This window comes from Coregonus clupeaformis, chromosome 34, assembly GCF_020615455.1.
Source record: "Coregonus clupeaformis isolate EN_2021a chromosome 34, ASM2061545v1, whole genome shotgun sequence".
Taxonomy (NCBI): Eukaryota; Metazoa; Chordata; class Actinopteri; order Salmoniformes; family Salmonidae; genus Coregonus; species Coregonus clupeaformis.
Window position 1 is genome coordinate 29976948 of NC_059225.1, and position 72089 is coordinate 30049036.

Below are 72089 nucleotides of genomic sequence, written 5' to 3' on the forward strand. Positions count from 1 at the left end.
ACACTTTATTTCACAAAAGATGCGCTAAGTGCTTTGACAGTTTTCACATTCATGCTATTTTCAAGTTCCCAGAATATTTATTAATTTCCACTCCCAGCATGTGGGCACCAGGGTTATCACTATGGCCTTTTGTCATTGGATGCCAGGTTCAGATTCACAATGCCATTGGCTCTCTGGCTGTCAGTCTGAAATGTTGCTGATTTTTGCGCGGGTCGTGAACGCGCAACACAGACAGGCACGTAACTGCTCTGAGACTGTCTGGAGTCTGTCTGAAACTGATAAAATTGGAGATGGAGTTAAGGCTCTAGCTATGTAAATTGATAAGAAATCATGAATTCGAAATGGGAATTTACAGTCACTCAACAATGCTAGCGATTGAATTACGACGCAATACAAATCAATATTTAGGCTCACGCTTTGAAAGTTTTTTCAATGTTTCACATCAGACAATTCATTATGTACAGGTAAGACTGCAGTCTGTAGAGCGTGATACTATTTTATACAAGCTTACTAAATGCTATCATTCATTGCTGTTAAAAAATGTATATGTTATTATGATAAAGAATTGGAAATGTGTTATTGTAACATAAAAGTAACCAACATTACATGCTGTTTAAGTTGACGTCATTGCTGTTAATTCGTTGATATAACGCTGCATGCGTTATGTGATGTGAATGATGCTCTGTACAGACATACGCAATTGTTGCTTTTGGGAATATGTAGCCTACCTAACCCCCATTCTTCGTCCTGAAGCCTACTTTGTGTAGGCTACTTTGTGAAGATGCGCAGGCGACGCACCTTTGCTCACGTGAATACCGTTATTCTTAACCCTTTGAGCACCTCAAGAGAGTGGCGCGTACCTGTTGAGCATCTTCAGAGGATGATGATGATGGCCTTTATTTGTATTTTTTATTATCAGTGTGATATACCCTAATGTTACGCCAAACTAGCATATTAGTCATTTGTTGTTTTTGGATGAAGAAACATTTACAACTTTGAATACATTTTAATTAATTTAGTGTAGCTGCACTGAGAGCGTGCATTTGACCACAAGAGCCATTGTTGGCAAGTAGAAAATTAGTTTGTTTTCTAGTGTGCTCTTACCCCGCAGGTATGATCTTCCTCGGTCCTGAAAAGAAGCCTATCTGCTGAAGATTAAGCGTAATGCGTAACTTCAATGGAGCAGTTATTTGAAAGGTTGGTTCTGGTTGAAAAGTAAATAAGAGGTATTGTAAAAATGGCGTCTACCTGTTTAGGTAAGACAGGATAGCACGTGAGATAGGCCTAACCCAAAAAGTAAATTCTAGCTATTGCTCAAAGAGATCTTAGTCATGGATTGGAAGTTGGAACTGTGTGACAACATGAGGTACAGTTAGGGCTTTTCTTTATTCACACAGTCAAAGTATATAGGTCGCAAATTGTTACTTCAGGTAGGGAGGACCATGTAGCCCTGAAGATGAACCAAAACGTCACAAGTCTCAGGCAGAAGGTTTAGACTTTTTGTCTACTGCACCTCTCAAAGGTGGTTGGTTACTGGCCATTCACTGGATATGGCATAGGACACTAGAATTAGTCGTTTTTTTGTTGAAGAGAAGCCATTCAAAAGGGTTGTATAAGAGAAAAAACTAATTGTGTAGCCTGAAACGTTTACATGGTAGATTTTTCCATTACACATACAATTCACTTCTACGAAATTGTCTTTAGATACAAAGGTTCTCTATCCATTTTTGTTTTTGTTGCCACAGTCAGAGATTCATCTTTGCATGTGGAATAGACATTTTTGCTTCGTCTTGTAGTTGTATGAAGGCACTAGTCTGATCTGACAGGGCAAGATGGCGGCTGTTGAACTCTCAAAGCATTGTTATTTTCCATCCCCTATTGATTCTTTGGCTAGTTGATGAATGTGATGAGACAAATCTTGGACGGAATAGTATAACACAGTGCGGTTATCCGTGTTAGATCAGAGAAATCATTGATTTATTTGGTACTGCTAAATGTAAAGTGAGCTTTCATTGCGCCAAAACTTATTTTAGTTTATGTGTTAATTTAACAATTTTTCTGGGCATTGTTATCCTATATTTTGCCTACATTACCCCTGTTGTTAATATGCATATTATATGAATTATCTCAGTGTCTGGGTTTGTTTCAGCAAAAATATCCATAGTATTCAGTCTCACGCCTCTCGTCGTCACAGTAGAAGGGAGTGAAAGAGTTCAGAAAATGAGCAGGACAGCCTGGAACATTGAGATCTTGCAGACACACCCATCACCATTTTTCTCATGGCACAAAATGGCTCATGTCATAATGGTTTGACATAACCAATGCATGTGATAGACAAGTCATTGATGCAGACTCTTTGACATGACAAATGTGGTTAATGGACACACGATCTCAAAGCCTACATTTAATACAGTAAAAACGGTGTAAAAACCACAAATGATCAGAATGAGTTCTAATGACTAGCTAATGATGTACAGTAGTATACCTCTAGAGCTCTTCTTTAGATAGGCCTAATCAGAGAGATCCTGATAAATGCAAGGCCTCTTTGGGTGCTGTTCAACGGCCCTCGGGGTGCAGTCTGACAGTGCATGTTATTTTCGCTCGGTGGCTCTGTGATGTTTATCTGTGATTCTTATCAGTGACCGGCCTGGACAGATCACTTAATTATCACCTGTTAAAGCTTGCTTTGTGTATCTGCTGTCAGACCTTGTCCTCACTGAGCCCTCATCATACTCCTTAATGGTTTTTGAGAGGTTTTAGATCGTTTTCAATGTAGCCTAACTTGGGAAGTGTGCAGCCACGCTTAAACATGCCGGCTCCTTTGATCTTTGCAGGTGTGTCCCTAACCTGACCTGTAATGGTTGACATGTACGAAATTCCAATTGCAATTAGAGAGGGAGAAAAAAAATGCTAACTGTGCTCATGTTGCTATTAGTCTGTCTGCAAGCATTTTCATGACGGTCCAGCGGAGCTGGTATAAATTCAAAACTACACAATTTGTGTACGATGACAATGTAATATAATAGACCTCCTTTGGGAAATCCGTGCCATGCTCTTCAACATATATATATATATATATATATATATATATATATATATTCAATTATGACTTATTTTTTTGGTAGCACTTTACTGAAAGCGGACCGGTACATTATGCAGTTATAATGCTTAAGAAAATGTCAGTGGCACTTAAAATAGGCTCTGTCCTTAATTTAATGTGTCCTTAATCCTATGTCTTTGTTTACAGGGGGCCCTTATGACACCTTGAACCCTGTCTGTAGTGGTGACACTTTTCCAGGGCTGATGGTAAGATTCTTGTTGACCTGTTCGCTAAAGCACATTTGGGCATGTTGCAAGGAGAGAAGAGCAATGCTAGGAATGCTATAAGGTTTTGGGTAAAGAGAGCAAGTGTTATCGCCTTGGGGGAACATGAGTTTGCTGCACAGACTAATATGAACAGAAAATGAGTAGCAGCTTGCATCGTCAAATCTGATATGATGCTGAGAAATGGCACACTGCATTCAGCTCTGCAGTCCAATCATTTTCAGCAATCTTTTCTAATAAACTCAGATCCTTGATCTCTTCATAAGATAATAAAAAAATGTGGATCTGAAATCTGATAACTTTTCACCAGAGGCTTTTAGCTGGGAAAAAATACTGACGTATATCTCAGAATCATTTTACTGCTCTGCTATTGGTTCCCTTTTGCTTGCCTCACTGTAGTGGCCGAAGTCACGATTTATGGTCTAGCCTCATGGAAATGCCCAGAGAGAATGTGGTTCATCTTGCATGTAAAGCCGTTTGATATTTTATTTAAACATGTCTTGGGGTGTCTCTGTGTCCATACGATATATTACTGTAGGTTAAGTTCGGTCATTTAATCTTTTAGCAGTGCACCGTACAACAGCGACACCAGCCAATGCTGCTTTCTAAATGGCTGGTTTGTTTTTCCTATCCTGACTACGTAATGACGCTGCACTCTGGAAACAGGGCGTTTCCTTTGACATTGGTCTGGCATATTTTTTAAACAAGGCTCAAGGCATTCGCTGTATTTTAAGGGGTCTCCTGGCAGTCTGCCAGAATGTGGGCCCACTTGCCTCTTCCCCAATGGCTGCACAAGATCATGACTCTTTGCACAGCTGTACTCTTTGCTGGTCTTAGCTGTTGAAAGCTCAAGGCGAGCAGCCTCCATTTTATGCTAGTGGAAGGGGTAGAGTTTGCTGTTCAATGTAGCTACTGGAACAGGCTAATTGAAAATGCAGCGTGTAATCAGGAATCAGAACAATTTGTACTAAAATACTATATGCAACTGAACAATGTTACATTGTCAGTGAGTGAACCAATACAAGAGGGGTCCCTGAACATGGATTGATGTTTATGGAATTATTGGATTTTAGATTGAGACGGGGAACCATTAACTTTTTATTGGGTATCCCCAACGGTTTCTCGTCAATCTACATACAATTTTATCACATACATTTATCAGTTTGTCAAATAAAATAAAATAAAATGGTTGACTGTCCTCGACAGTTACTGTATATTATTTTACATTTGACCGCGATCCAACTTGTCCTATGATGAAACATTTATTGAAATGTATAAAATAAATGTTTATATAAAATACAAATATTTCGCAATATAAAGAAATACATATAGTTTTCTGTTTTCCGTTTAATTTCAACTGGTTATCTGTTGTTTTGTTATGTCCTAAAATAAACATTTAACCGTGATAAATACAGATAGTGGGAAATATGTAGGCCTATATATTCCCTCATTTCAAAAACGTACCATATCGTGTTATCTTTAGTATCAAATATTATCAGATGGTGCTTCTATAATACATATAAAGGATATATTAAAAATAGTAGATTTGCAAACAAATATATTATTCACTTTTTCGTGAACTTGGAAGAATTGCAATCAAATTAGATTTACACAAATAAGGATACATACCACATTGTATAATATTGACTGATTATTGTAAAATATGATAGAATGATTATTTGATAGAGGAAGTGTACGTTACGTGACAAATTAATATCTTAGTATTTTATTAAATTTTTTGGCAATTTCACGTCGTTATTTGGCTGGTTTTTAAACAAAAGTTACAAAACTATTTTGTACCGTACATAGTTTGAGGTCTAATATTGTATCTTTTGTATCATTTTGTGTAACCCATTGAAATACTTATTGCGATTGTACATCCATCATTACTGCAAAACTCAAAACGGTATATATGGGGATATTATGAATATTATTTTGCAATAAAGGTAACTTTAAGCTAATGTTTCAATCAATTATTATACTATAATAGACTGGATGTTATATGAGGAATTAATTAACAAATAAACTCACCCCCTGAAGTGGACATTCGCAACTAAACCTTTAAACCTATAAGACTATATGGTGTTGGTCTTCGGGTTCATTAGGTTTTGGAATAATATTTGATGTTTTATACTCGCCCGCGTAATTTTTTAATTGCTTGGATTCACATTCACTTGTAATACGTTTTGCCAACATGCTTTTGAACAATCAAATAATTATCAGGTCTTAAAGAGTTTTTCCTCTGTATAACTGAGAGAAAAAAATACTATACCAAAGAGAACCTAGAAACGGTAAATGTCCTTACATTTAAATGTCTCTCTCTGTCCTGTGTATAGTGTGGTTGAAAGTATTTAACATGTTCCCATATAGTAAAAACTGTAGCTACAAACTCCACGCATGACGAGTGACTTAATCTTTTGAATTGTGGGGTGTAGATGACTGGTGCCTCTTACTTTCACGCTCTGAATGCTGGTCTTGGTCTACTGTAAAAAAATATATACCACATAACACAAGAATGTTTGTCAGTGACGCGTTGAGCTGCCATGCTACTCCCTCGTCACAAAGGTAGAAAGAGTGAAAGAGGACTGTGGGTTTGTGTGTGTGTTGTGGTGTGGAGGGTGGTTTTAGGGGGGGCTTTGAGGGTTGGTGGGGGTGTAGGGGAATCAAGCTTTAGCTTAATGTCAGGTTGTCTGCACTATAGTCCTGGATTTTCACTGTTCTCTCAAACTTCTTGACCTTTGGGGTGAGACAAAGCGAAGCCCAATATAGTTGAGCTGAGTTTTGTGCCGTGAGATTTCTGGGGTACATTGGGGTTTGGAACACATGGGATTAGATTCATCTACATTTTCTATTTGCTAATGACCCCAGCAAGCATTAGAGATAATTTGACATTGATGGTTGTGGCTGAAGTATTACATAACAACCAAAAACATCAAGATCTCCCAAAGTTTTAAATAAGGCACTGCATGACTGAGCTTTAGTAAAATTAGTGAAAATATATATTTCTGTACTGTACAAGCATAGAATAAAGGCTGCTTAGTTAAAAGTTAATTCTGCTGAAGAATAGTATTACTTTATTTTGTGATACTCTTATTATTATGAATACTCTGAGGTTCTAAGTAAGTTATGACAGGGTTGGCCGTGTTAAAAAAAGAACATGAGTATTACCTTCTAAGCATCTGCGATAGTCGAAAAGTGTGTTTGTTTCGATGTAAGAAAATGTGTTTTGTAGTTTAAGATAACAGTCTAGCTACCATTTAGCAGATTCTCTAATCCAGAGTGACTTTCAATAAGTACAAGTACAGTAGCCTTGTCTTTACTGTTGTCTAAAGGGCTATCCATATAGGGCTATGGGTATGAAGAAAATACATGTCCCCTGACCTTATATTAGCATTTGTTTGTGTTTCTTGTCCAAATCATCCCAACCTGTGTACAATTTATTGCCTAGCTCAATAGTTACTTTAAGATGACATGAAACGCAAAAAATATTTAATATCAGGGATATTTATTTTATTTGGGGGGTGGGTGCTAAAAAGTAAGCATTTGGAGACACTGGTCAGGTAAACAAAACCAAAGCCAGGATTGTGTCTTGTCCATAAACTGCTCACATGGTACATTTTTGTAATTTGAGTGAACTATCCATTTTTAAGGTCTTGATATCTAGCACACTTTGTTACTCAATGTTTCTTCTGATATTTAAGGAGACATTGTAATAGACGTGGCAATGAAGACATTGTAATAATGCTGTGTCATGATTGTACAGTACAGTACACATTTCACACAACTCATCCTTTCAAGTCTGGTTTATGTGTACCAGGATCCTGTGCGAACTTCTCAGCCATAAAGCCTAGCTTGACCAGGATGTGCTTTCTCCTCACAAACTAATTCTAGAATTGATCAAGCTGTCTTGAAAGTTGTCTGCATGAGCCCCCTGTATGTCTGGGACAGGCAGAACTTTGGTTACTGGCAGTTCAAAATAAAGTCAAAGGACAAGGTTAAGACAATGATGAATGTCTTGGAGTCATCGAAGGTGCACTTTTGACTAAGTCCGTATTTGAAGTGGTGGCAAAGGTAGCCTAGGAAAGATTAGCGGGACAAAAAAATCAATGCCAATGAAAACATGGGAGTAAACAACAGATTACACTCCTAGAAAAAAAGGTGCTACCTAGAACCTAGAAGGGTTCTTCGGCTGTCCCCATAGGAGAACCATTTGAAGAACCTTTGTTGGTTCCAGAGTAGAACCCATTTGGTTGCAAGTAGAATCATTTTGGGTTCCATGTACTGTGGGACCCTTTCCACAGAGGGTTCTACATGGAACCCAAAATGGTTCTACCTGGAACCAAACACATTTTTACCTGGAAACAAAAAGGGTTCTCCTATGGGGACAGCCAAATAACCATTTTGGAACCCATTTTTTGAAGAGTGTACTAATGGAAGTACAGTTTTGAACATATAGTAGGTGAATGGTTCTGTGAGCATGTCAAGTGGACTGTTTGGTTTTTGTTTGCGAGCTGTTTATTTTGAATGGTAACTAAGTGAATGGTTTGTTTCAGATGTTGACTGCGGTGCTCAGTGTGAATGCTAAGTGCTTTCCCATGTTCCACTGTTCTAGATGCAGCTGCTAGTTTTAGGATGTGCATACAATAGCATGTTATTTTCCACCCAGCTGCTAACAATGACAGCTCCAGCAATTTCCCCTGTTTTCATTTGACTGCAAATCCTTCAGCCACTGCCTTTTACATGGGGTTTACTCATCTATAAAACTCTCCATAACACTTATGAAAAAGCGGTAGGGGTGGGTGAGCAATGTCTGACTTCTGACTGCAACCCCTAGCCTAGAAGACTGCCCTTACAGAAAAAACACATTCATTTCACATGATCACATGTGATCTTATGTGAAGTTAATGTAACAACATGTAAAAGCAACGTGATAAAATGAAACTACACACGTGAAAACATCTGAGCACGTGAAAACATGAACTCATGTCAAATAAATGTGACAACATGGGGATGCAAAATTTCAACATGTGATGCCATGAAACTACACATGATAACATTTGAACGTTTTTCACGTGAAAGTGCAGATTCGATTTTCACATATCTATTTCAAATGTGAAAATGCACATTTCACGTGTTTTGTTTTGTAAGGGAAGTAATGAAATGGTATGGGGGTTTTAATGTAAGTGGTACGCTGTTCAGCTAAAATACCACTTGTATATAGCCTCGCTATTGTTATTTTTACTGCTGCTCTTTAATTATTTGTTACTTTTATTTCGTATTATTTTATATTGTATTTTTTTAGTGATTTAGTGGTATTCTTTCTTAAAACTGCATTGTTGTTAAGGGCTTGTAAGTAAGCATTTCACTGTAAGGTCTACACCTGTGGTATTCGGCGCATGTGACAAATAACATTTTATTTTATTTTATTTTATCTTTAATCAATATGATTACATTTGAGGTGATCACTTAGTTCTGACTTTTCAATATGACCCCACCTGGGATTTGAAATCACAACCTCTGGATTTGGGGTGCCCTGATCTTTCTGCTGGGCCAAAAAGTCTGTAGCGTTCTCAGAAGGCCCCTACAATGTCATTAACTATAATAAATCTCGGCATTTAGCAAAATAGTTCCCTCTGGGGGCCTCCCGAGTGGCGCAGTGGTCTAAGACACTGCATCGCAGTGCTAGAGGCGTCAGTGCTAGAGGTTCGTTCCCGGGCTGTGTCACAACCGGCCGTGATCGGGAGGCCCATAGGGCGGCGCACAATTGAGCCAGCGTTGTCCGGGTTAGAGGAGGGTTTTGCCGGGGGGGCTTTACTTGGTTCATCGCGCTCTAGTGACTCCTTGTGGCGGGCAGGGCGCCTGCAGGCTGACCTCAGTCGTCAGTTGAACTGTGTTTCCTCTGACACATTGGTGCGGCTGGCTTCCGGGTTAAGAAGCGCGGTTTGGCGGGTCATGTTTCGGAGGACGCTTGACCCGACCTTTGCCTCCTGAGCCCTTTGGGGAGTTGCAGCGATGAGACAAGATTGAAATTGGGGAGAAAAACAGGGTAAAATACCCAAAAATATATATATATATACTGTATATTAAAAAATATATATATTCCCTCTGCACTGCTATTTTAGTTATTAGTTAATCTGACTATTCTATCATCATTGATTTAATTGACTTATTTCAGCAATTTGAGGGTTTTCTGTATAGTTGTCTAATATTCTGTTTTAATGTTACTCCTGAATCACTATGATAAATATAATTGTTTTTCTTGAGTGTATTTTTAACAAAGCTGAGATTTACTTTGAATTGCAAAGTGTAGGAATACAGGTGAAATCAGTTATTGACACAGACATGGTGGCGTAGCAGGAACATCGGAATGCCGTCAACCGAGAGGTTGTGAGTTCAAATCCCAGGTGAGGACATGTTGAATAATAATTACTGTATAAATAAACATACACAATGTAATCGTGTGTAAAATATGAAAGTTGAAAACTGTGTGATGTTCCGGGGACATCCTAAAGACTCATTTTTGTTTGCAGGGCATCACCTGTGAAATCTCATGTGAAAAATATCCACGTGAAATATCATGTCATGTGAAGTGTATCAAAACCACATGATTTCACATGAAAGATTGTGATCACGTGAAAATCCACATGAAACTTAATGTGAAATATCATCACATGTGAAGTGTTCCAAAACCACATGATTTCACATGTGAAATAACATTTGACATGTGCAAAACATGTTAACATTCCACGTGAAATCATGTGTTTTCTCCGTAAGGTTGTCCAGAATGAATAGAGACTGTGGCTGGAAACCTTTGTCCAGGGATCTCATGTTAAACACATTTAGCTTCCCTATTATGCATAACTTTCATCGTAAGATACAGTATTACACATTCATGCCATGCTGCTGCCCTGGTTACTTATTTTCTCAAGTATTCTTGGGATGAATTGACAAATGGTATAGATGGACATAGGTTGCTTCCATGCTAATCCGTTGTTGTTGCTTTGTTTAGAGGAAAAATGGAAAGTGTTTAATAAAAGAGGGACATTAGAGAAGTATAAGGCACTGCATCGCAGTGCTAGCTGTGCCACTAGAGATCCTGGTTCGAGTCCAGGCTCTGTCGCAGCCGGCCGCGACTGGGAGACCCATTGGCGGCGCACAATTGGTCCAGTGTCGTCCAAGGTAGGGGAGGGTTTGGCCGGCAGGGATGTGGGTTCGTTTCCCACGGGGGGCCAGTATGAAAAAATAAATACAAATACAAATAAATACATGAATGCATTAACTAACTGTAAGTTGCTCTGGATAAGAGCATCTGCTAAATTACTAAAATGTAAAATGTAAAATATCTGGAGTTGTCGGTTGGCAGAATAATGAAATGGACTCTTTATTCCTCTCTTCCTCTCTCTCTTCTCTCTTTCTCATTTATTTTACTACAAATTTGGTTTAGCGGTTCTTGTACTACCTGTACTTCTTGACTGACCATTAGTCAGCTGAGTTAATTGAGAGTTCATAAAAAATCTCCCTAAAGGAAATGAAATACATAGCCTAGTGTATCACCTGCATAGTTAAGATATCAACCATCCTGGAGTATTCTTTCCTGCACGCTTCCTTGTACGCATGGCAATTTTCGTCCTGAGGGTGTGTTCGCGTTTTGTCTTGATTAGGGGCTCATTCTGTTCACCTGGAATACCTGCACTCTCTCTCCTTCAGCACTGTGACCTTTCATGAATTAAGATGCCCAGGCAGAGTGGAGTTAAAACCAGTCTACCCCGCGGTTCCTCATAGCTACCATGATTAATTAGTCAATCTCACTTCTCTCAAAGGTGGAAGAAACTATTTATTGTACAGGGAGGGTGGGGGTTGGAGGGTAAATACTCACCTACTGCAAACCGTGAAAATCCATGTCAGTCAGGAGAACTTTAGGGTGAATTTCATATCTCACTGAGTGCGAGCTAGCATGCCTTCGGCCTGTTTCATATATTTGTCTCCACAGAAGTCAAAATGTGCGAAGGGGAAATGCAGACTGCACCATGTCCTTCCTCCTGTCACACAATGGTGTGGAAAGGTCAGGCCTAATGAAGTCGGTGGTGTGACCCCTGGTATTCAGTGACGGTGCGCAGGCCCCTGCCCCACCTCACCCCACCAGCCATGTGGGTTAATCCCCATTTGATCCTAATTGATAGGCAATAATACAATCCTTATCCAGGAGCTGTTTTGTCTTCCGCAGCCCAACGTGAGTGTCGGTGACACAAAGTGTGAAAGCGCTAAACCAAATGTGAAATTGATATTTTTCATGTTTATGTGCTTAAACCCTGCTGTTTTTTTTATAGACACTTACAAAGTGCTCAGTGTTCAGTTTGTGTCATCTGAGGCTCTTAGCAGGGCTTACTACCATGACCTCTAGGATCCCTCATTGATCTCAATGGTAAAGTTTGTTTTGACTTGACCTCTTTCATCTACAACACCATCTTAAGGACGGTTGTACAGCTGTAAACTGTGGGCTAATTACTTACCATTTAAAAATACATTGCTCGGTTGCCCCTATCACTTCCATTGATTGTTAGCTAGCGGTCACTAAAGTTAGCTGAAGTTTCAAGTGGCTATTTCGAGAACTGAACCATGGATTACAGTTTCTCCTGGCCGATAGACTACTTTCATGGTGATGAATCATTTAACATCAAGTTGTAAAATACTGAACCTCCCCTTTAAACAAAGTTTTTAATGAGTTGATGTCTTTGGCTGGATTTTGAGGAATCACTTAAAAATGGGGGAAGCATGAATACCATATTATATTCACTGTTACATAGGCCCTCATTTGTCAAACAATCAGAAGCTCAAACATGAATACATAGTGAATATAATTTTCATGGAATTATCAATATTAACGTGATCTTACTGTACAATAACATTTTGTGTCACCTACAGTATGCAAATGTCTGGTGGTGAACATGCAGTGTTCCGTGACATTTGTGACTGAGCAATATATTTGGGTGACTGTCATCTCAAATCAAGGGGCACAATTAAAGATGGGTTTATGCTCATGTCAAGTCTTTGCATATTACAAAGAAGTCTGGTTTATCAATCAGGAAACAAATATACCGTAAGCTCATATCAGTAGAATACTGCAGATTGATGAGTCAAATGTGGAGTTTATGTTTGCTCCCCAATTTCAACCATTTTCATAAAACATCACATTTGATCCTCTAGTTTGCCATCTAGTAGCGTTACTTTTCCCCCTTTAAGCATTTTGCAGGTTGTTTTTTCTTTGGTGCGCTCATTGTTAAAGACTTTGGGCACTCTCATTAACTTCAGGACTGTGGACAAACAGTGGTGCCAAGGAAACCGCAGGCTATGTTTTTGGGTAGCTGTTATGCATGGGCAACTCGCGTCACACCAGGCTGCAATGAAGTTGAGCATATTTCAACTGGAAAGCTTTTATCACTGTTTTTATGAGTTACTTTTATTAGAAATTGTGTGTAACAAGAAGAAAAGCAGTTTTCAGATGTGTTTCGTCAATAAAGCCCCAGGTTTTTTAGAATGTTGTTGGGTGGGAAAAAGGGGGAGATTAGACTGCCATTTCCACAAGTCTCCTTCAACTACAGTGGCTTGCGAAAGTATTCACCCCCCTTGGCATTTTTCCTATTTTGTTGCCTTACAACCTGTAATTAAAATGGATTTTTGGGGGGGTTGTATCATTTGAGTTACACAACATGTCTAACACTTTGAAGATGCAAAATATATTTATTGTGAAAAAAACAAGAAATAAGACCCAAAAAAACAGAAAACTTGAGCATGCATAACTATTCTCCCCCCCAAAGTCAATACTTTGTAGAGCCACCTTTTTACAGCAATTACAGCTGCAAGTCTCTTGGGGTATGTCTCTATAAGCTTGCCACATCTAGCCACTGGGATTTTTGCCCATTCTTCAAGGCAAAACTGCTCCAGCTCCTTCAAGTTGGATGGGTTCCGCTGGTGTACAGCAATCTTTAAGTCATACCACAGATTCTCAATTGGATTGAGGTCTGGGCTTTGACTAGGCCATTCCAAGACATTTAAATGTTTCCCCTTAAACCACTCGAGTGTTGCTTTAGCAGTATGCTTAGGGTCATTGTCCTGCTTGAAGGTGAACCTCCGTCCCAGTCTCAAATCTCTGGAAGACTGAAACAGGTTTCCCTCAAGAATTTCCCTGTATTTAGCACCATCCATCATTCCTTCAATTCTGACCAGTTTCCCAGTCCCTGCCGATGAAAAACATCCCCACAGCATGATGCTGCCACCACCATGCTTCACTGTGGGGATGGTGTTCTCGAGGTGATGAGAGGTGTTGGGTTTGCGCCAGACATAGCGTTTTCTTTGATGGCCAGAAAGCTCAGTTTTAGTCTAATCTGACCAGAGTACCTTCTTCCATACATTTGGGGAGTCTCCCACATGCCTTTTGGTGAACAACAAACCTGTTTACTTATTATTTTCTTTAAGCTATGGCTTTTTTCTGGCCACTCTTCCGTAAAGCCCAGCTCTGTGGCTTAAAGTGGTCCGATGGACAGATACTCCAATCTCCGCTGTGGAGCTTTGCAGCTCCTTCAGGGTTATCTTTGGTCTCTTTGTTGCCTCTCTGATTAATGCCCTCCTTGCCTGGTCTGTGAGTTTTGGTGGGCGGACCTCTCTTGGCAGGTTTGTTGTGGTGCCATATTCTTTAAATTTTTTAATAATGGATTAAAATGGTGCTCAAAGTTTGAGATATTATTTTATAACCCAACCCTGATCTGTACTTCTCCACAACTTTGTCCCTGACCTGTTTGGAGAGCTCCTTGGTCTTCATGCTGCCGCTTGCTTGGTGGTGCCCCTTGCTTAGTGGTTTTGCAGATTCTGGGGCCTTTCAGAACAGGTGTATATATAATGAGATCATGTGACAGATCATGTGACACTTAGATTGCACACAGGTGGACTTTATTTAACTAATTATGTGACTTCTGAAGGTAATTGGTTGCACCAGATCTTATTTAGGGGCTTCATAGCAAAGGGGGTGAATACATATGCACGCACCACGGCAGGTAGCTTAGTGGTTAAGAGCGTTGTGCCAGTAACCGAAAGGTTGCTGGTTCTAATCCCCGAGCCAACTAGGTGAAAAATCTGTCGATGTGCCCTTGAGCAAGGCGCTTAACCCTAATTGCTCCTGTATGTTGCTCTGGATAAGAGCGTCTGCTAAATGACAAAAGAAAAAAAAAAAAAACTTTTCCGTTATTTATTTTTTAGAATTTTTTGAAACAAGTTATTTTTTTCATTTCACTGTATGTCCATTACATGAAATCCAAATAAAAATCCCTTTAAATTACAGGTTGTAATGCAACAAAATAGGAAAAACGCCAAGGGGGATGAATACCTTTGCAAGGCACTGTAGCTCAATTAAGAAGGCTGTTTCAGCTGTGTGTTCAGCAGTGTGTTCAGCAGTGTGTTCAGCAGGCTGTTCCAGCAGTGTGTTCAGCAGTGTGTTCAGCAGGCTGTTCCAGCAGTGTGTTCAGCAGTGTGTTTAGCAGTGTGTTCAGCAGGCTGTTTCAGCAGTGTGTTCAGCAGGCTGTTTCAGCAGTGTGTTCAGCAGTGTGTTCAGCAGGCTGTTTCAGCAGTGTGTTCAGCAGGCTGTTTCAGCAGTGTGTTCAGCAGTGTGTTCAGCAGTGTGTTCAGCAGGCTGTTCCAGCAGTGTGTTCAGCAGTGTGTTCAGCAGTGTGTTCAGCAGTGTGTTCAGCAGGCTGTTTCAGCAGGCTGTTTCAGCAGTGTGTTCAGCAGTGTGTTCAGCAGGCTGTTCCAGCAGTGTGTTCAGCAGTGTGTTCAGCAGTGTGTTCAGCAGTGTGTTCAGCAGGCTGTTTCAGCAGTGTGTTCAGCAGTGTGTTCAGCAGGCTGTTTCAGCAGTGTGTTCAGCAGTGTGTTCTGCAGGCTGTTCCAGCAGTGTGTTCAGCAGTGTGTTCAGCAGTGTGTTCAGCAGGCTGTTTCAGCAGTGTGTTCAGCAGTGTGTTCAGCAGGCTGTTCCAGCAGTGTGTTCAGCAGTGTGTTCAGCAGTGTGCAACCGCACACTTTGGCTGAGAAATGCCAGGTATGTTCTTGTTCGTTTCACACGGTGACTTGAGTCCCTCCCTGGAACGCCATTCGCAGGCCTCCGTAGGATTGGAAGTTGTTTTCAGCTTGTTTGTTACTAGAAGTAATGGGGAACCATAAGACCCGATAACATAATTTGTTGCTCGGAAAACATTAATATGGAACAAACGCTAATTACGAAGCCAAAATACTGTGGAGTGGGACTGTGCTTATATATTCCACTTGACTGCAGACACCTGCCCTCTTCATGCCACATTCCCCCAAGTCATCCCAAAACAGTCAGAGTGAACTGAGTCAGTCTCAGACATCCATCTGTAGACCCCACCCTTACCCTGCAGACAGACAGACAGACAGACAGACAGACAGACAGACAGACACACATACACACACAATCGAGATGAAATCACAACAGCAATATTGCAATGCCGTTTGGCCTTAAAGTATAATTTTCTGAGAAACAAGTAATTAAACGTGATTACAGTTCAGGATGAACTGATTATCACGGATTCAAAGTCTTATTGTTCGGCACAGGCTCAGTTCTACCTGGAGGATTATTTGAACCATGGAAAAGATCTTTGTCTAAATATTGCTTGTGTATAATCTTATCAGGATGCCTGTAGATCCCTGATGATGATAGTTATGTAATTGGCATGTTTTCTAAAATGGCTGGATTTTGTTTTCTTTCTAGTCATGGACAACAACATTTGATGAGTTCTCTTGAGATAATTTTAATTTGCAAGAATTTTCAGCCTCAATAACAATACATAGAGACCAGTTTCTCTCCAGTGTCTTTTCAAAGATGGCCGTCCGTTCCTCCAATGGGAATACAATGGATAAGGTATTAAGGGGATTCCTCTCTTTGAGGAAGGTTGGCCGGTTGGATCCTCTTGTTCTCGCATTGTACCATGTCCGGAGAGATGCCATTCAAATCCCTTACACTGGCCAAGAAAAGACATGGGCCTGTCTTTGTTGAGAACGGAGCTTTGTTGAACATGTGACTATCACCTTCAGATCAACTAGAGATCATTTTGACATAAAAACAATTAACCCTCTCCTTTCTACACCATTTGTCAATTCAAATTAATAAAGAAATGTTGGATTAATTATGAATTCAAATGTGTAGTTATTAACCGATGGCTTAAGACTGCAACTACCAATTGGATATCACAAAAGTGGGGAGAAAAAGGGGTAAAATGAAAAATTAACTAATATTTATATATATATAAAATAATTGATGCTCAACAGCCAAATTTCGATTTTTGTTGTTTTCTGCGGTTATGCAGCAAAAATCCATATTTGCATAAATCCTTCAACATGGATATAGCCCATCTGACAGAGCTCTACACACTGACTTTATTTGCAGATGCAGATTGGGTCCCAATCTCTGGGCTGAATGTGTGAGGCTTTACTGTATGTTTGCTTATCTCTCCAGCCATCCCATCTATTCAAATAGTATCCCTTTAATTAAAGGGAGGCGTGGCACGCCAGGCTTATTCTCTTCCTGGGACCTTTTCTCTTATTTGGGGACCAGATGGTGGAGGGGCACGGAAGCTCCCCTTTTGTGTAGACGGCCCCTGTGAAAAGAGCCTCTCCTCCCTAATGTAATCAGTGGCACCGGAAGGGTCCATTCTGGGCTGTGAAAGGAGACAATTGGGTCTGGACATGTCCAGATTACAGAAACGCAGAGTTCATCTCCCGACCCTGCCCCCTTTGACCAGGGCTATGGCATGGAGGAGCGTCAGCTTTGATCAGTGGAGGGTGGAGGGCGCTGATCCGACCTGGCCTCTTTACCCTGTACTTGGCTGCTGCTGACACCTTCTTCCGGAAAGAGCCAGGGGGATTGGCCTGGGGTGGGGGGGCACCATGACCTGTCTAGACACTGTCACATGTTGCTGTGGTGTTGCCAAGGGGAAATTATGAACTCTGACCTTAAATGTAGTTGGTTAAGAGTCACTCTGGTCATCTAAAGGGATGTTTCTATTCGGGTTGGGGGGTGGGGTAAAAGGGCGGCGTGAGGATGTGACCCACATAATACACAGTCTTCTGGAAAGGATCACTAGCTTGAATGCATTGACAAAAGTTTTCCTGAAGTTTCATTTTATTTGTGTTTATTTATTACATTTTTTATATTCGTTTTTTGTGAACTCTGAACAAGAACTGCTACAAAACATTGAAGGACATGATGGCATGGCACATATGTGGCGCTAACTGCTCTGACAAGCAAACACATTTCTTTATTTCAGTTGTTTGTTAGCAGATTCTACCTGCTCACTTGGGGATGTTTGTGGAAGCATGATTGACTTTATGTTGTACGGGGACCCAGCATTGCAGATGATCTACATGGGAGCATTTCTTCTGGATTTTCAGTATTTTACAGTTGGACATCTAATTCCGTAAAGTTTTCAGTAAGTAATCATTGAAATAATTTTTGGATAAATGCATTCATTTGGTTATGTGTAAAATAACCCAACATATAATTTGTGAAGTTTTTCATTAATTTGATGTGCTATGTAATATAGGGTAATATATATATATTTTTTTTTTTATGAACAAAGCTTGAACAAAGCTTCTTAATAGACTCAAAGGCATTGCATTGTTTTTTTCTTGTATTGAGGGACATAAATTGCTGTATCATTTCAAGAGATATCCATTTGGTCTGTTGACCAGTTCTGACAGCTTAGCCACCCACTCGAATATATGAGAACAGAATTGATCAAATCTTGTCAAATAATGAAGTTATTACAATATATTTATTGATTGAATGTATAATAGAAACTGTTAATAAATGGTCACAAAACGAGTTTGTCTACTTTTGTTGTTCCTTGTCTAAAATAAACAAATCCGTATATTTAGGCCTACTAAGCATGTTTTCCAATATCCAAGAAGGAAAACTCATTGTATCGTTAGTACATTACCATTTATATTTTCGTCATTTAATATACGCTCTTATCCAGAGCGACTTACAATACTGGTCCCCCGTGGGAATCGAACCCAAAACCCTGGCATTGCAAGTGCCATGCTCTATCAACTGAACCACACGGGACACACATCGTACCACATAGTACCGTTCTTTTTGTATAGTCTGTGATGACCAGTGCCTATTCACCAGCACACAGCCAGCTGCAGGAAACTGTGGTTGTTGTTCCTGGGTGTTGTGATTCTTCCATCATGGCCGCCGCTGCCACCCCGCCCTCACGCCTGCCACTCAGGAGGAGCAGTAAAATGGCAACATGCAGTGGGTGAGACTAGAGAGTGATGCGCCCACCACTCCTATGTGGCTGCTGTGGCTCACTCCACTGAACCATAACCCTTCCCGTTCACCACACCGAGCTTAGGGGCTCTCTATACGTCTTTAGGTGGTTTTATTAAACTGTTCAAACACAGTGGTGGACGAGGGAGAGTAATTATGTGAGTGAGCGCTTAGGGAAATAATCATTGCATAGGACAGCACAGGTAGAAGGTGCTACTGATACAGATGATGGGTAGCCTAGCCTACCACCATTTTCTCCATGACTCTAGCCACAGGAAATGGTTGACAGTGCAAGCCGTTCAGAGACTCTCAATGATAGAATTGATGTCGATTCGCCATGGTAATGTGTGGCAGACCACACTATAGAAGGATAAGGATCTGGATTGGCGAGTAGTGTTATTTGCAAAAAGGACTTTACAGTGGAAGTTTTTGCATTTGTCTAGCAAGTAACTAAGTAACTAGGAATAGTCATCCCAGTGGGCAAAACTGGTTGAAATGAGGTATTTAAACCAGTTTTGCTCACTGGGATACAGTAAACATCATGCAGTGAGGCTTATCTTCATGCATTGGATATGTTTTTGTTATCGGCAGTTATCAAATGAGAGATTGAGCCAAGTTCTAATGCCCAATTTCACCAGCTCCTCTATTTAGCATAGAGGAGTCTTTATGGTGATTCATGCTTAATCTAGCAGTCAATGGACACAGTAAAAGGGCAAACAGGGATTTAGTTACATGATCATATCTTATTCCGCTTGCGTAACACAGCTGCGCTGTTTTTCTGCAGTATCATGTCTCCAATGGTGCTTCACGTCACCATAGAACACTGCGTCATTTGTCTTCCAGATTTGTACTGTACTCAGAAGTAGAATGTGTTTTTGTGGCGTAGGAAGGGCATTGGATGGTCTGAAACACGGTAACCCTTACATTTGGGTCAAATGGGTGAATATATTTGAATTTCAGTTTGTTGTGGTGATTATATGCCATTGATGCCAAATGTTGTTTTACAGAATACGATAACAAACCCCATTTGCAGTACGCTTATCCGTTTGCTTCTGCACCAGCAACTTTGAAATAGATCATTTTTTATAACCCCAATTTAATACTTTTCCTGATAAATTAATCGTTGTGATGCAGTATACAACGCTTTGCCATCCTATCTACACACAAAACATAGGAAAAAATGGATTGGATCATACAAAACAATGGTAAAATTTGGTTGGATCATAGAATCAAAGCTCATTTTTTAGGCACCCATGGTAAATATGGCAATCTCATTGGTTCACAATGTATATTTGTGTCTTTTTTTCACAGTGTGAGAGGAGGATGGTTGTGCTGTGCACCACGAAGAAGATGTCATGCTGAGGATGGGCTTCAGCACTGATGTTGTTGCTGTGATGTAGTGGCAGCTCGCTCGCTGTGTCTCTGTTGGCCATGAGGCGTAACCATAGAGAGTGATTGACAGCATGGTCCCCACACAGCAAAGGGGGCCTGAGGTGAGTAGGATGTGCCCTTGGCCCTGCTTGTATGGCTGCCTTTGTTTCCCCCAGCAACACGGATACATGTTACAAAGGACAGATATTATGGATGTGGATGTCTGCATCCAGCCAAAACGTTAGACAAATTCTGTTTTGGGGGTATAGAAAAAAATAATTAATTAAAACGGTCAGTGTTAAAACGAAGGATTTAAATATGGTATGGACTATCGGAAACCTAAACCTCTCTGGTTGTGTATCCCACGGTTTGGCCACATGAGAGATTGCTCATGACAGTACAGTATAGAACAAAAATAATGTGCTGACTCCATTTCCTATGTATATGATTTCCATGATGTTTCAGTCAGTGTTCCCAAAATGGTGGGTCAGACCCACTCACATTCCGTGGCCAATTCATACTAGGGAACATTGTTTGTGGGGCATGAAAAAATATTGAATGTCTGGAATTCACAGCAAAAAAGTTTGGGAACTGTTGTAGTGTTGCCGAGTTTAACGTTTAGATTTCCTCTGTGTTGAAAACTGCACCATGACCCAGTCAGTCTGTACTAATCACAATTGAGGTTTATTGGTCAACTCCAAATTATAGACTATTAGGTGTAGAAATGTCTGAGGTGTAATGAAAAATCTTACAGTGGAATGAACATCCTTTCATACTTCATTTCCTAATCTGTAATGTAAGTAAAATGTGAATATGCTATTCTATTCTACAAACCTTGACATGAAATAAATAAAAAATCACCTAGACTGCTATTGTATTTCACTGCAGCATTTATAAACATTTAACAGAAAGTTTTTATGTGGGTTGTTATGTCATATGTGGACTTTAAGAAAAGTGTTTGGGCATGAAAATTAAAGAATTGAGGGGAAGTGGAGCTGTTGCTTTGTAGACGTTATGCCTTATAGTTAATTGAGTTGGAAATGTAGTGAATCTGAATATGTCATATTTAATTAAGTTTAGTTACTGCAATCTACCGCAACCCTGTAAATCCAAAAACATAACCATCAGAACTACTTAATGATTGATTATTTTCTTGCAATGGTACACCATCAGTCAAACTTCAAATATGTAAAATACGCTAAACTAAAGTGATGCTCTTACCATGAATTCCTGTTATGAACGGTCTTCTTCACTTCAATATTGTCGCATGTACTTTTGCCAGAGTTTAAGTCAATTTCACTTCAGTTTTAGAATAAGAATCTGCATAGATCATTTTAGACCATTTTATCTGATCCCTACTTGTTTCATTAATCGCCAGTCTCTCAACAATATCGTAGCATGGTGTTACTTTAGTGAATCAAATCGTCCATAAATTGAAATGAATTGTATGTGGTATGCATCAATCAATCAGCAACCTTATTTCATTGGTTAGTTTAGTCCAGGAAGTGTTTTCAACAAGTTTGTAGATTCTGAAAATTCATGAGATATATTTTTTTCAAGGAAAAATACCTCCTAGGTCAGAGAATGGGTAGGGAGACCTACAACAGAAAGGGACATTGGATATCCTACATGATTATAACAGCCTAATGGAAATGGAAAGCTCCCTAAAAACGTCCAGCATTACGATGAAAATGATCCTGTGCCTCTTTTTTCAAGGGGTCACTCAAACACAGTGTGTGAAATGAGAGTTGCCTTCTGTGTGACTTCTTAGAATGCATCCGCTTCTCATTGTCTGCCCAGTCAACTTCTGCAGGCCCCAGTGCCCTGAGTCTCATACATGAGAGATCAAGGGTTACCAAGGTGCTATTGAGAGAGAGAAGGGCTCAATGCGAGAGGGGAAAAACTGCACCACAAAATACTCATTTCCTTTGCATGTTAGGTGCCCTGGTGGGGATTCAGACAGGGTCACTGACACAACTGTTGCTGTTTGTCTAATCATTGTTCTTAATGAAAACTGACCCTGCTCTCTCTCTCTGTGTGTGTGTGTGTGTGTGTGGCTTGATAATACATTGAGGTGGTTACCCAAGTTGGACCTGACTATGGTCAAGCAGTGCCAGAACCTCATCTAGAAAGGCAAAAGGTCCATCTGTCCACTCGGGTTCTCCACAAAGTCCAGTCACTGAGCTCTGGCATTAACTTGTATTCTAACAAGATTAAAATATATTTGTCCTGGGGATTAGCACAGCTAGGTGCCCTTTTGCCTTCTTTTTGCAGTGGTGCGGTGACAGTGGGCTTTGATCTGCGTTGCATGGCAAGGGTCCTGGCTTGGGCCTGGTCATTTGAGTGCCTAGTGTGAAATTGGCCTGATGTCATCCCGTTCTCCACCTTTTACATCTTTCACCACTTTAATTATGTTTCCGCCACAAAGCCTGGGCACCTCGGAGCAGATTCCACTCAGGCTATAGGAAGCATTTAGAAACTATGGTTAAATGTCACAGTAGGGGAGGGGGAGGGCATAGCAGGATGGGTTCCTTTGTAGAAGAGGTAGACAAGGGGCATTAATACTTTTCTGTTATTTTTTCCTATTCTCTCTCTCTCTCTCTGTCTCTCTCTCTGTCTCTCTCTCTCTCTCTCTCTCTCTCTCTCTCTCTGCCTCTCTCTCTCTCTCGCTCTCTCTCTCTCTCTCTCTCTCTCTCTCTCTCTGTCTCTCTCTCTCTCTCTCTCTCTCTCTCTCTCTCTCTCTCTCTCTCTCTCTCTCTCTCTGCCTCTTCTCTCTCTCTCTCTCTCTCTCTCTCTCTCTGTCTCTCTCTCTCTCTCTCTCTCTCTCTGTCTCTCTCTCTCTCTCTCTCTCTCTCTCTCTCGCTCTCTCTCTCTCTGTCTCTCTCTCTCTCTCTCTCTCTCTCTCTGCCTCTCTCTCTCTCGCTCTCTCTCTCTGCCTCTCTCTCTCTCTCTCTGCCTCTCTCTCTCTCTCTCTCTCTCTCTCTCTCTCTCTCTCTCTCTCTCTCTCTCTCTCTCTCTCTCTCTCTCTCTTTCTCTCTCTCTCTCTCTGCCACCTAACTGCCTGTTGGCTGTAAACTTTTGAAAAGTCCTGTGAACTTTAAAAGTGATGACTTCTATTCTCCTTTAAATTAAGAAAGCATTTTAGTGCACACATGCATGTTCATACAGAAGTTTCTTAAGGTAATTTACTCACTCTTTCAGTTAACTAACTATTCATCGCAGTGGTAACCAATAATGTTTTATTTGGATAGCTAGCTCTTAAACACAGCAAAGTTGTACAATAAGGTACCAAGTATTGTAACTATGAAACCTCAATGTATTTTACCATGCATTATAACTCTGATACAGTTCTCAAGTAAAAGCACTATGGTTTCTAAACCATCTTTTATGGTTACCTTGAACCTTTACACAACAAGCAACGGTTTTAGGGCATAGCAGTTGGTTAGTTTTTTGAAGAGTGATGGGGTTTGATGTTGGGTTTGAAACTAGGGACATTTTAATGGGAGGTTCCTGCATAAAAAGGTGCAGGAGAGTGTGTGTGCATGTGTGAGAGAGGGGGAGAACATAGAGAAGAAGAAAGACAGGGGGGAATGAGTTTGGGTGAGAAAGTACTGTGTGTAGAGAATGGGTTACTGTGGGGTGGGGGGAATTAGCCACCTGCAGCCATGACAGGAGGCTTTGACCTTCATTGGTCTCTCTCTCTCTTTCTCTCTCTCTCGCTCTCTCTCAATCTCTCTCTCTCTCTCTCTCTCTCTCTCTCTTTTATTCTTTCTCCTTCCCTTTCCCGCCTGGCCACAGAACCACAGACTCCTTTCAGAAGCAGTGAGGACTGACCGTCTGCGAGTGAGACACTGTCCTTTCTCCCATCATGCCAGTCAATGACTGTTATAGGCATTGTGTTCAAAGACTAGCGGCACAAGTATGGAAACGCAGAGAAAGCATTGTAAAAAAAAAAATATTAAGAGGAAAAAAAAGTCCAATGCCTGGAAATGGTCACAGTCCACCACTTTGCCTGGTGCATGTTCTTTTGTTTTGAAACTTTTGCTAACTTTTTTTCAGTTGTGGATGGATTGGTAGAGCGAGGGTATCCATCCACAGACGCAGATTATGTTGGCCCGCAATGTGAATAACACATTTTTGTTTTCTTTGAATGTAAGATTTTATTAACAGTAACTTGTCACAGTTTGCTGGATGTACTCTTTCAGATAAACGTTCTCTACACGGTTTGTAAGATATGGAATTATACAACTGCCATAAAATCCCACTGAGCACACACTGGTTGAATCAACGTTGTTTCCACATCATTTGAATGAAATGACGTTGAACCAACGTGGAATAGACGTTGAATTGACGTCTGTGCCCAGTGGGTTTGTATTTCTCGATTAGTTTTGCTAAATGCTATTTGGGTAATTCATAGAAGATCTGGAAGTATGTAAAACATTTCTTATTTATATTTGATCAATATCAATATTTTTGGGTCAAGGACGACATGAAACAAAATGATCCCCCAACAGTCCAAATGGAGGAATTGTCCACTATCAGTTTTGGTTATATATTCGGCCAATTTGATTGAATTGAGTCATAGGCTGGCTCATTTTCATTACAAATGTTTAGAATCCGTGTGATGTTCTATTTTTGGGTAATGTTGTGATTATTCTAATCATAATAAAAGTGAAGAAGTACTAAAATGTGATGTCTGTGTTTTAAATTAGTATATTTGTGTCACCTTTATTGACTAACCTACAGTACCAGTCAAAAGTTAGGACACACCTACTCATTCCAATTATTTTTTTTATTTTTTATTTTTACTATTTTCTACATTGTAGAATAATAGTGAAGACATCAAAACTATGAAATAACACACATGGAATCATGTAGTAACCAAAAAAGTGTTAAACAAAGATTCTTCGAAGTAGCCACCCTTTGCCTTGATGACAGCTTTGCACACTCTTGGCATTCTCTCAACCAGCTTCATGAGGTAGTCACCTGGAATGCATTTCAATTAACAGGTGTGCCTTGTTAAAAGTTAATTTGTGGAATTTATTTCCTTCTTAATGCGTTTGAGCCAATCAGTTGTGTTGTGACAAGGTAGGATGGTATACAGAAGATAGCCTTATTTGGTAAAAGACCAAGTCCATATTATGGCAAGAACATCTCAAATAAGCAAAGAGAAATAAATGACAGTCCATCATTACTTTAAGACATGAAGGTCAGTCAATCCGGAAAATTTGTGCAGTCGCAAAAACCATCAAGCGCTATGATGAAACTGGCTCGCATGAGGACCGCCACAGGAAAGGAAGACCCAGAGTTACCCCTGCTGCAGAGAATAAGTTCATTAGAGTTACAAGCCTCAGAAATTGCAGCCCAAATAAATGCTTCACAGAGTTCAAGTAATAGACACATCTCAACATCAACTGTTCAGAGGAGACTGTGTGAATCAGGCCTTCGTGGTCGAATTGCTGCAAAGAAACCACTACTAAAGGACACCAATAAGAAGAAGAGACTTGCTTGGGCCAAGAAACACGAGCAATGGACATTAAACCGTGAAGCATGGAGGAGGAGGTGTGATGATGTGGGGTGCTTTGCTGGTGACACTGTCAGTGATTTATTTAGAATTCAAGGCACACTTAACCAGCATGGCTACCACAGCATTCTGCAGCGATACGCCATCCCATCTGGTTTGGGCTTAGTGGGACTATTATTTGTTTTTCAACAGGACAATGACCCAACACACCTCCAGGCTGTGTAAGGGCTATTTGACCAAGAAGGAGAGTGATGGAATGCTGCATCAGATGACCTGGCCTCCACAATCACCCGACCTCAACCCAATTGAGATGGTTTGGGATGAGTTGGACTGCAGAGTGAAGGAAAAGCAGCCAACAAGTGCTCAGCAAATGTGGGAACTCCTTCAAGACTGTTGGAAAAGCATTCCAGGTGAAGCTGGTTGAGAGAATTCCATGAGTGTGCAAAGCTGTCATCAATGCAAAAGGTGGCTACTTTGAAGAATCTAAAATCTAAAATATATTTTGATTTGTTTAACACTTTTTTGGTTACTACATGATTCCATATGTGTTATTTCATAGTTCTGATGTCTTCACTATTATTCTAAAATGTAGTAAATAGTAAAAATAAAGAAAAACCCTTGAATGAGTAGGTGTGTCCAAACTTTGGACTGGTACTGTATGTGATGACAACACAAACCTCTGGGAACGTAAAGATATTGGATGAAATTCACTTTTTTTCACAATTTTTCATGAGAAAACATAAAACCTGTAGCTCAGTTGGTAGAGCATGGCACTTGCAACGCCAGGGTTGTGGGTTCATTTCCTACAGGGGGTCAGTATGAAAAATGTATGCACTCACTAACTGTAAGTCGCTCTGGATAAGAGCGTCTGCTAAATGACTAACATGTAAAATGAACTTACACTGAGTGCACAAAACATTAGGAACACTTTCCTAATATTGAGTTGCACCTCCTTTTGCCCTCAGAACAGCCTCAATTTCTACAACGTGTCGAAAGCATTCGACAGGGATGCTGGCCCATGTTGACTCCAATGCTTCCCACAGTTGTGTCAAGTTGGCTGGGTGTCCTTTGGGTAGTGGACCATTCTTGATACACACGACAATCTGTTGAGCGTATAAAGCCCAGCAGCGTTGCAGTTCTTGACACACTCAAACCGGTGTGCATGGCACCTACTACCATACCCCGTTCAATGGCACTTGAACCTTTTGTCTTGCCCATTCACCCTCTGAATGGCACACATACCCAATCCATGTCTCAGTTGTCTCAAGGCTTAAAAATATTTCTTTAATCTGTCTCCTCCCCTTCATCTACACTGAATTTAAGTGGATTTAACAGGTGACCAATAACGGATCATAGCTTTCACCTGGATTCACCTGGTCAGTCTATGTCATGGAAAGAGCAGGTGTTCCTAATGTTTCGAACAAGCAGAGGTTGACATTTACGCATTCAGCTTTGTTGTGATATTTCTATTTTATTGTAGGCCTTGTGTCACATGAAACCAATATTTTGGTCATTGTTTGTTTGTATTTATCTAGTAGTCTTATTGGTAAGGTAACGTTGTAGAGTCAAAGGTCTTGAGAACTGAGTGTCAGTTTGGGTACTACATCTAATAATAGGCCACCACTCATGTACCCTTCTGGGCTGGACCTAAACACTCAGGGGTAGTAATAGTAGCAACAGATGGTAGGCACATTCAAATCATGTAAATATACTCCATTTTAGATTTTTTTGGCATTTTGTCATTGACCTTTTTGGTCGAAAGGTTACTACGAATGACTCTTTGGTCAGCGGTGTTGCCAAAAACAGTGACGTCATCTACAGGGCTCCACTCCTATTTGGCAATGGAGGGTCACGTTTTCTTTCAGATCTTTCTGTGTTTGCATAGAAATGCCCATGTCTCATAGGCGTTCAGTTATCCTGGACTATGGATTATAGAAAAATGATGATGCTAGATAAGTGGATCTTCAAGGTTTATTGACTTTTCTTTTCCAGTTTTTCATGAGGCAGTTAATTACACAATTAATACATACATGATAATTATGTACATTATACCAAAGAATACTTTGAACATAAAATAAAAATAGCATTCTATAATGTAATTTCATTTAAACATATTCATCTATAGATAGATATTCGCTGATGAGTAAATTCAATATGTCACACCAGCAGGTTTCATGAAGGCAATAATCTTGAATCAAATAGTCTGCATTTTGAAGTAATACTGCTTCTCTGATTCGGCACAGTTCTGTTTCATAAAAAAGTTCTCGCTTGAACTTTAAGGCAAAGTGTGTTCAGTTTGGTGGATTGTAATTCACACACACTTTTTGCAGATACACAACAAAACAATTCAAAAGGCAAAAGTCCACAATTTGGTATGGATAGTCTAAAACTTAGCTTGATCATACTCTCGTCGACAAAGACCGAAGTTTATAAACACAGTTATTTGCCCAAGTACAACAGATTGCAGCTTTCATGCAAAGGCCCCATAAACCATTTTCAAAAAGAAGTTATTGCAAGATAAACAAGCAGTGTAAACACCTCAGAAATCTACTCTAAAGCAACACCGTTCATTGGATAGATTTTTTTCCCCTCAATATAATATATATAAATACACATATGAAATCCTTTCAACAACAATAAAAGAGATTTTCAACAATTGTTATACAGTCACTAACGGTTTCGCCTGTTTTTTTTATTATATATATGTATATTAAATAAAATGTATATAGAGAAAGAGCTCCATGGGACGTATAGTTGACAGCCTACGCCGGATACCTTGGGCCTACTTTTGATCAAGTAGGCCTATAATACTTTCAGCCAAGAGTGCGTTAAACGTTTTGTCATCATTGTCACAATGCTACAGAGTTGTCTCTCACGTTATAGGAAGCATTATAATCATTCAAAACAATTTGCTACAAAAGATTATTTATATTGCTCTTCAAAAACTATTTATAGAGGCCTTGGTACATTGATATAACACAGAACACACCATTTTTTTCATGGAAATGAACTTGGCTTAGATGTAGTTATGAGACTAAACTAAATGTTCATCCTACCTACTAGCAATGTATGTATTATGTCTGCTAACCAAAACATTGCTACCCAATCACTTCTGTGGTTATACGAATTTTCCAAAAATAGTATTAAAATCCATCTACTTTTCAATTAAGTCTGCACATCACTGACACTCAAAACCCTTGCTATGTCCTTTTTACACTAAACCTCAATAAAACCATAATAACCATGGAAATAAAATATATTGTCAGCAAATGTATTAAGATTCACAGTTGCCTGGATGCAGCAGAAAATATTCTTTGGACTTAAGCAGGTTGTTTTTCACTTCACTGACAGATCTCAACGTCAAGTGCCAGATAAAAGCGATATATAATGTTAAAAATGACAATGAATAGCAATATAAAATGAAGTGTATAACAAGAATGTATACTTTTCCTGGAAGAAAAACGACACACGTTACAGGAGATTGAAAACATACCTTTTTACAACATATTTTAATAGACATGATATTTCAGAAATATCTCTATATATTTATCAATTTATGCTGGTATATTCTATACACTGGCCCTTTATTCGGTGAAATTATTGCATTGTAAATATACTGATCTGTATCTCTCGAAATCAATCGCTGTCTGATTTGTCATCTTTTGACGTCGTAGCATGATTGTACAGTCCCTGTGCCATCAGGTGCAAGGCTAGGGTGTTTTTTGCGCCGGTAGCCTTCTTGATTTTTGCCCTTTTGTTCTGGAACCAGATTTTGATTTGAGATTCGTTAAGGCCGAGTTCTTGCGCCAGGGACTGTCTCCTTTGTTCGGTCAGATACCGGTTCGTTTGAAACTCGGTTTTTAGTCTTTGTAGCTGTTCAGCTGTAAAGGCCGTCCTTGGTCGCTTGTCCTCTTTGCTGGCGGTGGTTTTCTTCTTTGGTTTTCGAGATCTCGGTCCTGTGTTTTAGAAAAAGTATTATTATTAGCTAAACCAATCAAAATAGGAAATGTGAAAGCTTGGTGTAGCCTATTGGATATAAGTGTTCCAGTTACTACAACTATGTAGTAATACATACATTAATTAATTAATTTAGCCCCTACTTATTTATTTATTATTACACTGTATGCCAATAACTCATACAATCTTAGAAAAAAAGGTTCCAAAAGGGTTCTTCGGTTGTCCCCTTAGGAGAACCCTTTTTGGTTCCAGGTAGAACTGTGGAAAGGGTTCTACCTGGAACCCAAAAGGGTTCTACTTGGAACCAAAAATGATTATTCAAAGGGTTCTCCTATGGGGACAGCCGAAGAACCCTTTGAAGTTCTAGAAAGCCCCTTTTTAATGCAAAAATAAGAATTTGAGTGTTCTTTTATCATTTCAACGCATACCATATCACACAATAGTTGTCAAAATAGTGAGGAATAAAGATGAATATTGATAATGTAATAATGTAACCGTTAACCGTAGTTCCGCACTTCTTTACGTAGAACAATGCATTGGGAGATATAGAGATGGTAGGTAGGCCTATACCGATGGGGCATGTCGGTTCAGTAGCGTGTTATAGTCATTGGAGGATATGCTGAGTAGACCTGAAATATATCAACACAACTGGAACGCCCATCTCAAATGCAACTTACTGAATAATATAAAAAATATATTTTTCGTAAATAATTGTTTCTATTCTACTCTTCATTTTATATACAGTTAGGCTAATAGCCTTTTGGCTTGATGATGTCTAGTGGAAAACATTGGCCTATATCGTAGCCTATTGGTTGCTGAATTCGGTCTTTGGCTGTTGTTAATTACTCCAAGTTTGAACTTTGGTGGGTAAACATGATGGGTTGTAATTGAGTAGTAAATTCATTTTGACCTCATCATTGATGGTTTTATTTCATTGTTTTGAGTGGTAGGCCTACAAGATCGTCAGCCCAACTATTTGATTTAAAAAAAAAGTGGTGACGTCTGTTTAGGCAAGTAGGCCTGGATGACAATCAAAGAGATTATTCAATACATTTGGAGCTTGCTGGAGATGATAAACCAACGTACAACTTTTTAAGATATGCAGCCCATGGGGATACCATCGAATAGTAGTCTACTCCATGCGACCGACGTTACATAATGCATGAGGACATTTTGTACAATACGATTTTTAGAAATAAATAAAAATGCATTCAAATATTCGAGTTTTTACACAAGTAGCATATAGAATAATGATGGAAACGTTCATGTTTTATGTGCTAAATATGCTAAATATTTAGAGACCCAGGCAACTCCATTGCGAAATCTCATGCATAAACAAAAATAGGTCCTTAAACCTATTGTATTTTATTTTATTCAATAATTGAAAGACTTATTGTTTTGGTGATATGTGCGCCGATGTTTATAGTAACCTATAGTTGTAGGCTAACCTAGTATTAAATTGGCTATGATCTAGCCCAAAGCAATAGCCATCGCAATGATGGTATAATATTCGTATTATGGGGTTATAATTTAAATACTCATGAAAAAAACAAAATTGTCGGAGGCTATTCCAAAATTCGGAAAATTACTATTTATCCCGCACACTATAGGCTTTTAACATTAATGTGTAGACTTCCAATACCCCTGCGTTTGCACATTTCAGTTTTAAAGCAATGCAAGATGCTATTTTGAGCGGCTTGTTTAGTCTCGAAATTGTGCCCTTATTCAAACTCGTGGCTATAAGTTAGCGTTCTTGAATATTGATAGGCTATCGGGTCTTATGCTTTTATTATTAGTCTTATGTTTGCACCGATACACTTTGAAGATTTTGCAAGGTTAGAATGTTCTATTTTCATTTTTCACAATTTAAAACAGGCGAACACAATTTGCCCTCCTTTCCTGGAAGAACTCGGTCAAGGCGTTTGAGGTCAGTGTTACAACGGGTCGGGGTATTTCAGGTTACAAAGACGAGGGGAAATAATCGTAGCCTACCTGATGAGGGCCTGTCCGAGTATCTGGTGCAGTACACCCAAGCTGGCCAGAGCATAGGCGGTTTGGATGGTGTATTTGAGCTGGCTTGAGAACTATCCGAGTCCGAGCTTAGGCACTGATCTCCATTCTCTCCGCGGGGTTTCAGGGGCGCTTCGGTCGCTATTTCAGCCTTCTTGGCCACGCCGCCTGGATGAGGAGTGGAAGTTCCCTCGGTTGGCACAGTACTCCCCACTTGCTCCGTTCTTGGAACAGCCGGGCTATGGTTCACTCTGGTAGCGTGACTACTTTCTTCATGGTTTGTGTTTCCTTCTTTTTTCCGCCCAAAGTCCGGCCGTAAGATATTATCGATAAAGAAATTGGTGACTCGATGCGGGATCTGCTGCAGGTTGCCCGGCGCTTGTAATAGGGGAAGTATCACTCTGTTTGACTCATCCGCCGACCCTTGGCGCACCGCATCTCTGTTGCTATGATCATTTTCTTCCATACTGATACACTTTCCAGTTGTCTTTCCTTAACCCCTGTATTGCTCTCCCGCACCGAAATGAGCGCAATCCACTTCTATGGGACGCGGAGCTTTTCAAATGTTTGAATAAAGGTTTTAAAAAAAGAAAAAATAACGTCAAATCTTGTTGAGTGTGCTGGACACCATGCAACCCTTTGCGATAGTGCCCACAGACAAAAACATAGTTTTGGTCATATATTCCCAAGCTTGGCTATCCTATATTGTTGCACTGGATAGACACCATTTGTCATTTGCCCATCCAATTTGGTACTATCCGTTTTCAGTCTATCCAATACAAGTGCTTCAATTACTAAACTAAGGGTAAATATAGAGGCTTCTAAATGATCCTGAAATACTCTCACTGGAGTTTTGTTCTTATTTTCAATACGAGCCCCCAAGTGACGTTGCAGCCGTTATCCTAGACACGTGCCTTGGACCAATAGACTGGGAGAATGTTTACCACGTGACAGTGACTCGTGAATAATCGACAAACGCCTTTTTAAAGGAAAAGCGTTCTGGAATAAAACGACAAACCTACCCTAAATTTCTCTTATGTTTGATTTACTATTATATTGGTGACTTTGTGTTGTAGTCGGAGGTAAATGTTTTCCATTCATGCGTAATGCATGCTTAATCTGGAAATGGTCAAACGCCTTTCCATAAAAAGTATTATATTGAAATAGACTAATTCTAAAAATGAAATTGTAAGATTGGGCAAATATGGAGAGTCGGTTAATTGCCTGCTGTGTGAAGTCCGCATGTTATAACTATTTTGTTTCGGGCATGTAACTAGTAGCCTAGTATCGAAGCTGTAACCAACTACTATGGTACATTAGGGATAGTCTCTGCAACCAAAATTGGGTGGGGGGATACCGGAGTCTGTATAGCTCGCATTGAAGCTCATCCATATTAGTAGGCTGATGTACACTGGGTTTGGGGGTTTTAAGTTTTTGTTTTTTAACTCGGTGCGTTTTTTATTTGGGACATTGTGTACCTCTTTTACTTTATGGAGCTCTTCATTTTGAGGAGTTATTTATGATATTTAATATTGCAGATTCGTCTCGCTTGCATCATGACATTGACAGGGCATTGACCATCCCGAGTTTCTAAAGCCCCATCGTTAATGGCCAATTCATGCAATCTCCTAGCCAGTCATGCAATCTCCAACTCCTTCTCATCTCTTCATATGCCCTTTCATGATTATATAAAGGTTCAAAGCAAAAATGGGTCCCTAGCCCTTTAAACATATATGTTACGCAAACAAACTGTTGTGTTCATGGTTGCACATGATATAGAGTCGCGCCAAAGACAAAACTTGGGAAAAACTTTACTGACCAACTCCTTGGCTGTTTTCACTTAAATCAGGATTCAGAGCGTGCCTTGCAATAGTCGTCTGAGTTAATTTGCTATTTGATCTGAAACGTCATGTTGGCTACCCAGTGCGTAAAACCGCATAGCTGAAGGTGCGCATGAGTGAGTGATGACCATTAGATGATTATCTTGTATTTAGCATTGGACCCATAGCATTAGTCAAATATAGGTGAAAAATAACTGTGAATTGTCGAAATGTTTTCGACCTCTCCTGGGCCAGTGGGCATTAGCCTATCTGATGTAAATTATTGTCACGCTAATAATTGTAATTATTTGTAGCTAGGTAGCATAGAAATGTTAAACTTGTGGCATTTCACAATTAAGAGGAAAAAGTTGTTTCAACTCAGTCTCCCCAAAACGATAGGTCATTATTATTGGTCAACTCATGCGTCCGAACGTTCATGGACTATTTATTTTGGACTCCCAACAAGAGTGTTTAGGGAGGACGGTGGAATTACTCTCCAAGAGGGCGTTTTAGAATGACAGTACCTCTTTGGTGTACTAAGACCCTATAATTAGGCCACATCTTTTTAGGCATTGTCCTGCGGTAAATGGCCTAGTATTTCACTGTTTCAAAAACCAGTCGGCTGACTGTGCCCTATTTTGTGTGCGACCTATTGCATTTATTTTGTTTGCATTTATGTACACGTTTAAAATGGAAGCGTGTCAGCTCAACAGAGAATGCATTTCGAATAGGCCTACACATTTTCTTCCACATTGTGTAGGCCTATTGGCTCATGCAAAATGGCCAAATCATGTGAACCCCGCATAGGCCTACTTGTACGATAGTCATTTTGACAAATAGCCTGGTGGTTTCTGTTAATAAATTCTTACATTTCCACCATAGAGCAATCTCCATACGTCATCCATTTTCTAGCAGTGCCTGACTTACAATAGCCTACATGGTAGGGAGCGGTGGCAGTCCTTGCACCATGCACAACCGCCATGCAGTGTCGGTTTTATCGCTCCAGCTGATGGAGTGAAAGTTCTGAGTAAAGGTTGTAATTAGATAGGCCACTCTCATGCTGTGATTGTTTCTCACTTGTGAGGGATACCCAGATTATCCCGAGCACTAATAAATGAGCAGGAGACAATGGTGGCCAGACAGGCCCGCTACCCCCTCCGCCTCTCGCTGCTCTCGCTGTCAGCCACAGCAAAACAGGGCTGGCGTGGAGGAAACCACACGATTTCAAGTCAAGAGTCATACAGACCAGACCACAGCCAATTATTAATGAGGTGCTTCAATAGGCCTATATGGTGGTATTAAAGATCGAATAGATTTAGTTTTATGCGTTTTGTTTTGCAGGCTCTTATAGACCGCATAAGCCTATAGGCCTATACATGTCAATATTGAAGGGCTACATTGGTTGTTTTTTATTGATTCTATTGGACAGTATGGCATCGTATATCCCTTAATTGGTAGACTTCGTCTATTTGTGGTGTGTCACCCTGCACCCGGTTAACATACTTTTCTTAAAATGTTGACATAGAGGCTACCTCACATTTTCTTTCTACCTTTATAAGGTGCACATTTTCCGTTGTTTGGGTTATGTTGCCTAAAGGTTAGGTTAAATTAAGTCACAAAAAATGTTAGGCTACATTTGATGTCTTATCATCCCAACATAGTTTCGTGATCCAGAATCCGTTTTTCGTTGTAGGCCTATATTGCTTGCAATTGTAGCCTATAGTTTTTTCTTGTAAAGAATGGTTACTAATTCAATGTGGATGCGTGTAGCCTATAGGCCTAGTCTATTTTTTCTGTATTAAATGCATGGCTAAGTTATACATTTAGATAGGCCTATAACATGATAATAAACGTGTATTTGGCCACAACCTTCTTAGGACAGTCTTTACCTATCTCTGCAATATGCCCTGGTATGCATTTACGCATTGTGCATATAATTTCGTTTTACGATTGAGATAGTAACCCATCTCTCGTAGCCTACGGTAGGCCTACATGAGATGTATGCTTTAGCATTGTGTCAGTTTGGCAATAACGCCCCCTTTAAAAAGTAGTGAGATTCGTAAAGGGGTATGCCACATTGACATTTTTATTATGCCTGAATGTGACATCATTATGGTTATCATGTGATGTTGTTGTTGTTGTTTGTGTTGTGCACATTGCATATAGCTTATTAGTCTGCTGGTGGTCAATGCCGCAACAGAAGAGCTCACACCTGGTTTGCAAACGGTATTTGATTTACTAAAGATTTCTTGGGTATTCGCACGTCCGCACCAGTCTAATCCCCCCAGACAAAACATCGCGCCCTGACAGCAACCCTATACCTTTCCCTGAATGGACACTGGCCCGACGAAGGAAATCAGATATTTACCCAAAGCAGTCAATTTTCAACGAATTCCAAGGGATTTATTATTTAAAACACCTACATTTTGCAGACGCTCTTATCCAGAGCGACTTAAAGTTAGTGAGTGCATACATTTTCATACTGGCCCCCCGTGGGAATCGAACCCACAATCCTGGCGTTGCAAGCGCCATGCTCTACCAACTGAGCTACTGGAGGCCCTATTGCAATAGTTGGCAAAGAAAGAATGATGGTAATCGGCAAAGCGAAAGCCAGGGCATGTCAATTATGCCTCTTATGGGTATAGTAGTCTTGTGCTTTCATGTGTTCAGTAACCTGGTAAATCTAGGCCACTTTTTCCTATGATTGTAAGTGTAGCCTCGTTAAACACTTCCAATGAAGTTTGTCACTCATAACATCAATTGAGTCTGATTATTGTATATTAACGCAAAATAAAAGACAATCCGTAGGTTATTATGAACATTCACATTTAGCTGTATCCTATCTAATTTTGTTAAAATCTGAAAGAAATGTTGCTTATGTAAATGATATTAGCCAATAACTCATTTATGGTTATGTAAAATTGATGTTATGCATTTATATATTAATGTGCTCCTTCAGGGTAGGTGGAAATATTGATAACCCTTAAGGCCATGCATGCATACAACCCAAACCTGTCACATTTCTACAGACTTGCAATGTGCCTGCTAAATGACTAATAAAATGTTATGCAAATGTTTATTGCAGACTAGCCTATAGGCCAACATGAATCGAGAAGTAAGAATTCACTGAATTCAGTCCAAGACTGTCTACTTTGGAAGATGCTGTGGCTACGTTTTTGTGTAGTCGTCGTCGTCGCCCCCCCCCCCAATATAAAAAAATCTGTGTTGATACATTTCATGTGTCTGCGTATACAACTTCAAGCGTTTTTCAGATAATTTTTAAATGTACATTGGTTAGGCTTGGCCTACGTGTGCATATACTGATATACTGCAAACCGTTCTGATTCCCTAACCCTATTTTTCCTGTTTTTCTTTTGGCTAGGATTTTCTGAGACGTCACAAGAAGTTACTGCCATGGATTGAGAACCTCCACTACAAAAGTTGACGACGCACAGGGAAGGATTTGTGAATGGACGCTGTGTACGGTCTGTGCCAGCTCATAGATCATATGCGCAGTGAGACCGTTGCAGATGTGCCTTATTCGCCACCCTCCCTCTCCCACCCCGGCCACCGTTCCTCCCTATGAATGGGGTCGCTAAGATATCAGCTCTGTCACCAGGGGTCGGCCCAAAGCCGCCAGCTTCCTGTGCCCTTTCAAAACCTGAAAGCACGTCTCTCGCATTTGATGATTCTGTATAATTTCTGTGGTTTGTCTCGGTGAGAGCTGCGTTTTTTCATTCTAGGTCACTCAAGAGCAGAACAGTAATATCACAGTCAAAGGACTGATCAAATCCACACACCATCAATCCTGGCCTAAAACATCCCCGTCTTTATTTTTGCCTGTTCTTAGTAGCCTAACTGTGTGTTTCCAGATGTCTATGAAGTAGGACCTATAATTAATTACAACATGAGTGAAATAGTTTTCCTTCCAAAAATGTTTAATTAATTATGTTAAAAAGCAGTTTACTGTGTTTGAATGGTGTGGGCATACCCTACCACAACAACAGAATGATTTGGGCATATAAGCCTTCCCGTCATGAAAAAGATTTAATGCGAGTAGACCGCTGATGCAAGCTCAGCGAATAAGCAACATGAGCCGTCATGTTCTATGAGGAAATAGCAAGCATTTATATATATAATTGATATATTGCAGGTTAGCGTTTAATGTCATGAATCTTGTTCTGGAGGCAGCTCTGCCGAGTGGTCACTAGCTGGCACAGCCACAAAGTAATAAAAGCAACATTTAAATGTAACCTTAAGCACATTGCTAACCCTAATGCCTAACCATAACCTTAAATTAAGACCAAAAAGCTAAGTTATGTTTTCATGCATTTTTACAATATATCCAATTTTGACTTTGCAGCTTGCCCATCTAGCGTAAATCGCTCAGTTCTGCCTCAAGGACAAGACTCATCCCAATAAACGTCAACCTGCCTTTGAGAGAGACGTTTATGGTGATGTTTTTAAAGTGTTTTTTTCTTCTTCTTCTTCAATTTATGTTTTGGCCACAAAAACTACTATAGGACGAGTCAACAACATTATTTGCGTATAAGTTCACAGAATGTTAACTTTTAAAAGTGAGATTTTCACTGGACAGTTACTTTAACTTAAAGTTCATCAAAGTTGGAGTGTAGTCTATGTGACGGGACCAGAGGTTATAGCTTATATTGAAGCTCCAAAATCCAGCTTTGATTCTTTACCTTATATGTAGGCTAAATTATTGAGGGGTGTCCCATCCCCGTCCTTTGTTTTAGGATAAATGTTTCCTCAAGCACACAGACCGCATCACCGTCGGGGTCTTGCCTACCGAATGGCCACTTGAAACTGTTGGGTGGAGATCATTTATAGGTTTAATAACTCTGCAATGCTATGTTGACTGATGCGATCAACGAAGTTATTTATTTATTATTGACACATTTTATTTAGGTTGCTTTAGATTAAGATGCAGACAATTTTGTGGGGAAACAATTTCTACCTTTGGTAAAGTCAGTGTACTCCATTTAAAGTTTAGAGCCACAAGAAACACAATAAGTATGATAGTAAAATGGCCTATATTTGAAACGTACACACTTTCGTTCCTTCCTTAACTGAAGTAGGCCAAGGCTATCCTAAAAAGTGCCATGGATGTAGGTCTAAAATCGATTCCAAATAATTGCCGACCATGAAATTATGTTCTAGGCCTATATGTTAAGAGGGTCAGTATGCTGCTAACAGCTTAGCTTCCTCCACTGTCCGACTGCCCCATACTGGTCTCGAACCAGTGATCCTCTGCTTGACAATGTTCCAACGGGTTGAGCCACCCAAATGGTACCAAAAGGACGGCTCCATCCGCAATATTTGTGGAGTGAGCTTAAGGTACATTTTTAACTCTGTTACACATGCCCCTATACAATTAATTTAAAACTGACATCAAACGCATTTTTCACTGTCAATCAATAGTCAACGCAAAGACAACATGCTTGTATTTCTAATTGTTTGCAAAAGCATCAGGCTATGATTTCTGGTCTAATGTGATATTCTTCTAATGTGGTCAGAAATCCTGTTAAAGTTGTGAAAATATATTATCACAAATGTGTTCCAGAAGAATACAGAAAGCTGAGCTGTCATTGTCATCCACGTTTCTATTTATGACAATTGAACCAAGAACTTTTGATAATTATTTATAAAATAAATGGAGCTTATTTCAGTATAAACAATGTTGTATTCAATCGACGTATATCATACCACAAATATGCCTATATGTAAAAATATAGGATTACATTGACTAATTAAAGTTTTAATGTCAGTGTCAAATGCAGGTAACACTTTACATGCAATTAGTCTATTGTGTTTTTCGTCCTGATTCAGAATATCGTTTTTGTTACAGTGCAGTTTGGTAATCAAGTATATATCAAACTTATCAGTTAATAGTTTGAGTTCCACTCATAGCCTTTAAGGAAACTTTGTATGGGCCATAAATGTTTGGGCGAGAAAAAGCAACCTACAAGTCTACAGTGTAGCCTAATGGAAAGGTTTAGGATTCGCTTGAGTGCTATGTAGTTTACTGTTAGTAACATTTGACGAAATTGCTTTTTTAAATTAAAGTGTTATTGGACTTCATATTGTAGGCCGATTTCACCACCACTCTTGGAGCCTTGCCATGTTGACGTTTTTATTCACCAATGGTAACATATAGGCTTACCTACCTCGTCATATTGATGAACACCAAAGCGCGCATATACACATCTACGTTTATACAGCCGGTCAGTCAGACGTTTCACGTGTCACGACGACTTACTTGTGACAGCAAAGAATAAACGCCACGTGGGGGCTATTTCCATGAGGTTTATGGCTTTAGACTGTCATATAGAACAAATATCATGCAAGGGGACGGGGCACTTTATGAACTTGATGAATGGCAATTTGCACTGAAAATCTGCCCGCTAATAAAACCACGTCGAGCTGAACAATATACCCATGTATTGTAAACATGCTGAAAGGTCGACTGCACAAACGTCCAACATCAATAAAGTTGAGGTATGTTAGGCTACCTGTTCCAACTTCTATAACTTCTATTGCGGGCCCCCGCCCACGCATATGGTCCTTGAATCCTTGCCTGTTATACTGCAGTATCCCCGATGCCTCGCGCGTTTTAGATGATCGAAATGCCTCGTGCACCTGTCCAAGGGGGTCTGCAATTAATTACGAGGGACCACGACAAGTAGACAGCTGGGAAGCACTTGTTACTCAAAAGCCACTTCCACAAGACTATTAACTCAATGTATTGGTAACTACAACTCCTTAAAGTTTGCAAAATGGTGTAAAAAGTTGTAAAATCAATTTTATAAAATAATTAGGCCTATGCATAAAGGATTTGCGTAAACTATTGCGTAAACCATTATCATAGGTTATCAATAATGGTTATGCGTTAAAGTTATTGGCGACTATCGAATATGTGCACTGAGAGTTCCGCTATAGGCCTACTCAGCTGTTTTGCACCTGGCCTGGCCATTTGACATTATATGTGTTAAAACGTTTGCAATAGTAACTCCGACACATCAACAATAAAAGACCAATGTTTTTTTTATATTTTCACTAGAGATATCTTTTTGCTTCAAGCTCAGGTATAGCCCTATATATTTATATTGGCCTAAACTCAAGTTAATGAATTAGCCTAAAGTATGTGTAAAGGTTAATGTAACAGCACTGTGGAATCAGAAAATAAATATAGCATAAAGGGACAATTTTATCCCAACCTTATTAGTGCGTCCGCTTCTGTTTTGGGCAAGCACTCTCTCATCGAATGTCTCCTCCAGTCACAAATGTGAGTGGCCAGTTGCGATATGCTTTTAGGTCCTGCTTACTTGAATTTAGGAAAGAGGTCAATCGTTACGAGAGGCTATTCGACCCCTCTTCTTGTGTGGCATCATGCCCTTGCACTGTCCCCAGTTTTAACTTGCCAAAATAGTGCTGCAGGATCTCATGAAAGCACATTGCTCGATGACGCACCTTTCACCCCTCTCTCCACCCGAATGGTTTTTACCCCCAACGGTGAAATGTGGTGATGGTGACTGTTTCATCGACAGGTGGTATTCGTAAATGACCTCATTTCACAACGATGTTTCATTACACTGGTGTCAGAAGTGGGATTATTATTGTCTGATTTATAACTCTTGAGTGACTTTAAAGATGATTTTCTTGATAATAATATATGCCTAATCCGTCTGATTTTGCAGGTGATAAACTGGGTAACATATACTATTCTTGAACTTTTACATGTGTTGCATAGGCCTATATGTTAATTCTGTATGTCACACTTTAAACAAACTATAACTCAAAAAGCTTTACAGGGCATAACTTCTTAAGAGCACATCATAAATGTTTTACAAATAATACACATTGACTTAAATTGTTTATTTAGGTCAATGTGTATTAAGCAGAGAGGGGATTGGAAGTTAGTTGTCTATGCTGCTTTGGGGTCCAAAAATAAACCATTTTGAAGGTTTTGTTACTAACACGATCGGTGCTGAAGTAATTCTGAAACTTTTAGAAACTTTTTAGGGGTGTTTTTATGGTGAGAACTCGAGTGAGATTTCTAATCCATTAAACATGGCCAATAATGTATTCGTTAAATGCCCTCTATTAATTCTGTGGTGAAATTCGTTGGACAATATCACTTCATTTATATGCATGAATTTCAGCCATATCTGTGGCCATGTGAGCTGCCGAACACCCACTTTCACTACCATGACCCTTAGGCCTATATCTCAGTCTCAACATGTGTTTCTCAAGTTGTTCGGGGTAACCTGCACTTTTTTCGTCTGGTGCTCTGTTCTTGCATCCTGTACCTCGAACGTGAATATGTAATTCGTATTGAACGAATGTATATCAGATTGAATACTTGTAATATAGGGTAATGAATATTTTTGCTAACTTTCTGCACTGGTGCATGCTAGCCGGGCGTGTGTATATCGATGACCAATAAAATATAACTCCATTATGAATTCAGACAGTTCTTGTCCTTTTTTGTTGTGGTAAATCTATTTTCTAACTTTCTAATATTTTTGGAAAGTGGAAGCCCTATCACATGATAGTTGTGTTTGCACAATGCTGTTTTTGTGGATGATATCTGCATGCCTTTTGTGAATTATATTTACATGAATATCATTGTGCATCGATTATTCAAAACCCTGCAACGAAAGGCGCACATTGATGAATTCTATTTACCAACGCAGCGCTACGTTTAAACTTCATTAGGTTGTTATATGCTGGACCGGTTTACCAGACGCTAATCCGCACCGTAATATGAGATGTGTGTGTGCTTTGTGTTTAATTTGCACTCTAAAGGATTTGTTTGGATGAAATGCATAATGTGGCATCACCTGAGGTTTTTCATGTACAACGCATGATTGTCCTGTGGCGGGAAAATAAAAACGTCAGAAGCAGCATACAGCACATGGGATAAAGACAGAGCAGGCAAAGAAAGCCCTTAATCTCCATTTATGCATGTTTTCTTTCCAATTGTAAGGGATATGTTGAGTTAAAATACATGGTAGATATTTACATTTCTATTCTATTCACTTCCATCACTGCCATTCTTGTGGTATATTTTCACATATTTGTATACTCACAGCACTTGCTTGAGGGTTCCACTTAATTATAAAGTAGTTATATACACTGAGTGTACAAAACATTAGGAACACCTGCTCTTTCCATGACATAGACTGACCAGGTGAATCCAGGTGAAAGCTATGATCCCTTATTGATGTCATCTATTAAATCCACTTCAATCAGTGTAGATGAAGGGAGAAGACAGGTTAAAGAAGGATTTTTAAGCCTTGAGACAATTGAGACATGGATTGTGTATGTGTGCCATTCAGAGGGTGAATGGGCAAGACAGAATATTTAAGTGCCTTTGAACAGGGTATGGTAGTAGGTGCCAGGCTCATCAGTTTGAGTGTGTCAAGAACTACAACGCTGCTGGGTTTTTCACACTCAACAGTTTCCCATGTGTATCAAGAAAGGTCCACCACCCAAAGGACATCCAGCCAACTTGACACAATTGTGGGAAGCATTGGCGTCAACATGGGCCAGCATCACTGTGGAACGCTTTCGACACCTTGTAGTCCAGGCCCTGACGAATTGAGGCTGTTCTGAAGGCGAAAGGGGGTGCAACTCAATATTAGGAATGTGTTCCTGATGTTTTGAACACTCAGTGTATTCATCATAGTTGGAATGCTTAGATGTCAATTTTCTGCTTATACCATGGTATATTTTCAGATGTTTTAAATGATTAGTTCTATTAGCTCTGCTGTTGTGATATTGCAACCAGACATTTATACAGAAGGTGCAATATTATACTGAATTGGCCTCTGCACTGGTCTATTCAAGTTCTAGGGGGCATTGACCACCATAAGCCAACTACAACACTGATTACAGTCTCCTAACTAAATTAATTAATAGTGAAAACAGTCAGAGTGGATCAGATATCAATCACATTTATTTTATGAAGCCCTTTTTACATCAGCAGTTGTCACAAAGTGTATATCGCATTAAGAAGAATGTGTGGAAGATTGGAGAGAGTGCAACATTAACGACTACCATTTGAATGGGATCTGCAAGGTAATTTGACCTAAAATGGAGTTCATTTGCGGCAGTTCAGTCAGCTCCTTTGTGGCATCCACTGTAATTCATTATTCCATGCTGACCCAGACAGGGAAGGAGAGATGGGACTGAGAAAGTGAGGCAGGACATGATTGACTCTGCTCTTATGTGCGTCCCAAATGGCACCCTATTCCCTACATAGTGCACTACTTTTGACCAAGACCTGCTCACCAAAAAAATTATGGCTCTATATAGAGCCAAATAAGGGTTATTTGGCTTCTAACCATAGTGGATCCCTTTTTGGTGGTGTATAGAACCTTTTTCTTTAAGGTTCTATAAAGAACCATGCTCATAAGGTTCTAAATGGAACCGTATGGTGCTATAAAGAAACCTTTCCTAAGATTATATAAAGACCCATTAATAAAAGGTTCTATATAGCACCAAAAAAATGGTTCTGCTATGGTTACAACCCTTTTTGAGGCTATATAGTGTAGAACCATTTTTTATGGTTCTTCATAGAACCTTTATGGAGAATGGTTCTATAAAGAACCTTCCTTAATCTTCTTTGTAGATCCTTTTGAAGAACCATACAGGGTTATCATTCTGGTTAGCCATATTATATTGTTAAAATTCCTTAGGTGTTATTATGTTAATTGACAAGTTAAATTAGGTGTACTAGCTCGGGAACGGCTGGGGGTCGCTAAGGAGAGAATTTAGAACCACTGAGTTAGACAACAGTTCTCAATTGACAAAAGGTGTCACGCCCTGGCTCTGGGGACTCTTATATGTTGAGCCAGGGTGTGGAGTTTCTATGTGTTATTTTCTATGTTGTGTTCTAGATCGTGTTTTCTATGTTGGCCAGGGTGGTTCCCAATCAGAGGCAGCTGATTCTCGTTGTCTCTGATTGGGAACCATACTTAGGCAGCCTTTTGGCACTAGTTTATTGTGGGATCTTGTTCCGGAAGGTTTGTGTATTTAACCTAGGACTTCACGTATCGTTTATTGTTTTGGTTCGTTGTGTGTACACTAATAAAAGTATGTACGCCTATCACGCTGCGCCTTGGTCCGCTTCATCATGTGTCAACGATCGTGACAGAAGATCCCACCTCGACTGGATCAAGCAGCGTGACGAGGAGAGAGGATGGACGTGGGAGGAGAAGAGTGAGAGTCTGGCGAGAGCCATGGAGGCCATGTTCACGGGGGAGAGACAAGCCCAAACATTTTTTAGGGGGGGCTCACACCGTGGACGGCGAGGCAGCGGGAGGCCGCGATAGAGCGGTTCGGCAGGTTTGCAGAGGAGGCCGCTAGGTTACGGGGGCCACTGGTCACGAGGGAGAAGGAGAGTGTAGAGGCACGGCGAGAGGTACTAGGGTGTGTTACCAGTCCGGTCCGGCCCGTTCCTGATCCCCGCACAAGGCCAGTGGTGTGTGTTCCCAGTACGGTCCGGCCTGTTCCTGTCCCTCGCACCAAGCCTGTGGTGCGCGTCGCCAGCCCGGCCTGTTCCTGCTCCCCGCACCAAGCCTGTGGTGCGCGTCGCCAGCCCGGTCCGGCCTGTTCCTTCTCCCCGCACCAAGCCAGTGGTGCACGTCGCCAGCCCGGTCCGGCCTGTTCCTGCTCCCCGCGCCAAGCCAGTGGTGTGCGTCGTCAGCCCGGTCCGGCCCGTTCCTGCTCCCCGCACCAAGCCAGTGGTGCGCGTCGTCAGCCCGGTCCGGCCCGTTCCTGCTCCCCGCACCAAGCCAGTGGTGCGCGTCGTCAGCCCGGTCCGGCCTGTTCCTGCTCCCCGCACCAAGCCAGTGGTGCGCGTCGTCAGTCCGGCACAGCCCGTGCCTGCTCCACCGGTGCCTGGTCAGGCACCGGTCAGCTGCTCCACACCGGAGCCTGAGCAATCCGCTCCACCGGTGTCCAGTCCAGCTCCGGCCAGCGGGGCCAGACCAGACCAGGAGCGCTACGGGGGGGTAGCGAGAGAGTGGTGGTCACGCCCGGAGCCGGATCCGCCTCCGAGGCGGAATGCCCACCCGGCCCCTCCCCTGTTGGGTTTGGTTGGCGCGGTCGCAGTCCGCGCCTTTGGGGGGGTACTGTCACGCCCTGGCTCTGGGGACTCTTATATGTTGAGCCAGGGTGTGGAGTTTCTATGTGTTATTTTCTATGTTGTGTTCTAGTTCGTGTTTTCTATGTTGGCCAGGGTGGTTCCCAATCAGAGGCAGCTGATTCTCGTTGTCTCTGATTGGGAACCATACATAGGCAGCCTTTTGGCACTAGTTTATTGTGGGATCTTGTTCCGGAAGGTTTGTGTATTTAACCTAGGACTTCACGTATCGTTTATTGTTTTGGTTCGTTGTGTGTACACTAATAAAAGTATGTACGCCTATCACGCTGCGCCTTGGTCCGCTTCATCATGTGTCAACGATCGTGACAAAAGGCCTTACGCGTGTCTTTCACAAGACATCGTCACTGGCCATAGTCATTTTTAACATGTAATCGCATAACTCAACAGATTAGATAAACTTGAATGACACTGTCACTTAAGGTTGCACAAACAGAGCTGTGAGCAAACCATGTACCAAAATATTTGAATAAGTCGCCTACCCTACATATTAATTATCACCAAAAGAGGAAATAACTATTTTCTGAACTGCAAACAACCATTGAAGGGCTCAAAGGGTTCATTATGATTCCACAGAACCATCACCGACTCAAATAACCAACTCATCATCAAGCTTTGATTATTTGAATCAGCTGTGTAGTGCTAGGGCAAAAACCAAACGTGCACCCTGGTGGGGCCCCAAGACCGAGTTTGGGAAACCCTGCGTATAGGCCCTGGTCAAAAGTATCGCACTATATAGGGAATAGGGTGACATTTGGGATGTTGATCTAGTGTAAGGAAGACTCAGTAAATCTGAACGGCCCACCATCACTGAGAGGAGGACATTTAAAGCTCTTTAAGAACCATTTGCAGAGAAAAAGCTGCAAGTTTGCTTTGTTGTTCTTCAAACTCAATCTTTTACTTGACCTTTTTGAGATGTGTGACTCACTGGCTTCATCTAAAATGCACGCTATTCTCAATCTCTATGGGCCCTGTTCAAAGGTAGAGCACTAAAATAGGGAATATGCTGCTATTTGGGACGCAGGTATTGTTTTTGGGTGTTCCCTTGAATGCATTTGTATTCCTCTTGAATTGTGACAGTAAATTGTAAAAACTGGAGTTGCTCTAGTATTGGGTTCCATGAATGAATTGTGGGTTTCCTGGAGCCATTAGTGGTGATATCTGTCCAGCTATACTTTTTAGTATGACTTTGTATGCCACTGCAAACTCACTCACTGACTGAAAATTAGCTTCTGTTTGTAAAGCATGCTTTTCTTGGATATGATGGAATCCTGTTGCCCTTTACTTTTGCAGTCCACTTCCTGGTCTTCATCGGTTCATGTGATTCACTAGTAGATGTCTATGGCTGTGTCCCAATCCAAACGCAGCTGCCTGCTGCCTACCTGCCCCCAAAGGCACCTACCTTTGTAGACAGCACTTTTCCAGTAGGTAACTGCCATTTGGGATGGGATTAGAAGGCAGCATCACATAAGGCATTTGGGTTCCACTGAGTGCTAGACGTTTCTTTACATTGTAGCCAGTGTAGCGAGAAGGGTGCAATTGCGGCCTGCTATTTTGGGCGTTCCTGCATGTGGGCATTCCTGCATCTGCAGGAACCCCTCTTTATACTTATATTGGTCCATTTTAAGCTAGGACTCTGTTACTCAGGGGGTGGTAATGCACCATAACGGGGGCGCTCCAGTACAGTAGGTGGCGGTAATGCACCATAACGTTAGACGCCAGCCACCGATAAACCCCACAGAAGAAGAAGCGGCGGGGGTGACAACGGTAGCTAGCTAGTACATCAGTAGACTGTGTCCTTCGCCCTCGCCTGTCGGTCACTGCTTTACCGCAGTTCTGTTAACGACGGTGAGGGCAGGCATTCGGCAGGCGTTAGCGAAGGACACTGTGTGAAGGACTAGCAAGGAGGACACCGGTACACAGCAGGCAGGAGGGACACCGGTAGCTAGCTAACTAGGACACCGGTAGACTGTGTCCTTCGCCCCCCCAAAATCTGATAATACTTTTATTTCCCTTTTGACCCACAAAAGGGAAATAGCGGTAGGTGGGGTGACACTGATAGCTAGCTAGCTAGTTAAGGTACTGGTAGACTGTCCTTCGCTCCCGCCTGTCGGGGACTGCTTTCCCACAGTTCTGTTAATGACAGCGAGGGCAGGTGTTCGGCAGGTGGGAGCACACTATTGACTGTTGCAGCGTGAGCAACTAGGGCTAGTAATTCAGTGAACAACTATCCCAAAATGGAAATACCTGACGCAAATAACAAGACAAGTAACAGAATCGATCTCCTCAGTACCTGTTAATGAATTAAGTTGACACTGAATCAGAATAATTATCCTACGGTATAGGGTCTTCCTCTCGCATATTGCTTGGTCTGCTGCTCCATCGTTATGGACATGACAGGTAAGCCTGCATGCATACAGGCTACTATTTTTTGAGGTAGCTAAATAAGCTATTTTACTGACTGTTGAAGAATGATTAATAGCCAAATAGGGGTCTTTCACTGTGAAGCTAATACTGCATTAAAGCTGCTAATGTTTTTTTCTGAGTAGGCTTGCATTGTGATTAATTCATACAACTATCACACCTGTGCATATTATTAAATGACACTGATGTTCAAGATAACATGGTTTTATATTAGTTTATAAATTATATTGAAAGGTGATATGATGCAATCCAACTATGTAGATTAGAAGGCCTATGCTACTTCATCCTAATGTAAGCTAAATGCATTGAATACAAAACAAATACTGGCATGTGATAAAGGATAACATGTCCAATATAAATATTATCTTAATTTGAACAGTTGTCCAATTTCTTTGATTTGTTAGATTTTATAGTGAACTGTGTCTGTCTGTCTGCGTGTGTTTGGGCTAATACCTTATCACAAAACGAAGAAACAATTCAGTCATTCTTGTCCAAGTTGTAATCATCCCCACCAAATATTTGTTGAATCAGTACAGAGAGACAGTTGACTCCTTGTCCTTTCTCCAGCCAAGACATTGGTTGATATTATCAGTCTTACCACTAGGAGGTCCACAGCTGTCAAGTCTAGGATGTCTAGGCAAACAGGATGAATACTGTCATCTGGTGGTAACCAAAGCAATCACCACTGAATTGTTATTGTCTTTTGCATATTAAGGGTACATAGGCCACTGCGCTCTCACACACACACATTTAATGGTATGCTTTTCCCAGTGCAGAGGGAGAAATGTCTTCATCTCAATTTTTTAAATGTAGGCCACAAATACATCCCTTTAATTTGAAAACATCAAAAAATGCATTTGGAGAAAAACTCCCATGTAGCGAGACCAGCTTCAGTTAGAAGCACTTAGAGCTTACAGAGAGAGAGGGAGCATTGAGAAGCATATCAAAGAGGGTTGTCAGTGTATATGACAGGGCCTGGGAAAGTTATATGTGTATCACAGGCTGAGCGGGCTGACAGCAGTCCCCGGGCCAGGCTCTGTTGTACAGAGGCCCCTGTAGAGAGATGGGAGGGGGAGACAGGACAGGCCCTACTGACGGGCCCCACACCCGCTGAGCCAACTCCAGGTGAGGGGGTACATCCACTCTAGTGTGCCACGGGCAAAACACACATGTGCGCACAAGCTCATATAAGCTTAACACACACACACACACACACACACACACACACACACACACACACACACAAAGAGCATCAGCTGCCCCACTGCACCACAAAATATACTTTAGCCTAAATTCGAAGCAATGCCTATTTTCAGAATCAGAATCTCTATAATAGAACCTATGTTTTTTTCTGCTTTGCTGTTATAACATCTTCAAATCCTAAAATCTTTCTGCTTTGCATAACATATAACATCTACTGGCATGAAAGTTGAACCCAATGTGTTTGTCCTATGTCAAAATAACATCCCAAAGGTCTTCATGGTGGTTTGACCTGCTAACAGCCATAAACAAAATATCCTTTACAGGGGGGAAGTGTGTTGATCTATCCAGTAACCCAGTTGAATTAGATATGGCTGTGGGGTGGGTATGTGCCAGTTTCAGGTTGATACATCGAATGAATTCACTAACCCCTCCTGGACTGTCTAGGGATCCTGTCTGGATTTCAGATCAAATAGACAGTGTTGGTGCTTCGCCAAATCTCTCAGCAAATGACTACCTACCCCTGTGGAGAATCTGTCCTGTAGAGAAAACAGTATTTGCATCACAAATGGCACCCTATTCCCTACAAAGAGCACTACCTTTTAGTGTTTTAGTGAGGTCTGAGAAATTTGAATAAAGTTAAAGCTCTTTTACTGCATTTCTGTATAATTTAAAAACTCTAAAATGCTATTTGAAGAACAGCAAAAACAAGCAAAAATGACCCCAGCCATTGTCACATTGGTTGCTGTAGCTTGATTCACCTCAGTCAATCTACAAACACATAGCCGATTAGCTACAGTATACTATTAACAGCTACACATTAATTCACATTAACGCAGCACTGGGATTAAAAACTATAATTTAATACGTACAGAGGGATCTGTTAGCAGAAAAAGTATTTTATTAACAAAAGGTAAACAAATAAGTTTGCTTTAAAGAACAACTTTTGTTGCAGTTTTACAGCTATTTTCCTGCAATTCTACACATTTTGCCATGGGGTGGGGAGAAGTTGCCATGGCGCCTAGTGGCAGCCTTGGCAGAGAGCTCATGTAAATTCTGTACATACAGTGGGGGGAAAAAGTATTTAGTCAGCCAACAATTGTGCAAGTTCTCCCACTTAAAAAGATGAGAGAGGCCTGTAATTTTAATCATAGGTACACATCAACTATGATAGACAAATTGAGATTTTTTTTCTCCAGAAAATCACATTGTAGGATTTTTAATGAATTTATTTGCAAATTATGGTGGAAAATAAGTATTTGGTCACCTACAAACAAGCAAGATTTCTGGCTCTCACAGACCTGTAACTTATTCTTTAAGAGGCTCTTCTGTCCTCCACTCGTTACCTGTATTAATGGCACCTGTTTGAACTTGTTATCAGTATAAAAGACACCTGTCCACAACCTCAAACAGTCACACTCCAAACTCCACTATGGCCAAGACCAAAGAGCTGTCAAAGGACACCAGAAACAAAATTGTAGACCTGCACCAGGCTGGGAAGACTGAATCTGCAATAGGTAAGCAGCTTGGTTTGAAGAAATCAACTGTGGGAGCAATTATTAGGAAATGGAAGACATACAAGACCACTGATAATCTCCCTCGATCTGGAGCTCCACGCAAGATCTCACCCCGTGGGGTCAAAGTGATCAAAAATCCCAGAACCACACGGGGGGACCTAGTGAATGACCTGCAGAGAGCTGGGACCAAAGTAACAAAGCCTACCATCAGTAACACACTACGCCAACAGGGACTCAAATCCTGCAGTGCCAGGCCCATCTGAAGTTTGCTAGAGTGCATTTGGATGATCCAGAAGAGGATTGGGAGAATGTCATATGGTCAGATGAAACCAAAATATAACTTTTTGGTAAAAACTCAACTCGTCGTGTTTGGAGGACAAAGAATGCTGAGTTGCATCCAAAGATCACCATACCTACTGTGAAGCATGGGGGTGGAAACATCATGCTTTGGGGCTGTTTTTCTGCAAAGGGAGCAGGACGACTGATCCGTGTAAAGGAAAGAATGAATGGGGCCATGTATCGTGAGATTTTGAGTGAAAACCTCCTTCCATCAGCAAGGGCATTGAAGATGAAACATGGCTGGGTCTTTCAGCATGACAATGATCCCAAACACACCGCCCGGGCAACGAAGGAGTGGCTTCGTAAGAAGCATTTCAAGGTCCTGGAGTGGCCTAGCCAGTCTCCAGATCTCAACCCCATAGAAAATCTTTGGAGGGAGTTGAAAGTCCGTGTTGCCCAGCGACAGCCCCAAAACATCACTGCTCTAGAGGAGATCTGTATGGAGGAATGGGCCAAAATACCAGCAACAGTGTGTGAAAACCTTCTGAAGACTTACAGAAAACGTTTGACCTGTGTCATTGCCAACAAAGGGTATATAACAAAGTATTGAGAAACTTTTGTTATTGACCAAATACTTATTTTCCACCATAATTTGCAAATAAATTAATAAAAAATCCTACAATGTGATTTTCTGGATTTGTTGTCTGTCATAGTTGATGTGTACCTATGATGAAAATTACCGGCCTCTCTCATCTTTTTAAGTGGGAGAACTTGCACAATTGGTGGCTGACTAAATACTTTTTTCCCCCACTGTATTTAATCATATTTAAACGTTTTTATAAATTGTTTATTTTTCAATAGCTAAATGAGTGCAGATCAAGTCTTGATATCATGAATTGGACTCCTGCCCGTAAATTGATGAAAATCAGCATCGTCAACAAGCTAGTTAATGCTAGCTAGAAGGTGTGCGTTTTCATTTGAATTACACCTACTGACTTTGAGTTGTTTTTCACCATCGGTGACCCAAGAGGAGTCTATGCATGCAGAGTTGGCAGTGGGCCAGCTATTTCATTGCTCAGGAGGATACTTCTGAAGTACGGAGTGGGCTGTACTATGTGGGGAGCTAAAATTTCATCAGAGTCCCAATACAGAGAATCTGCAGACGGCGGAGACGCCCTGATGACCTCGAGCTGCCTGCCTACCTGCCCTTGGACATGCTGACCTGACCACCACCTCCGACCACCACCTCCGCTGACCATCTAGTTTTGAGCTTCCAGATCCTCTCATGACCGCGGCTGCCCACCTGCTGCAAGAAGCACTCAAACAGACTTGATCTAGATGATCTAGCCTATATTTAATTTTAAATGAGTTCTTGTTGTTTTTTTGTATTATTATTATTTTTTATTTTTTCTAGGGGGTAGATCAGCTTAATGTTGCAGATAGATTGTAAATTCCAATAAATGTAATTGTCTGCATCACTTCCAATCCCCCATGTTTATATATATATACAGTGAGGGAAAAAAGTATTTGATCCCCTGCTGATTTTGTACGTTTGCCCACTGACAAAGAAATGATCAGTCTATAATTTTAATGGTAGGTTTATTTGAACCGTGAGAAACAGAATAACAACAATAAAATCCTGAAAAACGTCAAAAATGTTATCAATTGATTTGCATTTTAATGAGGGAAATAAGTATTTGACCCCCTCTCAATCAGAAAGATTTCTGGCTCACAGGTGTCTATAATACAGGTAACGAGCTGAGATTAGGAGCACACTCTTAAAGGGAGTGCTCCTAATCTCAGCTTGTTACCTGTATAAAAGACACCTGTCCACAGAAGCAATCAATCAATCAGATTCCAAACTCTCCACCATGGCCAAGACCAAAGAGCTCTCCAAGGATGTCAGGGACAAGATTGTAGACCTACACAAGGCTGGAATGGGCTACAAAACCATCGCCAAGCAGCTTGGTGAGAAGGTGACAACAGTTGGTGCGATTATTTGCAAATGGAAGAAAAACAAAAGAACTGTCAATCTCTCTCGGCCTGGGGCTCCATGCAAGATCTCACCTTGTGGAGTTGCAATGATCATGAGAACAGTGAGGAATCAGCCCAGAACTACACGGGAGGATCTTGTCAATGATCTCAAGGCAGCTGGGACCATAGTCACCAAGAAAACAATTGGTAACACACTACGCCGTGAAGGACTGAAATCCTGCAGCGCCCGCAAGGTCCCCCTGCTCAAGAAAGCACATATACAGGGCCGTCTGAAGTTTGCCAATGAACATCTGAATGATTCAGAGGAGAACTGGGTGAAAGTGTTGTGGTCAGATGAGACCAAAATCGAGCTCTTTGCCATCAACTCAACTCGCCTTGTTTGGAGGAGGAGGAATGCTGCCTATGACCCCAAGAACACCATCCCCACTGTCAAACATGGAGGTGGAAACATTATGCTTTGGGGGTGTTTTTCTGCTAAGGGGACAGGACAACTTCACCGCATCAAAGGGACGATGGACGGGGCCATGTACCATCAAATCTTGGGTGAGAACCTCCTTCCCTCAGCCAGGGCATTAAAAATGGGTCGTGGATGGGTATTCCAGCATGACAATGACCCAAAACACACGGCCAAGGCAACAAAGGAGTGGCTCAAGAAGAAGCACATTAAGGTCCTGGAGTGGCATAGCCAGTCTCCAGACCTTAATCCCATAGAAAATCTGTGGAGGGAGCTGAAGGTTCGAGTTGCCAAACGTCAGGCTCGAAACCTTAATGACTTGGAGAAGATCTGCAAAGAGGAGTGGGACAAAATCCCTCCTGAGATGTGTGCAAACCTGGTGGCCAACTACAAGAAACGTCTGACCTCTGTGATTGCCAACAAGGGTTTTGCCACCAAGTACTAAGTTATGTTTTGCAGGGGGTGAAATACTTATTTCCCTCATTAAAATGCTAATCAATTTATAACATTTTTGACATGCGTTTTTCTGGATTTTGTTGTTGTTATTCTGTCTCTCACTGTTCATATAAACCTACCATTAAAATTATAGACTGATCATGTCTTTGTCAGTGGGCAAACGTACAAAATCAGCAGGGGATCAAATACTTTTTTCCCTCACTGTATATATATATATACAGTGGGGAGAACAAGTATTTGATACACTGCCGATTTTGCAGGTTTTCCTACTTACAAAGCATGCAGAGGTCTGTAATTTTTATCATAGGTACACTTCAACTAGCCTTAGACCGTAGCGCCACTACCAAGTTTCGAAATGGCACCTTGGGTATTCTAGTGCTCTAACGCTCAACAGTAAGTTAAGACCCCGACTGAGTTCCTAAACATTTTATGTCGAGATGCGGACCTCGATGTCCTTATACAGTGCATTTGGAAAGTATTCAGACCTCTTGACTTGTTCCACATTTTGTTACGTTACAGCCTTATTCTGAAATGGATTAAATAGTTTTCCCCCCTAATCAATCTACACACAATACCCCATAATGACAAAGCAAAAACAGTTTTTTTTTATGTTTGCAAATGTATATAAAAAAAAACAGGAAATATCACATTTACATAAGTATTCAGACCCTTTACTCAGTACTTTGTTGAAGCACCTTTGGCAGCGATTACAGCCTCGAGTCTTCTTGGGTATGACTCTACAAGCTTGGCACACCTGTATTTGGGGAGTGACTCCCATTCGTATCTGCAGATCCTGTCAAGCTCTGGCAGGTTGGATGGGGAGCGTCGCTGAACAGCTATTTTTAGGTCTCTCCAGAGATGTTCGATCGGGTTCAAGTCCGGGCTCTGGCTGGGCCACTCAAGAACATTCAGAGACTTGTCCCGAAGCCACTCCGGCGGTGTCTTGGCTGTGTGCTTAGGGTTGTTGTCCTGTTGGAAGGTGAACCTTCGCTCCAGTCTGAGGTCCTGAGCACTCTGGAGCAGGTTTTCATCAAGGATCTCGCTGTACTTCACTCTGTTAATCTTTCCCTTGATCCTGACTAGTCTCCCATTCCCTGCCGCTGAAAAAAATCCCCACAGCATGATGCTGCCACCACCATGCTTCAACACCAAGACTCTTCCTAGAGCTGGCTGCCCGGCCAAACTGAGCAATTGGGGGAGAAGTGCCTTGGTCAGGGATTGATTATATAGGGAAGTGATTATACATGTAAGAAATATATAATTATGTACAAGTAATAAAACTGAACTGGTATAGTAGTGACAAAAGCACTCAATTATATAATACAAAGGCAATCACAGATTGCAAATCCTCAAGGCCATAGTAAAAATATCCAGTCTACTTCTCTTAATGTATGTTCCTAAACTTTAATGCCTAGTCTGGAAAATAGGGAAATCTGCCATTCATTTGAGGGGTCATAGGTCACCTCCATGTTGCACACCATGTCCAGGAAGTCAGCCAAGAGGTGAGCTTTCACACCCGATTACATTCAGGTGCCTTTTTGTTATCATTACTGATTTCACTGCAACCATGAATATGCTTACTTATTGTAGCATCATGGTACATCATTCAAAACATGGTCACATCATCTGTGATCTCATGTATATTTGGTTTGGGGTTATAGGTGTTGGCTTTCTAATTTCTCAGAGATAAATACTTCTCTTGGTTAATTACAATATTGTGAACACACAATACATGTCATCGGTGACATACTGCTGGTCACTGACATTTTTGCACAGCTCTGAAATGTTTCCCTTTTACGGTCATTTTGTACTCAGGCATAACAAAAAAGCAAACATTGTAGCACCACCTTTTCACCTCGTCTTTTCTGTTAAGACCTGCACAAATCCACACGCACACGTGCACACACACACCTGCAAAAAGCGAATAGTTCACTCTTACACTGTAAAACTGAAACCAGTTAACTTTTCATTTCGAAGAACTGGAAGGGCAAATACTGTCCTGCCATAGTGAGGGAGGAGCTAGTGGCTAGAAGCTAGCCTAATGGTATATGGACCCAAACGGGGATAGCCTAGCGGCTAACTGCTAGCTTAATGCTATTTGGACCCAACAGGTATAGCCTAGTGTCTAACTGCTATCCTAATGCTATATGAACCCTAACAGGGATAGCTTTGCGGCTACCTTCAGGACTAATGCTATATGGACCCTAATAGGGATAGCATAGCGGCTAACTGCTAGCCTAATACTATAAGTTATTTTGGCCACCAGGAGGTGCAGAAGTCATGGCACGTTAGGTCAAGGGTGTTCTGGCTAGCTCTTTGTTATAACGCACAGAAAAGTAGTAACAAAATAATAAGAGTCTATTTTCTTTCTAATTTAAATGTCTCTCCCCATGACGGCAGACTTGGTTCCGTTACGCCTGCTCTCCATATTGTCAGCCTTCCTTCTTTCTCCTCTTCAGCTGATCTCTGTTCAGTCGTTGTGGAGTTTCTCGACACCACCCTGAAGGGAGAGAGAGGAAAGCCCATGTTCATATATCATGCTCAACATCTGAATCAATATCAGCAAACAACAGACATCTTCCTACAGTGGTAACATCCACAATGGGGATTGGAGAAGAACATTATTGACGACTTTAACATAAGGCTGAGTTCTGCAGTTCTTGACAGTAGACTATAGGGCTATTATACAGTGGACCATGGTGTCCAACTGTGAAAAGATTATCTAAAACTGGGGTTGCAGTAAAATGTGATACCCCTTCCTCAAGGCCTCCCTAATCCCCCTAAATGGTATACGTGTCTAGAAGAGAGAGTTCTCCCTCTCACTTTTCCAGTTTCTCCTGATTTAGAACATCCTGTCAGAGCCCTGAGTCATGTGTTAAGCACCACCGTGCCTCACCGTAGGGATGGTTCCAGGTTTCCTCTAGACGTGATGCTTGGTATTCAGGTCAAAGAGTTCAATCTTGGTTTCATCAGACAAGAGAATCTTGTTTCTCATGGTCTGAGAGCAAGGGCGGTGTGTTCATTAGGGCGATATGGGCGACGCACTGCCAAACGGGAAAAGGAAGGGATTTTTTTCTAATCAATTATATCACGGCAACAGTAGTTATCAGTGTTCTAATCTAGACGTCTGATCTGCCACTAAATGTCCAATCAGGCTAAAGTTGTGCTTCAAATGGCCCCGCCCCTTTTGGGGCGATTTCAGTCAGGTTGAAAATCGCCCCAGAAGTCTCTCATAGACTCTCATGTAAAATCTTTTTTTTCAAATATCAGAGCTTTCAATACAATCTCTATGGGTTCCGGGAGGGCTTGCACTTACGCGCTTTTCGTCATACGTAACATAACCATGAACGTAACTAAGAAAAGAGCGGGTAGCAGCGTCAATCAATTCACGTACTACTGTCAAGATGGCTAGCGTTCAGTGCAACTCGATTGTCTCTTTGAAAGAAGTTCCTTTTTGTCGGCTGAACAAATCAAGATAAATTGGCAACGAAACAATTAGGACCTCCCAGACCAAATTTAATAATTCAACAGGTTTCTACTAAAGGGGGAAAGTCCTACACCCGAGGATTTTCCAAAAATTGGTACGAACGAAAAACCTGGCTAGCAGGCTGCGATGTAGCTAATGCAGTCTTCTGCTACCCCTGCTTACTCTTTCACCCTGAAGGCGGCACGGCAGACAGCACCGCTTGGACAGCGACTGGTGTAACGGACATGCACCATCTTTCAGAAAAGATGAAGAAACATGAGCTGTCAAAGACCCACATGGATAGCTGTTTGAGATTGTCTGCTTTGGGGAGAGTGAACATTGCCACTCAACTGGATGAGGGATACAGGCTAGCTGTCTGCCACCACAACGATGAGGTTAGCAAGAACCGCCACATCCTCAGCCGGCTAATCCAGTGTGTGAAGTTTTGCGGAGTGTTTGAGTTAGCTTTGCGAGGCAAAGATGAAACTGAGGGCTCCACCAACCCTGGTATTTTTCTTGGACTTGTCAACTTTGTGGCACAATTAGATTTGGTGTTTTATGGAAATGCATATTGTTTATGCAGTGTTGAGGAATGTGAAAGAACACCCTTGATTATTTTTACTGTGATAACTTATTTTGCTTTTGTAAGCCAACACTTTTGAGATCAGTCAATAAATGCTTCTGGTATTGACTTATATGCTGCCCCTGTCTTCATGTTGTTGCTGGACATATCTTTTTAAAAATGTGTGTAGGTCACCTAAATCATCAGAAAAATTGCCCCCCCTGAGAATTTTTTCAGGAGCCGCCACTGTCTGAGAGTCCTTTACGTCGCTTTTAGCAAACTCCAAGCGGGCTGTCATGTGCCTTTTACTGAGGAGAGGCTTCTGTCTGGCCACTCTACCATAAAGGCCTGATTGGTGGAGTTCTTCAGAGATGGTTGTCCTTCTGGTAGGTTCTCCCATCTCCACAGAGGAACTCTGGAGCTCTGTCAGAGTGACCATCGGGTTCTTCGTCACCTCCCTGACCAAGGCCCTTCTCCCCCAATTGCTCAGTTTGGCCGGGCAGCCAGCTCTAGGAAGAGTCTTGGTGATTTCAAACTTCTTCCATTTAAGAATGATGGAGGCCACTGTGTTCTTTGGGACCTTCAATGCTGCAGAAATGTTTTGGTACCCTTCCCCAGATCTGTGCCTCGACACAATCCTGTCTCGGAGCTCTACAGACAATTCCTTCGACCTCATGGTTTGGTTTTTCCAAATCATGTCCAATCAATTGAATTTACCACAGGTGGAAACATCTCAAGTATGATCAATGGAAACAGGATGCACCTGAACTTAATTTCGAGTCTCATAGCAAAGGGTCTGAATACTTATGTAAATAAGGTATTTCCGTTTTTTATTTTTTTTTATAAATTCGTAAAAATGTCTAAAAACGTGTTTTTGCTTCGTCATTATGGGGTGATGTATGTAGATTGATGAGATTTTTTTTTATTAATTCCATTTTAGAAGAAGGCTGTATCGTAACAAAATGTGGAAAAAGTCAAGGGGTCTGAATACTTCCTGAAATAAAAATCTAATCAAATTGTATTGGTCACATACACATATTTAGCAGATGTAGCAAAATGCTTGTGTCCCTAGCTCCAACAGTGCAGTAGTATCTAACAATTCACAACAATACACACAAATCTAAAAGTAAAAGAATGGAATTAAGAAATATATACCGCCGCTCTGATATCCAAAAATTATTTCCGGCTGTATGTAATAACACAAAAAAAGTTCTGGGCTAATAATGTATGAAATAACACACACAAAAAACAATACTGCAAAGTTGCTTAGGAGCTAGAAGCAGAGCTGCCATGTTTGTCGGTGCCATCTCTATTACATACACTGCATGTAGCCATGTAGCTCAGGCCCTGTGTACTGTACATAGACAGGTACACAATCATATCATATCACACTCACAATGATTAGAACTAGCACAGTAAGGCTCCCTAGAGCACACTGACATGATAACATGCTGTTGGCTTTGACACCACCTGAGGTGGATGGAAAATAATATGGTACCATAATACGTACAGCCCAACTGTCAAGTGTTGGGTCAAGTTGGCCCACAGGGCACTGTATCAGGACCTGTGTGGTTTTCTAACTGCTGATGTATGAGAGGAGGACGTGATGCAGAGGAGAGAGGGAGGCAGAGGAAAGAGAGACAAGGGCAGAGGAGAGAGAGAGAGATTTGTGCTGGCTTGAGCGGTTGTCTATTGGAGTCCTTCAGTCAGCTCTGGGGGAAATGAAAAGGGTTGAGGCCTCGCCAATTATTCTGACTGAGTGGAGGAGGAGATATTAAGAGGGGGAACGTAGCCGTGGCGTGTGGCGCTGGATCGCTGCCCTGTCGGGAGAGACCCAACGCTCTCAGAACGAGGGCTGAATCCGGCCTGAAAATTGGCCTCACTCCCAGAAATGTCCCCAGTGCAAAAGGTTAACTGTCAGTCCCCTGCTAGGTATAAATAGAAGACTGCTCTCCAGAAAGGCGTGTCACGAGGGGGGAGCAGATTGGGTAGGGGGTGCTCCTCCTCTTATGATAGTGATCCTAGTGACAGGCAGGGGTATATAAGTTCAACGAGGGGGAGGGTTGACAGGGAGTGAGAGAAAAGGGGAAAATAGATGAGTACATTATAATGGTAGTCGAGACTGTGACAGGGGCCTCAGACAAAAGACTGTCCTGCTCTATTCAGCTTCCCCTGCCACAGACACAACAATAACAAGCCGGGCTAATCGAGCTTCCAATGGAGCTGCGCTGATGCCCCAGCACTTTTGGACACTATTGCTTTGTGGAAGCCATCTTGACACGTAGTAATTAAGTGGCAGGAATTCCTGTTGTCATCCAGTCTTGTAAACAAACGTGGAGTTCAATGGCAGATCGAGTTAGAATTAGGACAGTGATGAATAAAATGGATGAGAAAAAAATCCATTCTCTAAATGAAAACGGACAAAGTATTCTTCTTCCTCTATAATACTGCAGTTTGTCCTAATAATCCTCTAACTATGCTATAGCTTGTGCCTTTAATACTCGTTGCCCTTGCACAACCAGAGAGAGCGATGACTCACTAGGTTACTCAGCAACTGTTGAAAGCATCAGCTTAGCAAGTAAAGGTTGAAGGGCAGCACCATGGGAGTTATTCATAATAATATGTCCCGAATGACACCCTGTTCCCTATATAGTGCACTATATAAGGCAGGGATGGGCAACTTTGATGGGGGCGAGGGCCACAAAAATAATTTTAAGCCCTACCCTACCCAGGCCCAATTGCTTCTGCCAAATTTAAGGCCCTGCCCGAAACCTGAAATCACTTCCTACGTTAGTAAATCCATTAGCTGCTCCTCTCTGTCTGTCTGTCACTCGCTCCTTACGCTCAGCTCGCTCTGCATGTACTCTGCTCATGGCGCTCTGAGTATGTGAGTATCCATAACAACGGCTCCGCTTGGGCTGCTCTGCTCTCAATAAAGTGTCATGACAGCAGTTTGCTGTTAGCTAATTTTCGTAACTCTAAACTACGACAAAACTCAAAGAACATTATTATTTTCTGTGAAATAATCTCTCCTGTTTTATAGTTGATGAGGTTGATGCACTTCTGACACCATGTTATGATCTTAGTCAGATATGAATGTACTGCGCAGCAGAGCACGCGCAAATGGCTCAGTTTCAAAATGTTAGTGATCAATTAGTATTACCCGAGCCCTGCCCATACCCTAGTTATTGATGAAAAAACAGGCCTTACCCGGCTCTAACCCGATGTATAATGTCAGGGCTGTTGGGCTCGGGTCGGATAGCAGAGCTCTGGTCTGCATACACCCTGACTTAATACTGTTTTGCTGACATGGGCTAATTAAGTGACTGTCACTAACCAGGTTTCCATCCAACCTTCTTATGCGCGTAAAGTACATGTCGGATAAAAAAATGAAGGCCTGATGGAAACAGCAAATTTGTCAGTAAACTTGCCAAATGTTGCCAAAACTAAATACACTAGACAAGGTGGGATCTTTTTGTGTCAGTAAAATGAATTATGCGAGAAATGGAGGTGGAAACACTTTTATGCGCAAATATTGATATGATAACCATCATATCGAAGAAAACTTGGACTCACACGATGACATGTTGTGTGGTCCTCCCACTACGACTCAGGAAAGCATGCAGTTTATTAGGCTACAGATGAAATAAATGACGATGAACTTCACAGGGTGGTGAAAGTGCACGGTGATGAGCTTGATGCTCCTTTCCAATAAATATAGAGGGTGTTATTATTCTGGTGACATGATGATCGATGCTTGGCTGCCTTTGACAAATAAAAATAATCTTGCTCTTTTGTCCATAATAATCTCTTCATGTAGGCTATACCTGCACTGTTTCTGTGAACAGTTGGCTAGAGCGCACATGCCAATAACAGAGTGGTCATTTATTTTGTGCACCATGTCATTGCGCAAATACTTTTATCCGCAACAAGTCAACCTAGCTATTAACTGACATAACAAAATAAAAACTGATGATGCACAACCAAATGTCTAAATTGCACCTTGTGTAGTATTCTACTATTCTAAAGGGGGAAATTGTAAAGGGGGAAATTGTTCCGTGGGCCTACAAAAGAAGGGGCAGCCGCCAGTTGCCCATCCCTGATATAGGGTATAGGGTACCCTTTTGGACGCAGACAGAATCTCCACTATACCTCCTGCGTTTTCCAAGACAGAATAAAACTATTAATTAGTGATCAAAATTCTGAATAAAATAGCATCTATATTTTTGTTATGTCTCATTTGCATACCTTATGTGTTTGTATCAATTACATTTTCAGATGGCAAACTTACCAAAGGGGTAAACTCTCATAAAAACACTTCATGCATTGGGCTCAAAATGATGTGCACACAAATCTTCTTGTATCTGTATGTTTGACAGAACTATGTAGACATAATGTAGATACGCACACGTCATTAGGAGTTCCTTTTTATTTTCCAAGGTAATAAAAATGATGCACAGCTGAAAACACATACTCACACTCTCTACACATTGAAATAATAGGTGTTTCAACCACCCCAATAATAAAGCTTCATTTTCTCCCAGCAGCACACCTGGAGTGCATCCAAAATGGCACCCTATATAGTGCACTACTTTTGACCACGGCCCATATGTATATAGGGAATAGGGTGCCATTTGGGACGAACACCTGAAATTGAGCAAAGATTCACACCGAACCAGGCGTACCAACCAACCCCTCTGTGATCTATACATCACAAAACATAACACATAATAATCTGTATTCCCATTTACTAACATTTTAACTACTAGGAGAATTTACAAACAGTTTGACACAATGTTTTTTATCTTCTCACGGTGAGAATAGTCATTGGTATACAGTCATCTCAGACATACTTTTTGTTTTTTTTACAAAAACTGCTGTTATTGCTTATTTTATGCACCTTTTCTATATCCACACTGCATCTGAGTCCACGGAGTCTCATCTCTTAACCTTTGTCAGAAATAATAAATAAGAATAGTCGGCTCAAGTATATATGTGATTGCACTTTTATTCGTTAGCCCCCCAACTATTGAACTAACTAGGTCTAGTGTGGTAATACCTGTCTGATTATATAGGGAAGTGATTATACATGTAAGCAATATATAATGATGTACAAGTAATAAAACTGAACTGGTATAGTAGTGACAAAAGCACTCAATTATATAATACAAAGGCAATCACAGATTGCAAATCCTCAAGGCCATAGTAAAAATGTCCTGTCTCCTTCTCTTAATGTATGTTCCTAAACTTTAATGCTTAGTCTGGAAAATTCAAAATAGGAAATCTGCCATTCATTTGAGGGGTCATAGGTCACCTCCAGGTTGCACACCATGTCCAGGAAGTCAGCCAAGAGGTGAGCTTTCACACCCGATTACATTCAGGTGCCTTTTTGTTATCATTACTGATTTCACTGCAACCATGAATATGCTTACTTATTGTAGCATCATGGTACATCATTCAAAACATGGTCACATCATCTGTGATCTCATGTATATTTGGTTTGGGGTTATAGGTGTTGGCTTTCTAATTTCTCAGAGATAAATACTTCTCTTGGTTAATTACAATATTGTGAACACACAATACATGTCATCGGTGACATACCGCTGGTCACTGTCTCTGTGAGTATCGGACATTTTTGCACAGCTCTGAAACGTTTCCCTTTTAAGGTCATTTTGTACTCAGGCATAACAAAAAAGCAAACATTGTAGCACCATCTTTTCACCTCATCTTTTCTGTTAAGACCTGCACAAATCCACACGTGCACACACACACCTGCAAAAAGCAAATAGTTCACTCTTACACTGTAAAACTGAAACCAGTTAACTTTTCATTTCGAAGAACTGGAAGGGCAAATACTGTCCTGCCATAGTGAGGGAGGACCTAGTGGCTAGAAGCTAGCCTAATGGTATATGGACCCAAACAGGGATAGCCTAGCGGCTAACTGCTAGCATAATGCTATTTGGATCCAAACAGGTATAGCCTAGCGGCTAACTGCTAGCCTAATGCTATATGGACCCAAACGGGGTTGGCCTAGCGGCTAACTGCTAGCTTAATGCTATTTGGACCCAAACAGGTATAGCCTAGCGTCTAACTGCTATCCTAATGCTATATGAACCCTAACAGGGATAGCTTTGCGGCTAGCTTCAGGACTAATGCTACATGGACCCTAATAGGGATAGCATAGCGGCTAACTGCTAGCCTAATACTATAAGTTATTTTGGCCACCAGGAGGTGCAGAAGTCATGGCACGTTAGGTCAAGGGTGTTCTGGCTAGCTCTTTGTTATAACGCACAGAAAAGTAGTAACAAAATAATAAGAGTCTATTTTCTTTCTAATTTAAATGTCTCTCCCCATGACGGCAGACTTGGTTCCGTTACGCCTGCTCTCCATATTGTCAGTCTTCCTTCTTTCTCCTCTTCAGCTGATCTCTGTTCAGTCGTTGTGGAGTTTCTCGACACCACCCTGAAGGGAGAGAGAGGAAAGCCCATGTTCATATATCATGCTCTACATCTGAATCAATATCAGCAAACAACAGACATCTTCCTACAGTGGTAACATCCACAATGGGGATCGGAGAAGAACATTATTGACGACTTTAACATAAGGCTGAGTTATGCAGTTCTTGACAGTAGACTATAGGGCTATTATACAGTGGACCATGGTGTCCAACTGTGAAAAGATTATCTAAAACTGGGGTTGCAGTAAATTGTGATACCCCTTCCTCAAGGCCTCCCTAACCCCCCTAAATGGTATACGTGTCTAGAAGAGAGAGTTCTCCCTCTCCCTCTTCCTGTTTCTCCTGATTTAGAACATCCCGTCAGAGCCCTGAGTCATGTGTTAAGCATATGTAGACCATACCAGAACATAATGTACGTCCCAGAACTTAGTTGGTCTTATACAGGAATATTTCTTGCATTCAAGAGCGCTAAAGACAAAATTAAACCATCAACATTTACAGACAAAATGACATACAGTGGCTTGTGAAAGTATTCACCCCACTTTTTCCTATTTAGTTGCCTTACAACCTGGAATAAAAATTGGGGTTTGTATCATTTGATTTACACAACATGCCTACCACTTTGAAGATGCAAAATATTTTTTGGGTGTGAAACAAACAAGACAAAAAAACAGAAAACTTGAGCGTGCATAACTATTCACCCCCCCAAAGTCAATACTTTGTAGAGCCACCTTTTGCAGCAATTACAGCTGCAAGTCTCTTGGGGTATGTCTCTATAAACTTGGCACATTTAGCCACTGGGATTTTTTCCCATTCTTCAAGGCAAAATTGCTCCAGCTCCTTCAAGTTGGATGGGTTCCGCTGGTGTCCAGCAATCTTTAAGTCATACCACAGATTCTCAATTGGATTGAGGTCTGGGCTTTGACTAGGCCATTCCAAGACATTTAAATGTTTCCCCTTAAACCATTGCTTTATCGGTATGCTTAGGGTCATTGTCCTGCTCCGTCCCAGTCTCAAATCTCTGGAAGACTGAAACAGGTTTCCCTCAAGAATTTCCATGTATTTAGCGCCATCCATCATTCCTTCAATTCTGACCAGTTTCCCAGTCCCTGCCGATGAAAAACATCCCCACAGCATGATGCTGCCACCACCATGCTTCACTGTGGGGATGGTGTTCTCGGGGTGATGAGAGGTGTTGCGTTTGCGCCAGACATAGCGTTTTCCTTGATGGCCATAAAGCTCAATTTTAGTCTCATCTGACCAGATTACCTTCTTCCATATGTTTGGGGAGTCTCCCACATGCCTTTTGGCGAACACCAAATGTGTTTGCTTATTTTTTTCTTTAAGCAATGGCTTTTTTCTGGCCACTCTTCCGTAAAGCCCAGCTCTGTGGAATGTATGACTTAAAGTGGTCCTATGGACAGATACTCCAATCTCCGCTGTGGAGCTTTGCAGCTCCTTCAGGGTTATCTTTGGTCTCTTTGTTGCCTCTCTGATTAATGCCCTTCTTGCCTGGTCCGTGAGTTTTGGTGGGCGGCCCTCTCTTGGCAGGTTTGTTGTGGTGCCATATTCTTTCCATTTTTTAATAATGGATTTAATGGTGCTCCGTGGGATGTTCAAAGTTTCTGATATTTTTTTATAACCCAACCCTGATCTGTACTTCTCCACAACTTTGTCCCTGACCTGTTTGGAGAGCTCCTTGGTCTTCATGGTGCCGCTTGCTTGGTGGTGCCCCTTGCTTAGTGGTGTTGCATACTCTGGGGCCTTTCAGAACAGGTGTATATATAATGAGATCACGTGACACTTAAATAAAGTCCACCTGTGTGCAATCTAACTAATTATGTGACTTCTGAAGGTAATTGGTTGCACCAGATCTTATTTAGGGGCTTCATAGCTAAGGGGGTGAATACATATGCACACACCACTTTTTCGTTATTTATTTTTTAGAATTTTTTGAAAGAAGTTATTTTTTTCATTTCACTTCAACAATTTGGACTATTCTGTGTATATCCATTAGATGAAATCCAAATAAAAATCAATTTAAATTACAGGTTGTAATGCAACAAAATAGGAAAAACGCCAAGGGGGAGGAATACCTTTGCAAGGCACTGTAGATGACAACAACCACATAAAACAGAAAGGTAAAGCTACATAACCAGTTATACGTAGGCTACTGAAGAAGGATTAAAGGAAAAGCGCTTTCAATATTGTTATTTATTAAGGCAATATTTCTGTCATTTCAAACTTTTGGAAGCACAAAAACTTGAGTCAGCTTCTCAACAGTTCAATCGCTGGCCTGATTTCATACTATACTACAACTACAAGTATAATGAACAAAAGCTCAAATTAACACATCACTAAAAATGGCTTCTAACTGTGTAATTCCTAACCACTACTCTTTCTTAATGGCCTTTAAAATGCTACTCCAGCCAAGCCCCGATCAAATATTAGCTACAATAATCAGGGTCGTTTTTATTAGTGCAAACTGTAGCAAAATGTTTTGCAATGAAAAACCAAAATAAGCGTTTCATATTGGACAAGTTCTTGTAGTCCCTCACTGTTTCAGTCCATTTTCTTCTGTTTCGTGCCTAGTGAATGCAACCCAGTTGACTGAACTCTAGTGCTAACGCGTTCCTGCCACAACCAAGCTGGCTGCTTTGTTGAGAAACACAAGATGCAAGTTTGAAAACAATTCAAAGGCAACTCTAAAAGACTGAATGAAAGGTAAAGAGTCTTAATCCATCTCAGAGAGAGACAGAGTGAAAAAGAGTGAGAGAAAAATAAATAAAAGAAAGCAAGCTCGTGCCAACTGCCAACATTTCAAACACCATCAATCAAAAACAACAAGCAGCAAATGACCCTTTGGTACATTTAGCTCTAGGACTCGCTGTAAGACTGGCTTGTTACTGTGAAAAACAAAACAACATGCTTAATTTTGTTTTCACACTTTAATTCAGTCGAACCGTATAATGGACGTGACTGTGAAGAACTCTACACAGAATAAGGACAGACTTCGGGCGTACACCTGATGAAGGCATTATAGCCGACATTGTGTTGTGTCAGGCCTTTTCTCTCACAAACATTCGTACCACATGAACATGTCAATGCGCTGTCAATGTGTTCATGTGCTTACAAACCAGCAGAATTTGACTAAGAAAATAGGGGACAGGACTTACCATGGCTAGCTGGCGTCCTATGTTCCCCACAGTCACTCCTCCTGAGAAGAATATGCATGGAAGCCAAGAGCGCACATACAGAAAGTCTGGATACGTGTATCTATAAGAGAGGGAGAAAAATACATCAGATTAAATTAAATATCTGCCCCAATAGTCAAATCTAGCCCCAAATAAGACATGTCGAGACAAGTCTTAAAAGAGGAATGGCAACTTAAACACAGTTTCAAAAACAGATCTCGGAAGGGGGAAGGCAGCATTATTAAAGTTTAATGCAGAAATATAAAATCATCTCCCTCTCCATTTCATCTCTCTCTTCCCTTCAGTCAACAGAAGCTGTGAGGCCTTTTGAACACAGTTCTTTGTAAGCCCCTCACTGAAGCAACAGAGTGCTCCTTCTCCCCAGGATGTTTTTGAGGAGGTGCCACAGAGGCAGGTAGGAGGGCCAATAATTGGGTGTAGAGGCATGGGGGAATCCGTATCACCAAAAAATAATTGCTTTCATTTTCATGTCTTATCTGTCAGATCCTCTTTACTGGAATCAGGTGACTGAGACCAGTTCCAGAAAATACACTTTAATAATACGTCATTCACAAAGGAGATAGACATCTTTTCTCAAAAAACACCTTATTTGATTCACTGGCTGTACTAAAACTTTAAGGTAAGTAATGATACCATAACATCCACCAAAATATAATAACATCATAATATGGTCATGGCAGCACAGTTGGTAGAGCATGGCACTTGCAACGTCGGGAATATAGGTTCTATTCCCGCTGGGGCCACCCATACAAAAAATGTATACTTGCAGCACTGTATGTCACTTTGAATAAAAACGTCTCCAAAACGGCATATCTTATTATCTTATATCTTGTGAATGCATTTTTGACAGTTGGTCTGCACGGTTAACCCCAATGTGCTGTCATTACTCAAAACTTTTGAGGAAACCCTTTGCACTTAATATATCTGAGTACAGTTACTTAAAGTGATTTTGTAGTTACTCCTCAAACCGATAGTCACTGTGACCCTGTAGGTGGTCCAGATTTGAGTTGTAACGCCCCCACTAAGCCACGCCTCCAATATAATTTCCCAGTGTGCTTTGCATTTGAGTGAATTGTAGAGTTACCACCCATGACTGTATTTGTTAGTGACAGAGAAATGGTTGTTGAATTCGTTCATTTTCAGTCCTGTGGCCTTCAAGTGAGTTCCTAGGTGAATATTATAACTCTTTATGACATTACATTTCTCATAAGGCCTTATTTTGAGGCCTAGCTTTACACTAATACAGTGGCCTGAAACTCATGGTTTACAGGCCACATCAGGACTGCAAGTAGGGTTGCAACATTTTGGTAACTTTCCCAAAATTTCCAGATGTAAAAACATTCTTGGTTGGAGGATTTCCAGGAATCTTCCAACGGGATTCCTGGAAAACCTGGGAAATTTACCAGAATTTTGCAACCCTACCTGCAAGTCACATTTTGCTGGCTTGCAAAGTGATGAGTAATTGAAAAATAAACATTTGAAAATATATGGCACCTGGAAATCACAAGAGGGCAGTTTACGGAGATAGGTGGGATGGACAGAGTAGCTGAGGGGTGAATTTAAAATCATGTTCAATAATAGTTAAGACTGAAAACGCGATGTATAATGTATAAGTACTATCTATCCAGATGTAATGTATATCAAATTACTTTATTCTTGCTATGTAACTACTGTAGTAGAAAAATAAAAGTGCCATGTATGTAAAATGTGTGTAGAAATACATGTAACAATAAAATAAAAAACAAGAGTTAGGATATCCAACAGTTTACATTTTTATTCACCCGCAACCTGCATACATAATGACTGCCAGGGTTAGGAACAGTGGGAGGACACTACCTAAGCCATTTAAACTGGAACAACCATTTCAGCAACGGGTGCAAAAAATCCAACTAAATGATTGGATTAATTTAGAAAAATTGATGATATTTATCTTTGTGTAGCAGAAGATTAATCAAAACAAAATCAACCTGCAGTAGAGCATGCTGGGTAAAAAGTTAATTTGTTATCATAACTTTTAAAATGTAGTTGAAGTGACTTGTCATTTAGTTTTGAGTCAGTACCACAAATATTTTAAGTAATGACTTTTCATTTACTTTGAGTTAAACTTACTAGAAGTATTTGAGTTAAAAATGCCTTGGGATTTACAGTGTGGGGTTAACTTCTCAGTTAGCGTGACATGGTAAAATAAAAGCGTGACTTGACTTACTGATAGACGCCGTTGTAGACCAGCAGCTGTGTGATAACGGTGGCTAGGAATGCCGTCCCGATGCCCAGGCCGAAGCCACTCCTCGAGCGGTCAAACGTCCACCACAGTCCCAGGGACAGGGCAGCCAGGGTCAGGGACAGCTGGGCATTATTGGCAAAGTGTAGTTTCTGTGAAATGGAGCAGTTAAGGACAAAGACTGTATTTGTTTGCATAGGTTCGAATCCAGGCCTACTACCCTTTGACACAACCTCTCTCTTCCCCACAGTCATCATCTCTTAGTATCTCTTCAGTAAAAAAATCCCTTCAAATATGTTTATAAAATATAGTATTTGTTTGACTGTTACATCAAAGCATTACAGTGTGGTTGGCACAAGCAGTGTATATGTTTAAAGCAACTATCTGTTCCATACATACTTGGAAGGTATGTCAAGGAATCAAAACAAGCAGGAATGCTGTGGGGAATTCCACACACTGTCCCACTGACACTAGCTGAATTGCCTTCGGGGCTGTAAAAGTAGTAAAACAACAATATAATATATCAAACTAATCACAGAATGTTACTCAATTATTAATTACACATTTAGTAGACCCTCATCCTTGTTTAAGCTCTGGATGTGATAAAATTACTTTGGTGTAAATATGTGTCCGTCCTTTTCTAGATTGGAGGTAGCCAACATGAGAGCGTGCACATTGTGAAGTTGTTGTTGTTTAGAAAGGATACAGCACTGGCATGGTTGATGCCAACGAACACTGCGATGCATCTCATTACACTGGCCCATTCCCTCTTGAACTTGTGGGGCTCTCCTAGATGGCTGTCGATGCAGGGGTATAGCAGGCCAACAACAGCTGCAGAAAGGACAGTTGAGTTAGTACATCACTAAATAGCCTACATACAAATCAAACTGACTCATATTGTTCTATGGGCTTGAAAATGGTATTTCTTTGAGTTTCAATTTGGGATCAAAATAGACAGAAATGAAACAAACAACAAGATTGCTTTCTACTTTCACTTTCAGGGACACTTTATTATTTCCCGCCTATCAGTCATTGCAAACATGTCTGTAACCTGTGAAAAGACAAGTCTGGAACATTGTATCACTAAAATAAAAACGTTACATCATTGTCTCCAAATTGAATTGTAACATTCTTATTTCTGTTTTTTTGTGAATCACTACTTCTCAAGAACATGAGGGAGGGGTTGGTGGTGAAAATTATTTATTTATTTAATTCTGACTGCACACGACTTCCTTGTTTCTCTTTTTCTGTAGTGGCATGTTCGAGGCAGCAGCCAATTATGGACCACCTCCACAGCTCACCCGTTATGAAAGCAGCCAATGAAAAAGAAGCACAACCCTAATGACCCTCCATATCCGGCTGTTTCTAGGTAAGCCTATTGGAGCATTGGAGGGCAATATAAATACTACTGTATGTTTTCCCCAGACAAAACACTCACCATTATGGGCTCATGGCTGCGAGAACACTTACACAATGAATATATAGAACAATAACAATGATGGAATAAACGGTAAATGATTATGTAGCCCAGGCTGTAGTTAGCTGCCTATAATGGCATCATGAAACACACAAGCTGACTATCCCCATCCTATCCCACCCCTCCCCCCTTCAAAGCCCAATTCACATTCCTTGATCCATATTTAAAGTACATATAGCAACCTCATTCATTCATACAGAATGATTAACTCAAGATATAGGTTTAAAAGTGACAACTCACCAGCTGCCGTGCCGCAGCAAGGGGGAATCCACCACGCTGATGAAAACAAAGTTGCCATCACCTCTTCGGGAAACAAAGTCACATTTCTTTGTAACTGCAGCAAGTTGAGCACCAATGCAAGAACTACTCCCACGGTGAAAAGGACGAGACCCCGTCTGATCAAGTTTGCTGTTCGCACACTGTGCAGCGAGCCATATGCATTGCTGAGCACTGTCGTGACAATGGACATCATTTCTTCAGCTCTCGATGCGACCCAGTTTCCCCCAGAAAAATGATTAGATTCCACCCTCGATGCACAGGATCGACTCCAACAGTGTTCTTCTAGTCTTGGCATTTGGCACTTAAGAGTGCTGGAAACAACAAAGATGCGTTAATACATCGTAGCTAACACAGATTTGCATCAATACGTTATATCTAATCTAAAGGAACACCGGCAACAATGTTGCAAGACCACCACTAAGCTAGACATCAAATAAAAGAGGTGTCTAGCCTGGCCTTTGTAGATCATGTTTTTCTCAAGCAGTTTTACCACTACATTTCAATTTGCCACAATCTTACTATGATTATCAATTGACAATAGCAACGCAGAATGAATCGAT

General features: G+C 41.0%; 2 protein-coding genes and 1 long non-coding RNA gene across 3 annotated transcripts in view; 1 reads left to right on the plus strand and 2 right to left on the minus strand.

Annotated features, from left to right (window-relative positions):
* Nucleotides 1-1117: 1117 nt before the first annotated feature.
* LOC121549727 lies at nucleotides 1118-24358 on the plus strand. The gene is made up of 4 exons (XR_005996860.1): nucleotides 1118-1197; nucleotides 3248-3306; nucleotides 19970-20151; nucleotides 23828-24358. It is a non-coding gene; the product is annotated as an uncharacterized LOC121549727 (long non-coding RNA).
* A 3148-nt stretch (nucleotides 24359-27506) lies between these two features.
* LOC121549998 (homeobox protein engrailed-2a-like) lies at nucleotides 27507-32341 on the minus strand. Its single transcript, XM_041862046.1, has 2 exons — nucleotides 31503-32341; nucleotides 27507-29509 (listed from the first exon to the last, which is right to left on the minus strand). The coding sequence occupies exons 1-2, from the start codon at nucleotides 31984-31986 to the stop codon at nucleotides 29190-29192; spliced, it is 804 nt and encodes a 267-aa protein (XP_041717980.1). The 5' UTR covers nucleotides 31987-32341; the 3' UTR covers nucleotides 27507-29189.
* Nucleotides 32342-62291: 29950 nt separating this feature from the next.
* LOC121549999 (insulin-induced gene 1 protein) overlaps nucleotides 62292-72089 on the minus strand; it is a 10040-nt gene continuing 242 nt past the window's right edge. The window contains exons 2-6 of the mRNA XM_041862047.2: nucleotides 71491-71840; nucleotides 70480-70604; nucleotides 69759-69925; nucleotides 67514-67613; nucleotides 62292-64342 (exon numbers count right to left, since the gene is read on the minus strand). Of these exons, the coding sequence (XP_041717981.1) occupies nucleotides 64313-64342; nucleotides 67514-67613; nucleotides 69759-69925; nucleotides 70480-70604; nucleotides 71491-71824 (756 nt within the window). The 5' untranslated portion in view covers nucleotides 71825-71840 and the 3' untranslated portion in view covers nucleotides 62292-64312. The remainder of the gene's footprint in view (nucleotides 64343-67513; nucleotides 67614-69758; nucleotides 69926-70479; nucleotides 70605-71490; nucleotides 71841-72089) is intronic.

Bases quoted from the DNA above. Each gene is read 5' to 3' on its own strand.
- LOC121549998 (XM_041862046.1), bottom strand. From the start codon at position 31,986: ATGGAAGAAAATGATCATAGCAACAGAGATGCGGTGCGCCAAGGGTCG. The intron at 29,510-31,502 runs GTAGGCTACGAT...TCTAAAACACAG, and splicing joins CTCGGACAGGCCCTCATCAG to GACCGAGATCTCGAAAACCA.